The following is a 60,948-nucleotide window of genomic DNA, read 5'->3' as shown; positions in this document are numbered from 1 at the left end:
GTATTCCTTGAGTTGTGGCTTGGAATATCATCTCTTGAGTTGTGGCTCGGGATGGCGGATGAACACGAGGAACCCTTGAGTTGAGCTCGGGTTAGTGAGTGTTGCCGGTGTGAGTGTGCTGGTTGTGGCCAGTACGAATGGGTTCAGATAGATTGCTCTCCTTAGCGATTAATTGACGAGTTTGACAGTCTTAGAACGTTACGACCTCTGTTCATATTTGGGAACTCCACCTAGTGTTGCGGTGTGTGAGCCGTAGCATGGTTTCCCGCACGTGCTCTATCGGTTGTGGCCGATAGGTATGGTAGCAAGACACCTATAGGTACTCACTAGAAGATGTAGAACACGAATAACATGGTGGTGACCATGTGATATGATATCAAATGATGGAATTCCTTTGGTGTGATTATGTGATTTGTATATTTGTGCCATATATATATATATATATATATATATATATATATATATATATATATATATATATATATTGTTAGCTCACCCTATCTGCTTGTGTTTGGCGATGATCGTGTACGCAGTACACGGGAGCAGATGATGTTGCAAGTGGATTTGGTGAGGCTTAGCAGCGGAGCGAGGAAAACTCATGGGAACAGTTTTATAGAGTTTTATCATTTATGGTTTTGGAATAAAGATATAATCTATTATGAGACTGTTTTGCTATTTTATTGAATTTTGAGAAGATTTGAACATAGAGTTATCTTTATTATGAAATAAATTATTTGAAATTTCCCGTGCTTTTGGGAAATGGATTTAAAATAAATATGATTTTATTTTCTTATTTTATTTTATTATTTTAACCCGTAATATCCGGTCGGGATGTTATAGGGTACAAATATTTTTTTACATCCCTACCCTAGATGCAATGCCTCCACACAATTGAACCTAGACCTTCACTCACATAGTGAATCAACAGTAAACAAAAATACAATTCAAAAGAGAGCAAGGAATAAATACACCTAATGGATGTGTAGATGTGCACTCAATCCTAAAGCCAAGCTTGACCCTCCAAGATTGAATCCACAGTCTTCTTGAATGTCTAGTTGAATGATCTCCCAATAAAGCGCAATAACTCTACAAATCTCAATCTTAGAAAAAATCTCTCAGAAAAATCTCTTCTTGATTCAATGATGCGTAATTCTCAAACTGATTTCAAATCTATTTTTAAATCAGAGTTCTACTGCTGAAATTAGCGGATTAGGGAATTTACCTAATCAATTATCGTGGGTGAATTTTCACTACATCAATGCAGTGCTTTATGATAATCCATTAGTTAAATATCCAATCCATTAACAAGTTCTACATTTGACATATCCAATAGATTGATAGCTAGTCTATACAGTTCAACCTTGGCTTACATGTAATCCTAGATATACAACACCTATCAAATGATAAGTTTAGGACTAAGCCTAAAATAGTGATACAAGGTGTTTGTATGACTTTGGACATCATCAAAATCATTTTTATTGGATTGAGCATGCTCCCCCCTTCAATAGTATATATCTATATGTTTTTGTTGTTGAATGAATGACAATATTTTCAGTGATGTGCAAGGTGTTGGGAATCCAAGTGTGAGTCTAAGTTCCACATTGAGTAAAAATGAGACAATTGAGTACCATATAAGGATGAAGACCCATAAATCCATCACCTTAAGGTTTTGGGTGAAGAGTGGTGTCAATCCCTTATGTGTAGGTTGAACTCATGTCTTATTGGTGTTAAATCTTTCGGTGATCCTCTCTCCAAAGACCCAACACAAATTACTACAATTGTACAATACACTCTAATTTTACCTACTTGTGATAGAGTTCTTCAATTCACCTTTGAATCTAGATAGTTTTTATGATATCAATGTGACATTATAATACCTCAATAATATTTACATTCACGAAAACATGAAATATAGAAGAGAATTTTATAAAACATTATTCTATCACTTATCATTTATTGTATTACAGAATGCATAAAAATGACTTTATATATACTTCATAAATAACATTAAATAATTATATTAATAAGAAAAGTATAGCTAACTCTTAGATAGAGCGGAAACCATAAATAAGAGAAAAGAAAAAGTAACTTGATATATAAAAGACTTAACAAATCTTGATATATAAAGTTTTAACTTCAACCGCTTGGGAGTTACAATAAATAAAATATCTCTTTAATTACTTAAGTACACACTACACTCAACTTACTCCCTTATGCCATGAATAACATTAAAAAAATAAACACATTAAATTAACTATCTATTACGATTCATGCCAAAGTTTCCCTTATAGACACTCTCTTATCATTCCAATCTCACAATCTCTATTGAGAATGATTTAAATATAATCACTGCTTGAGAGATACTCTTAAAAAAATAATGGGTATAAATAATTATTTTACTTATTTCTCAGCTTTTATATATATATATATATATATATATATATATATATATATATATATATATATATATATACTTTCACTAAAAAAAATCATATTTCATACGAATTTTGTTTTAAAATTTCTTTTTGTACGAAATACTTGTAAATTTCGTTGTGAAAACAAAAATTTGCAACAAATTGCTACTAATTTTCTTGCAAAATATATTATATAAAATACTTTTTGCAACAAATTTTGTAAAAAATACTTATAAATTTTATAATTTTATAGAAAATAATTACTCACGAAAAAATTACGTATTTTTTTATAAATTTTCTTCCAACAAATTTATAGAAAAAATCTCATATAATATAAAAAATTTTAGTACTGTTTATATTTTATTGTTATTTTTCATGTTCCTTCTTTTTCCTGCTTATCGCATCTTTTCATGATTGAGCACCAAATCATTGTTTAAACTGTCACAACATTATCAGAGGAGACACAATACTGATATAACTTCTTCCAACAAAATATATGTTAGTTTAGAATTGAAACACATGTTAAAACTCATATATTAGTCTTGATGTTTATTAAAATGATATTTTTAGTAACTTACTCTAAATAATAATAACGTACTCTAATATTGCTGATATAATTTTAAAAATATAAAATGAAATAAAATACTAATAATGAATAAAAATATTCATTTTATTTTTACTTTTATTTATATATTAAACAATTTATTTAGTTATCTCACTTTTGATCTTCTTATCCAAAGCAATCCTCTTATGGAATGATGGTATGACTTGTTCTTACAGAGAGCATTATTTCCATAAACGACAAAATGAGGCCACTCATCATAATGAAATGACTGGAAGATAATAAATATGATTTTTTTTCCCCATGTAGCACACTTTTTCCAAAATATTCCATAGATAGCATACTGTGTAGAATATTTACATCATAGCACAGTTTTATTCTACGTTTAGAATTCGGTTTTCGGGCAACCGAATTCTAAATTCAATTTTGTAATTTTTTTTTCTTATACCAGTTTGAATTCGGTCCTCAGGGACCCGAATTCTGTACTGATTTTTTTTTTTTAAAATGATGGAAAGATAAAGTTTTTTTAAAATAAATATATTTAATTTTTATTTTTGTTATTAATAAAATAGAAATAATTAAATAAATTATTTAATATATAATGTTTAATGTGGTGTTGTATTATTTATTTTTTAATGTTTATTAAATATTTTAAATTAAAAAATTTGTTTGAAGTACGAATTATTTTTTATTTATATATTTATATTTTGATTTGTTTATAAGAATTTTATTGATAAAATATTTATTTTTACACAAAAATAAATAATATAAAATTTATTGTTAGAATTTATAGTAGGTATTAAGTTTAAGGAAAATGATATATTAACATCCATTTATTGAGAACTTCACTCACAACTTGATGTTTTATTGTCACTTTCTTTTTTTTTTTTTTAATTTTTTGCAATTTTCACGTTGGTTTTCTTTGGAAGCAAGCAAAAAGAGAAAAAATAAAAGATGGAAATGCAAATTGGAAGGGAAAAAGTAGAAAGTGTGAAAGGATGTGTGAAACCACTGTGTAGTATTTTTGGTTACCCATGGCTACATAAGTGCTAACCTATGGTATACATTTTGAACATGTGTGAAGGATGTACAAAACTTATTTCAATCTTCACTCTCTTCATTATCAGTGGGGAGTATATGTTGGTGAGTCAAGGAATAAAATTTTTGTAATTTAATTAACAACATATGAATTCATTCCCTATGTGCCAACCCGTGACTTAATAAATGGTAACCCAGGTGCAATGTTTTGCACATGAATTTTTTCTTTCTTCAATAACTTCAATAGTGGCACTTTCATGCCTTGAGTTCATATGATAAAGTTAAATCTTCATACTCATATTCCTTCAAGTGAGTCTAGTTTGCCCCTATTTGTTGTTTGGAAAAGGAAAATAAAGGTGTATATATTTCTTCTTCACTACCAGTGTGCAGTATTTTTGGTTACCCATTACTACATAAGTGCTAACCTGTGGTATACATTTTGAACATGTGTGAAAGGATGTACAAAACTTATTTCAATCTTCACTCTCATTATTACCAGTGGGGAGTATATGTTGGTGAGTTAAGGAATAAATTTTTTGTAATTTAATTAACAACATATGAATTCATTCCCTATGTGCCAACCCGTGACTTAATAAATGGTAACCCAAGTGCAATGTTTTGCACATGAACTTCAATAGTGGCACTTTCATGCCTTGAGAAGTGTGACAACTTTGTTCATATTTAGTTTTATTTTATATGTTTTAACATTATACTTTAAGATGGTTGAACTTGTTCACTTTATCTAAAGAAGTTGTTGTTCACTATTTAGCAATGAAGCATTTGGAATGATTAAGTTCTTGCATTACTGATATGCGAATTTGTGTTAAACATGGCAAACTCTTACAAACACATAAAGACGACCTAATACATATGTAATACAATATTAAAGTACATATTTGTCCTTTTAATCACCGTAGTGGTGTCCAGTTCCACACCGAGGTCAACGCCTGTTTCTGGTGGGGTTTCTCCTATGCACTTCAGGTCTAGGTTCTTCAACCAGTGAAGGTTGTCGTTCATGTTCCTCATCAGGTTCATGATCATCATTTGCAGCAGATGATGATGCTTGTGTGTAAGGATTGTGGACGTAGTAAACTGAGTCTTGTTGTGGCTGATGCACCTTCAAAGAAATTTGGACTTTGGGAATATGTATGCAACCACGGTTGTGCAGAAGGTGGAGTTTCATCATAAGTTGCAAACATACTTGGTATGCCTAGTTCTGAGTTTGGTGAAACTGAATTCCTTGTTCCCTCCATACCTTGTGGTGGAGGAGTGTTTAAGTCATGCGTAGTTTGTGGTGGTGGAGGGACATTTGTCGATGTTGATTGACGATGCATTCTAGGATCATTTAACATTTGTGGAACTGACAAATATAAAAATGAGTTTGAACTATACCATGACATGTACTCCATTGTGTGTTGAAGTGGCCCAAGCATCGGTACTCCAGTCAACGTAAGGTTACGCCGGTTATTCCATTCCTGTATCCATTGCGAATGTCTAGTAACCCAGTTCTCATCTTGTCGCCCCCTCATGTCTACTTTATGTAAATGATCAAGGTTGTTGGGTTCTTCAGGGATGTCCTGTGACAGGCGAAATTGTAACTTGACCCTGTCGGACTGGTGCCATTCGACAATTGCAAAACAAATTAAACTTGTGCATGATGTCCATATTGCTTGGTCGCGATATGCTCCAACATCAATGATAGAGCCCAATCCCTCATAAGGGACCCAAATAAACTACAACAATAATTGAAAATGTCAATCATTAAGTTACAACCATTTATCGGTACACAAATCTATAATGTTACCTGATTTTGTTGCATGTGATCTATCCTTGCTCGGTATCCGACTAAATCATTGTGGGGGACATTTTTGTAGTTCAATACTCGACCGCCGCTCCATTGGCAAACTAGCGGGAAAGTTGGTGGAACTCTTGAAATGGGTGCAAGAAAAGGCATGCGAAACCATGCCCATGATTGTAACAATGAAGCACATCCACCCATAGTCCTTGCACGTGCATCGGTTGCTCTGCACATCTCCCTGTACAAGACAGCCAAACAGGCTGAACCCCAACTATATCTACTGGTTCTTCGAAGATTACTCAAGTAGTTCAAGTACATTAAATGTACTTTATTTCTAGTTTTATCTGGCATTAAAACACCACCTATCATTCCTAATATATAGGCCCTAGCATGTGCATGAATGACCTCAATACTAGAATTTTCATCTATAGACAACAAATTATCCCTTAACCATTTAAGTTTTATCATAGAACCGACAATGGATTCCCCCTTTACTGGTGTTAAACCTAATAAGTTATCACACATCTCGTCCCAATCTAACATAGTTGGACCAATGATAGGATGTCCGTCAACACAAAGACCCAATTGAAGTGACACATCTTCCAAGGTTATGGTGCATTCTCCAGTTGGAAAATGAAATGTGTGTGTTTCAGGCCTCCATCTTTCAACCAAGGCAGTGACTAAACCATGGTCAACCTTTAGATGTCGTAATTTAGCCACACCGCCAAACCCTGCTTCTTGTATTACAGGCACAATACTTGGATGAGGTTCTGGCATTGAGTGACAATAAGACGACACAATGCTCCCTTCCGTGTCCTAAACCAAAAAAACAAAAAGATGTGATTATTTTTAATAATTACGTGTGTAAATTAAAAATGCAATTAACATACCCGAGCATAAATGTATGTGGCCCTGTGTTGTTGTTGTTTCCATAACAACATCTTGATAAACTCTTTGTAGATTTGGTTACGATAACTTGAATTGAAAACAACAACATTCAACATTTATAGACGACTCAAGACTTGCCAAGGGAAAAGTTAGCCGTTGGATTACACAAACAAATCACATTCCTTACACATTTTTTGCACAACATGATGGTGACTAAAACCTGCCGATGTTGGTGACTAAAGCCTACATGATGGTGACTAAAGACTGCATGAGGTTGACTAAAGCCTGCATGATGGTGACTACACAGTGCAGAGACCTTTTCAGAACTATGGCCCAAACATTACTAAATATTTGTGAATACCAACATATTTTTATTTAATTTTACATAAATTAGGTTCAGAATAGGTGCTCAATACTAATAAAGGGTCATTAATGTGAATCTGATAAGGGATTAATGTGCAAGGAAAATACGTGCTTAGTTGTAAAAGAGGGTGTACACCAAATTCAAGTGAATGACTTTGTAAATTTTATTTCTTGTGTTAATGACAATAGTGTGTTATGGAATCGAATCAATGACAGAAATTTAAGATACGACAACAAATATTAAACCATAGATAATGTCCTTCAAAAACAGGTACTTAGTACTTCAATAAAAGTTCCATTACACACAAATACTTTTTTTACATTGCACACACTTAAGTCTTTATTGGAAATTAAGTACTAATGACAAACATTACTACACATAATTTAAAGACTTCCATAAACACATAACGAACTAAGCCTTAGTCATCGACATTACTGGTTGAAGTTGAGGTTGTTGCATCCAAATTGTCACCTTCAGCAGGATGTAGGGTCACGGAAAGCTTCATTGGGAGATCATGTGGGAGTGGAAGGAAGAAGGCAACCATGTCGCGAACATCATCATCCGTAAGGAGCTTAATTGTTTCATACTGGTCCCAACGTCCTAACACAGGCTTGTGAAACCATACATCTTTGACTCTTCTTCCTTGACTGCAGCAACGATAGCTTGTAATTTCTTCTTTCAACATTTGTAAATTCATAGTAGTTGACACATAAAAAGCACAATTAATGCGACCTTCGTAGTTAACAGCAACAAGAAAACTATTGTGAATGTTATTTTCGTGATGGAGCACCATCCTTGTTTTGGTAATAAGCAGTTATGGTTGTGAACTGAACGACCTAATAATTTATAAGCGGATTGGTTACTTCATGGTCAAAAAAATGTTGACCCCTGCAATAAAGTGGGTTCACGTGACAAAGTAAAGTGGGATAAAGTCTGATTAGAATTCATCGTGCAGTGTGTATATGAACTGTGTCTGTGATGTTGCTTTCACGTGATGACATTGACTAGAGCATGCTACTCATCAGGTGCAGTGCTTTTTATTATAACCTGACATATCACATGCGAAATAATTAAAGTTGCAACACATAATAAAGATCACTACAAAACAAACCACTTTTAAAGTCATTGGTTGATCAGCAAAGTGGATCTAAATCTTGTCCGTTCGATTTGTCTACTTTGAATCTAAACCATTAACATAAACAAACAAAAATTGTCATTGTTGTATCCCACGCTGAGCCAATGAGGCTATAAATAATGCCCTTCATAAATTCATTCATCAATCTAATCAAGTCAGTGCGATATCACTCCTACCCCTCAATGACATCTACAACATTCACTGTGTTGGTGTACTACAATGGCAGCTTCTATGCTAAAGATAACTATTCCGATACATACATTAGCTCCAACACGGCATGGGTGACCATAACAAATACTATGACGTTGTCCCAACTTAAGCAGGCAATCCTCAAGGAATTCAATGGTGCAACGTTGGACGACTATGAAGTCGACTTACGTTACAAGTTACCGATCTTCATATCGGGCGACATTACGCACTATCGATCTTGTACGATGTGTGGAGATGACGATGTTGAGTCCATTTTTTACATGGGAACGACAAAAGCATGTCATCTTCCAGTTAAGATAATGACATTTATTACAACAAAGCATAGAAGTGCAATCCCTGACGAAGTTTATTTTGAATTTTCTAATAACTTCAACATGTCCCTCAACTTAGATTGAGGTTTATATTTTCTTATTTAAAGTATGTAATTTTATTTATGAAGTTCTTTTTCATATATGTTTATGCAACTTTTAATTTCAATGAATTTGAACTTACATAATGGGGATGATGAAATGTTAATCTCTTATAAAATGTTCTCAAGTCACATGCTAACATCGGAGGTCGTGCTCGTCACATGGGTTCATAATAATTTGTGTCACTCACATGGAAACATAAGAAGTCGTGTGAATCACATGAGTACATAAAAGCTCGTGCCACTCACATGATAACATTAAATCTCGTGCAAGTCACATGTTCACATAGAAAGTCACATGATAACTTTAATTTCGGTATTAAAGACTACCATCACTTTCTAAAGTCACAATCTTAATCTTGCAATTTCTCTGCACTCTAAAAAATCATCGAAAGTCAGGTTCAACTACAACCTAAGATGGAAGGGTCAATGTTTGTCTGTGTATACGACGATGGAGAAATCGCTAGTGACGCTCAAACTGGTGCCTACTTTGCATTTGCAAAAACAATCATGATCCGCATCCATAGAGGTTTCGGCTTGTCCAAACTTATTCGCATAATAATGGAGAAGGCAAATAGAGATCCAAGGGATGGAGTTCTAGTTATTCACTTTAAATTTCTGACTAAAGTTTGTGGCCAACATGTGACATACACAACAACTCAAATCCAAGATGACGACGACTTGGATGGCGCTTTCGACATGATACATGCCACCCTAACTGTTACATCTATTGAACTCTGCACCACCTACAACTCAGGTACGAGACCTTCTGAAAATATTTCTTTAACACATTTTGATGCGCAACATCCACATCCAAACACTGAACCACAACAACTATTTGACCTTAACACTACCTACCTAGGGGATTGGGGAAATGATATACAATCATATACTGAACTATTAATCGGTCCGTCTACCTCAAATATTTTTCAAACTCCCGCACATCACAACAACCAAAGGTCCTCTCCTCCAGTTATGGTAGAACTTGAAAACCTAGGTCTACCTCCAGCATCCTTAGATGCATTTAGTGAAGATGAGGACAATATACTTTTTTATGAACATGATGACCATGACCAAACACTAGATGTCCACCCCATACAACAACAAGACCCTCACCTTCAGACACATGTCCCCTATAACCCACCACAACACTTCCAATTATATGAGGAATACAACCCAAGCCCACACCAAGAATTCCCAAACGCATATGACCACTACACAATGTTGAATGACAACATTGACCACGATGTTGGTACACTGACCCAAGGAATGAGGTTCCGAACAAAGGAACAACTTTTAGATGCTTTAAATAGGTACCACATAACAAACCATTGCACCTACAAAACGACACACTCAAACACCACAAGGTTGAGGGTGCAATGTGTACAACAGTTGTGTCCTTGGAAATGTCAAGCAATATTATGTACAAGGGACCAAGTGTGGGAAATTAGAAAAGTTGAAGGTGTGCACACATGTGCCACACAACTCATAACGCAAGACCACAGACACCTAGGCTCAAGAATAATTTCTCAACACATAAGACAAATGGTGGAGTCAGACCCATCCACACCAATTGCAACAATAATTTCTTCCATCCAGACCTCTATGGGATATAACACAACCTACAGAAAGGCATGGTTGGCGAAACAACAAGCAATTGAAGATGTGTACGGAAACTGGGAACAATCATACAACCGATTGCCGTGCCTACTACAAGCCATGCAAACTTATTTGCCTGAATTTGTATACAAGTTGAAAACCAGTCCAATTACAGATGGGGACGACGTCCTACAAAACCAACAACACTTTCGAAGGGTGTTCTGGACATTCAAACCATGCATTGATGGCTTCTCATTTTGCAAACCAATAGTCCAAGTCGATGGGACCTTCCTTTACGGAAGGTATAGGGGCACCCTTCTAGTAGCTGTTGCACAAGATGGGAGAAATAACATTTTCCCCATCGCATTTGCTATAGTAGAGGGTGAAACCGCTGAAGCTTGGTTTTTTTTCCTTAAAAACCTAAGGACACACGTTACGCCTCAACAAAATTTATGCTTAATGTCAGACCGCCACAATTCCATCAGTGTAGCATTCAACAGACCGAGTAGTGGCTGGACTCAAGGGAACTGTGTGCAAGTGTGTTGTATTCGACACATTGCACAAAATTTTACAAAAAGATTCAAGAATACAACTCTAAAAAAGGACCTTATCAACATGGGTAAGCTATTACATGTAAATATGTCCTTTTCATTTTTTTGGCTGTCAATTATCCACACCCAATATTAACTCATAAATTATTCTTAAAATTATATTTGTAGCGTACGCATTGACGGAGCCACGCTGTAACTACTACTACAACATCATTAGAGAAGACAACTCAGAAGCAGCAGCTTGGGTTGACCAAATTCCAAGGGAACAATGGTGTCTTGCATATGATCAAGGAAGAAGGTGGGGTCACGTAACAACAAATTTGGCTGAAGCAATAAATTCTGTCTTGAAGAAGACAAGAAATTTGTCAATTTCATCCATAGTATTGGCCACGTACACTAGGTGCAACACATACTTTACCAAAAGAGGTAGACAAATAACTGCAATGCTCAGTGCTGGTCATGTGTATTCTGAATATGCGACGAACTTCCTACAAGATGCGGACTCCAAGTCCAACACGCACCACGTCCTTGAATTTGATAGAAATACCACAAGATTTAGAGTGGAGGAGATGGTCAATCCCAGAGAGGTTCGTCCGGTAGGAAAATTTGTAGTCAGGTTAGATGAAAGGTGGTGCGATTGTGGAAAGTTTCAAAAACTACATCTACCATGTTCACATGTTATTGCAGCTTGCAAGTATGCACATCACGACTTCAGCATGTACATAAGTCCACATTACAGGCTGGATGTCATCATCAAAGTATATGACAATTTATTTGGTGAGTTAAGACATGAAGAATATTGGCCACCATACCAAGGGCCACAGGTTTGGCCTCATCCTGCCACAAAAAGGACTGAGAAGGGTCATCCTAAATCAAGTAGAATTAGGGTTGAGATGGACATTAGGGAAGGAAGACAATCAAGAAAGTGTTCCTATTGTAGAACTGAAGGACACACAAGAAATCATTGTCCTAATAACCCTGCACTTTCATGATCTGCATCAAACCACTTAGTTTATGTTGTACTTTGATTTGTCTTCAATAGATATAAACTTCATTCAATTCAATGGCACATCTTTTCTTATTATCTTTTATTCTTACTTATTTTACATAAACCAAAAACATATAAAAAATTAATTTCATATACAATAATAAAATCGTTTTAAATTATTTTAATTATTTCCTTCATTTCTAAATTAATTTAGACAAATTTACAATGTTTAAAATATAAAATTTTTAACAATTATCCAAAATTAAAAGAAGCTTATAATTCCTATTTTTGTTAACACATATTAAAAAAAATTCATACTTCACAAATTATGAAACAAAATTTAAAATTAAATTGAATTTTATATTTTGAAATTACACATAAAATCACTTCCTATACAATACAAATTCATTTTTTTAATTTACAAATTCATAAACACAATAAATTATTCTTTATTTTACTATTTTTTCAAATAACACCTCAAATAACTAATAAAACATTACTAATTCGATTTTTTTAATTTTTTTTACTCTTATCTATTTTAAAAAAAAATTAATTATATCAATTTTAAAATCAACAAATTCAAAAACAAATAAAATTATTATCTTTTTCTAATAACTAATAACACATTTATAATTCTATTATTTAAAATAATTTATTTAATTATTTCTATTTTATTAATAACAAAAGTAAAAATTAAATATATTTATTTTAAAAAATTTTTATCTTTTTATCATTTAAAAAAAAAAATCAGTACAGAATTCGGGTCCCTGGGACCGAATTCAAACTGGTATAAGAAAAAAAAATGCAAAATTATGCACAGTATACTTTCCAGGAAATATTTTGGAAAAAGTGTGCTACATGGGAAAAAAAATCTAATAACTACTGCATCATATTTTATTTGATTCTGTATAATTGCACTTCTGAGCTGATAGGTCTGTGAAATTTTATATGATTGGAGTGAATGATTGGTTTTGTGAATTTGGTTGAGTAAATGATTAATTATGATTAACTTCGTGTTTTATGATTTCTGATATTTCAAAGGGTTTGTGAAAATGGAATGTTTAATTACAAAGTGCTGTTTTAGTATAAAAAGAGTGGAAGTATTTAAATAAATAAATTTGAACATTTTAATGCAGGAAAAATAAAACTGTATGTCACTTACACCACTTCTGCTGAATGTTGAGTTTCGAACATTGGTCCTAAAATACTTGACTCAGGTACTCCTCCCACAATCAATTTATGCATTTTCAACTTCAACAATTTTATTTTTTCACGTAAAATTCATAACTTTTTTTTTGGGTACTAACCGATTTCATTTACTTGTCAAAAGGGAAAAGCAAGGAGCCATAGTCCCAGAATCCATGGAAACGCAGTATGAAAAATTCGAGACAGAAGACTCTATTCCCGACAGTTCCTCAGAAGATGTGAGTAACTTGAAAAAGTTTCATAAAGTTATAATTTTGTATTTTTTCTTTTTTTGGGGGATTTCTTCAAAACTAGGTTTATAGTGAGTGCAAAGTGTGATTGATTTTAATGATTACAGTAGGAGGAGGAGATAGAGAAGGAGTTAGCAGATGTAACGTTTGAGGAATTGCAGAAAGCACGCTCGAATGGGGCACATGCTTTTTTTCAGAAACCCAAAGATGACAAAAAGTTAAAAAGGGCCAACAAGAATAGGTATTGCATTTTTAACAGTTTAATTGAGTTTTTTTTTTTTTTTTTTTAATTTTGTTTCTGGTGTCCATGAAACCTGATGCAAAGAAACTTGTAATGTTTTACTAGGCCGATGGAGGCCAGTAGCAAGAAGCCAGTTTCTGCTTTTAGAGAGGTCATCCAAGCTCCAAAGAAGGTAGATTTATTTGTTCCTTGTAAAGAGTGTAACTTTCTATTAGTTTTTTCTTTAAATTTATGTTACTGTCTTTCACTGAATTCGTGAGGTTTAACTCCTCAAAGTCTAATGAGGCCCTGTAGAAGCTTGCATAGCATTTTAATATTTTAGACCTACTAGGCTACTACCCTATAGGGCCATTTGCAAGCTTATGTAGAGTAGGAAGACCAATTGCAATCTATATCTTGTTTGTTTTTCACATGCACACACATTTTCACATATTATGCCTCTATTACTATGTTGAAGGATCTTTATGTTGGTCTGTATCTTGGTGCATAACCAAGTAGTTTCATTTTAAACAAAGCTTTCAACTAAATCTTGGAACTTCTCTTGTAATATATGTACTTGGACTTGCAGGTTTAAGAAGAGGTATAATTTCTTATATGAAAACGATCTCCCTGCTGAAAGACAGGTAGTCTTCCAGATTATACGTGTAGAATTTTTTGTAGGGCTTACTCTATGAACTCTGATTACATCATCTTGCTGTACCAGGGTCTGAAGAAGCAATTGAAAAAGTATAAAGATCCGAAGCGCATAAGTGAAATAGAAGAACGTATATCATGGATTGTACGTACTTCACTTTTGTTAAGTCAGATCTGTCTAATCACCTTAACCACAAAGGGATCTGAATTGATTAGCAAGCTTTTATATGGTTTAAGATGAATCTTGAATAAATCTTTAGGTTTTAAAGCTCAATTAATCAATTTCGCAGTTCTGGGTTAATGGACTGTTTAAATCAATCAAGAAAGATTATGAGAGAGAAGAAAGAAGCAAGACACACAATTTATACTGGTTTGATTCAAAAAGAATCTACATCCAGTCTTCTCCTAAGTAACACACTTAGGAGGATTTCACTAAACAGAAAGGTTTCAAGAATTATAAGCACATCTATGTAATTCTAACCCCCAAAACCCAAAAACTTGATTCAACAATCAAGAACTCCCCCTAGGAGCAATGCATCCACACAATTGCACCTAGGTCCACACTTCAAACACTGAAGCTACTGTAATCAGAAATACAGAAAACAAAACAAGAAACGAAAACACCTAAGCTGTGCAGATTTGACTTGATGCTCCTTGAATCAAGCAAGATCCATCATGGTAGAATCAACCATCAATTCTTCTTGGATCTGTACTTGAGTTATCTTGCAGAATCTTCTGAAACTTTGTGTTTCTCAGATGGCTCTATCTCAGATGAAAACTGCGTGATCTTTCTGATTTTTTCCAGACCCAAAACAGATTCCAAAACAGCTTTTACACAAAGGTTTTTGCTGTCACTAATTCGATTAGCAATTTACCTAATCGATTATCGTGAGTATATTTTCACTTACTTTGTACCATACTCACAGTTAATCCATTAGTTAAAAAACTAATCATATGCAGAATTACACAGCAGGCCTGAAATACATTTGATAAAGAGAAGCTAATTGCCTAATGCATATCCTAACTGGACCAAGCTATATTTTATCCTAGATCAGTAGACATCATCAAAATTGTTCTTCATTTATGGATGAAAGGCTCCCCCTTCCAACAATCTCCCCCTTTTTGATGATGTCCAAAACATGGACTGTGATAAGCCTACCTGCAGCATATTAAGCAAACAACAACAGCAGTACCAACATAGGCATAAACTAGACAACAGAAAACAGCATAGGCATTTAACATATATCATTTTAATTCCATACTCCCCCTACCAATATAAACTATCAATATACCAAATTCTCCCCCTTTTTGGACATTAGCAAAAAAAATTAGACAGATTTTGGATGCAATACAGGACAGCAGGATAATTGTATCTAAACAGCGCAAAAATGTAAGAGATGCAGCAGGAGATAATGCATAACAACCAGGATAACAACCATAATGCATAACAATTTCGCATAATGGATTAGCGGGCTCCTTTTGAGAAATTAAGTAGCAACTATGTGATGCAAAACTTAACACAGACTAAGCTTCAGACAGAACACGATAATGGATTAAGGCCAAGGTTAGGCAAGCAGCTACACAGTTTGAACACAGTAGGCATACAATGTATGACAATACTAACAACGCAGCAGGTGAAATCAGTAGCGCAGGTTAACATCAGAGTGCAGACAGCCATAAATCAAATCAGCAATTAAGTATTGCAATATCAGTTTAAATCAGTTGCAATATCACAATAGAAGAGGAACTTTTCACCTTGGCAATGACTAAAATTTGACCTTTGTTATTAACACCTCTTGTAACATGACCAATAATTGGCTTTGTAAGATATCCTGCAGAACTTCTTCACATCTCCTTTCATGTGTCTTGAGCATCCATTATATAAAAGCTACATTGTTTTCCTTGCATCAAGACACACCTGAAACAAAGATTAAAGAGAAGATGCAGGTACCCAATTGAACTTGGGTCCTTTCATGTTAGTGGTTTGAGGTGTTCCTTTAGGTACCCATTTGTACTCTCCTTTAGGAACCCCACAATTTTTAAAGTAGCAAGAATTAGAAAAATGGTCAGGTTCAGAACAGTAAGTACAGATAATAGAGGATGGTTTGCTGATGTTGAGGAAATTTCTACACGATAATCGATTAGAGTTGCCACTGTAACCAATTCCCTCTTTATTCAGCACACTCCTTTGAGATCCTAGTACAGCATCTAGGTTGGATCTTCCTAGGGTAAATTTTGAGAGAGTTTTCATCAAATACTCTATCTTTTCTAACTGTCCTGGGCAGTGCTCACATATAGACCTGGAGTGTTTTTCAGATTGTTCTAATCTTTCCAAGCAAGTTGTTAGATTCTCATTTTCCTCTTCTAACTGCTTTATTCTACCCTCCAGCCACTTAATCTCTCCTTTACGTTTGCTATTTGACTTTTGTAGTTTTGTAGTTTCCTTATGCAGTTCATTAAAGGCATCAAGCAGTTCATAGTAGTCATTTTCCTCATGGTCAGATGTGAAACTACTTACACTGTTTTTGGATGATTCTGCTTTAATGGATGTTTCAGCTTTAGCCATCAGACACAGATTATTCTCCTCTTCAGTGCTGTCATCTGAATCACTGGATGTGCTGGAGTCATTTTCCTCCGATGCAATATAGGCTCTCTTTTTCTTCATGTGCTTCTCTGCCTCATTTTTCTCATCCAGTTTCTGCTTCATCTTCAGCACTGGACAATCAGCTTTGACGTGTCCTGTCTTACCACACTCATAGCAGGTTTGAGTTCCAGATCTGATCTGCCTCTTGTTTCCTGCATAACTGTTGTTAGTCTTGTTCTTATACTTCAGAAATTTTGAGAACTTTTTCACCATTAAGCTCAAAGCTTCACTGTCAGAGTTTCCATCATTGGAGTCGTTTGCAGAATCTGCCTTTTTACTGCACTCTTCAAGGCTATAGTGTGCCTCTTTTCTCCATCCTCTTCTTCCTTGAGTCTTCCAAGCTCTAATTCATGTTCCCTCAATTTTCCAAAGAGAGTGGCTATGCTCATGCTACTGAGATCTCTAGATTCAGAAATTGCTGTAACTTTGGGCTGCCATGTCCTATTTAAGCTCTTCAAAATTTTGATATTGAGTTCCTCTTTGTCAAAGGTCTTGCCAAGAGCTAGGAGGTGATTTACTATATGTGTAAATCTTTTCTGCAAATCACAAATGCTTTCTCCAGCCTTCATTCTGAACATCTCATACTCTTGAATGAGAGTATTCTTCCTTGCCCTTTTGACTTCATTCGTGCCCTCATGGGTTACTTCCAAGACATCCCACATTTCTTTGGCTGATTCACACACAGATACCCTGTAAAATTCATCCAAAGTTAGTGCAGAAGATATAATATTTTTGGCTCTAACATCATAATGTGCCCTCTTATTCTCATCAGGGGTCCATTGTGAGAATTCTTTAGGAAAAGTCTCTCCATCCACTATTTTAATTGGTTTAAAAGGTCCATTTACCACTGCATCCCATACCCCTTTGTCTACTGATTCAAGAAAGATCTTCATTCGAATTTTCCAAGAGGGATAGTTTTCCCCAGCAAACAGAGGGGGCCTGTTAATGGATGCCCCTTCAGCAAAGGTTTGAGATGTATTAGACATAACAGGATCTTTCTAATCGATTAGCGTGCGATTAACCAGCTCTGGTGCCAATTTTTAAGTCAGATCTGTCTAATCACCTTAACCACAAAGGGATCTGAATTGATTAACAAGCTTTTATATGGTTTAAGATGAATCTTGAATAAATCTTTAGGTTTTAAAGCTCAATTAATCAATTTCGCAGTTCTGGGTTAATGGACTGTTTAAATCAATCAAGAAAGATTATGAGAGAGAAGAAAGAAGCAAGACACACAATTTATACTGGTTCGATTGAAAAAGAATCTACATCCAGTCTTCTCCTAAGTAACACACTTAGGAGGATTCCACTAAACATAAAGGTTTCAAGAATTACAAGCACACCTATGTAATTCTAACCCCCAAAACCCAAGAACTTGATTCAACAATCAAGAACTCCCCCTAAGAGCAATGCATCCACACAATTGCACCTAGGTCCACACTTCAAACACTGAAGTTACTGTAATCAGAAATACAGAAAACAAAACAAGAAACGAAAACACCTAAGCTGTGCAGATTTGACTTGATGCTCCTTGAATCAAGCAAGATCCATCATGGTAGAATCAACCATCAATTCTTCTTGGATCTGTACTCGAGTTATCTTGCAGAATCTTCTGAAACTTTATGTTTCTCAAATGGCTCTATCTCAGATGAAAACTGCGTGATCTTTCTGATTTTTTCCAGACCCAAAACAGATTCCAAAACAGCTTTTACACAAAGGTTTTTGCTGTCACTAATTCGATTAGCAATTTACCTAATCGATTATCGTGAGTATATTTTCACTTACTTTGTACCATACTCACAGTTAATCCATTAGTTAAAAAACTAATCATATGCAGAATTACACAGCAGGCCTGAAATACATTTGATAAAGAGAAGCTAATTGCCTAATGCATATCCTAACTGGACCAAGCTATATTTTATCCTAGATCAGTAGACATCATCAAAATTGTTCTTCATTTATGGATGAAAGGCTCCCCCTTCCAACAACTTTTACTAGTTTGTTTTCTACCTCCAAAAGTATGATATTTATTGTTTTTCTCATCATATCTGCATGTTTTTTCAGGATAAACAAATGAAGTCTGATTCAACGAAGAATATTGATACAGAAATATTGGCGAATCATAAAAAGAAAGAGAGAGAAGCAACAAAGCAGGGGAAACGTCCCTTTTATCTAAAGAAATGTAATCCTTGCTGCCATGCTCTCTTTTCCATTCACAAACAGATAAATACATGTTAAATGAATTGATGAAGCATTACTATATCTGCTGACATCCTTTTCCATTCCTGGCAGCTGAAATACGGAAACAAAGGCCGATTGAGAAATATAATCAGCTCAAGGTATATCTTAGAACATCTTTTTATGTTTACCCCTGCCCCCACCCCATTATACCACTTGTTTGCTGTCTTTTCGGCTAATCTGTCCATTCATCATTTTTAGTCATCTGGCAAACTTGAAGCATTTGTTGAGAAAAGGAGGAGAAGGAATGCTGCCAAGGACCACAGATACATGCCGTATCGTAGATCTGGTGATGCGGAATAAATTTTGTAGCTTTAACATTATTTCTTAGGCTATAATAATTATATACTGGAATATAGGACCAAAAAGAAAAGTATCTATGTGTTTTGGCTGCCCAGCTTTGGGGATTGAATATTGACGTTTGTTGATGGCCTTTATTAATTATTAGGGAATGAATTGGTGACACTAGGCTACTAGGCAGTCTTTTTGATTCCGTGTTATGTACTTGTGGGAGGGATGCCTTTTGCATTATCATTAGGTCACATGTTTTAGGCACCGTTTGTTTAAGATTTTTCTCAGAAATGAAAATCTGAATTTGAAAAAAGGCTTTCTTATTACTCTCGGATGCTACTTTGTTGAGTACCAAATGTTAGAAAAGAGGTTTGTCCTTAACATACCTCAAATCACCATTGATGACTTGATTAACAAACTGCTTTTTGAAGACTGAATTTGAAGATTCCCATAAACCGTTTAATGTTTTTTTCATGAATTGTCATCCGGGTGAAGAAAAGTATGATAGCTTATTTGTTAATTTGCTTATTTGGAGAGATTCATGTATCACTCCTAGGTGTATCCCTCCATAACTGGAAATGCAAATAACCTGAAAAAAAAATGGTAGAAAAGTATGTTTGAAGTTGAAAGCTGGTATGGTGTACTTTTAACCTATGAGGAATTAGAAGCATCAGGCTCCAGCTGCAAGTGCTCGACGATGCAAATATTAGCCTAAACAATTCATTTTGAATGCTGCACATTCTTACTTCACCCCTCCTCAGAATACCTCTTAACCCATTAAGGTTAAGCAAGTTCAAAAACTCGTTTAGTATCTAAACCAAAACACATGCTTGATTAACTTCGTCCCCTACTACGTGGAACAACACATTGGTAATCCACATTTTTACACGGTAATCCACATTCTATAATGAATCCACTTTATATCAATATATTAAAACAATAAAACCAATACAAGTTCAATAATTTACTTCTTATGTTTTTTTCTAGTCTATGCAAATTCAATTATCAAAGGTTTAGGCAGAAAAGAAGTTTCATGAAAAAGAACTATGCAAAAACAGATGCTTATTTATACCAGATTTGTTATGATAAAACACAATCTTCCTTGGTGTTATGCTTGGATTGGAATGACTAGGAGAGGTTGTGCCTTATGCAAAGTAATCCCATATTTCTCAGATATATCCATGTCTTGTGGCTTCTCTCCATCTTTGAGCTTCCAATTATACTTACACAGAAGAGAGGCCAATACAATATGCACAGTTCTAGAAGCCAATGGCAATCCAGGACAGATCCTTCTTCCTGCTCCAAAGGGTATTAGCTCAAAATCTTGGCCCTTAAAATCAAGGTCACTTTCCAAGAATCTTTCAGGTCTAAATTCATCTGGGTTTGTCCAAATACTTGAATCTCTTCCCATGGCCCATACATTAACCAGAATTTGGGAACTTTTAGGTACCATGAAGTCACATAGTTCAACATCAACTTCTGTCTTGTGTGGCACTAACATTGGGGCAGGTGGATGCAAGCGGAAAGTTTCCTTCACCACTGCTTGTAGGTAAGGAAGCTTTGAGATATGTGATTCTTCTAGTTTCTCACCTTTGACAAGGACTTTCTGAAGCTCTTCTCTCACTTTTTCTAGCTTTTCTGGGTTACGTAGCAACTCAGCCATGGCCCATTCTATCGAGCTTGATGTTGTGTCTACTCCAGCCACAAATAAATCCTGACATGTGACCGATTAGTAAAATAATTTACAACTTGACAGAAACATTTTACACACACTCACCAGAAACAATTGCAGAACAAGAGTGCGAGTCACTTGTGAATTGTCTTCAAACATAAGTTCCAACACAGAATCCAACACGTCCTTGCACGGCTTGGCTTCATTTTCTAATACCCTTAAACGCAATCTTTCTTCTATGAGCCCATCAAAAAACGCAAATAACTTTTCAAAGTAACCATTCATTCTTCTCCGTGCACCTTGTGGGTCAAGCAGGCGAAAGATTGGAAAAAAGTCGACAACATTAGGCCTTCCAGCTTCTTCCATGATACCCCAAATGATGTCCTTGAACTCTTGAGACTTGTGAGAAGTGTAATGAGCAAAATCCATTGAGAAGAAAGTGTTTGATATGGAGTTAAGCACAGTTATGAAGGAAGCCTCACCAATATCAAAGGCTTCACCTTTCTCACATCTTTCCTTCACATAATCCATCAATTCTTGCACCTTCCTCTGTCGACAAACTTGTGTGGAACCAAGCTGCTGAGAAGAGAAGACTTTGGTAGCACAAACTCTCCTAAGGGTCCTCCACAGTGCTGAAGGTGGCAACCACACCACTGAAAGTTTGTGATGATCAAAAAGTCGAACAGAATCTGGGATTGTCCTGTTGGCAAAGATTTGATCATTTTTTTGCAGTACTTCTTTGGCAACATGTGGAGAGGAAATGCATATGGCGGTAGTGCTACCAAGCTTCAGACTCATTATAGGACCATAAATTTTAGAAAGTTTTGCAAGTGTTTGGTGAGGAAGGTTTCCAAGGTCCAAGATGTTTCCTATGATGGGAAGAGAGCGAGGCCCTGGAGGGTATTTTGAGGGTTTCTTTGGTTTGAAGGTTGAGATGAGTACATGAATGGTTACACACACTATGGTGATTAGAAGAAGTGGAAGAAGGTACTCCATTCTTTTGCTTCTCTTGTGGACACTGGAAAAGGAGAGACTGAAAAACATTATTAATGAGAACAATAAAGTCTGAATACTATTAATGAGAACGTGACATGGGCCTTCCTTGTCCATAGAACAAATTTTGTATGGACCTCAAAGTGTGGCCAGAACTAGAGATGGCAAATAAACCCATGTCCGTGGGTATCACCCGAACCCGTCCCCGTTTTGACGGGGAATCCCCGCTTTGACTGGGTATGGGTATGGGTATGGGTAATACCTGAAATTTTCAACTGGGGATGGGGATGGGGATATATATATACCCGCCCAAATACCCGTCCCCGCTTAAATTACTAAACTATTTATAATTTATTAAATAATCTAAAAAAAATATATAAATAAATAATATATTTACACATAAAATATAATATAATATAATATAATATAGTATATATACATATAAATAAAATATACTTTTATATATATATATATATATATATATATATATATATATTTACACATATACATGTAATATAATATAATATAATATAATATAATATAATATAATATAATATAATATACATATAATATATATACATAATAATATAATATAATATATATATATAATATATACGTATAAAACAAATTAATCATTTAACTAGTGAGATCTTTTATAAACAAATTTATAACATAACAAATTTATAAAAATTTAAAAGAAATATATATATATATATATATATATATATATATATAAATATATATATATATATATAAGCATAAAATATCTACGCATATACATATAATATATATACATAATAATATAATATATATTATTATATTTATATTATTATATAATATAATATAATATAATATATACTTAAAATAAATATATATCTATAAAATATATATATATATATATATATATATATATATGTATATAAACATAAGATATCCACACATATAATATATATACATAGTAATAATAATATAATATATAATATAATATAATATATATAAATAATTATATATATATATAAACATAAGATATCCACACATATAATATATATATACATAGTAATATAATATATAATATAATATAATATATATATATATATATATATATATATATATATAACATATTTCTCATTCTCTTTGTTTTTTGTTATACACTTTGTTTACTCTCTCAATTGTCTGGTTTGTTTTTCAAGATTTAATTTTAAAGGTAATTTTTCTTCTTCTTATTACATAATTTTTACTCTCTGTACATGGTTATGTTCAAATAGGTGTTCATCAATTTCATTCTATGAAATAATTTTTAGGTTACACATTTGATTATCTTTATTTATTTATTTATTTTCATGAAAATGTTTGACTCTTATTTTGTAGCTCTTCTTTTTGTTACTTTGGTTATCCACTTTTTTACTCTCTTTTAATTGTTTGGCTTGTTCTTTAAGGTTTAAGCAGATCTTCAAGGTACTTTTCCTTTTATCATAATCTTAATTATACATTTTTTTTTCGTTATGTTATGTTCAAATGTATATTCTCAAATTTGGGTCACACATTTAATTATCTTTACTCCTTTATGATAATTTTATTTATTATTTATTTTTTGTTTCATGATAATGTTTAATTATTTACTATAGAGGCTTTGATGTGTACAAGAAGTTGGATATGGAACTCAAACCATCTAGGTAAGTTACTCAAATTTATTAATATTTTTTGTTAGTATTTTTTGTGAATTCTCATCTAATATTCTACATTTGGTGTTTGTAGGTGTTAAAAAATTAAAAGGAAAAGATGTTCTCATGAGTGAAAATGAATCTGATGAAGAAGGTACATTATATTCTAGTAATTAAAATTTTCAATTTCAATTATTATATCATATCTAATTTTTCATTTTTTTTCTATGTGTAGGTGGATCGAATGCAAATGAAACCACTGATCATTTGTAAAATTAATAAATATTTTGGTTATTATAAAATTTTAGTAATGTGTAATTTTTTAGCTTTTATATAATTATTTGAATTTTATTTAGTTGTTATTTGATACTTTAATTTGAGATTTATACTATTATAATATTTTTCTTAATATTTGACATCATGAAAATAAAAAAGAGTATGTTATTTTAATATTGAATATTTTGATAGTATCATGATTCCGTTGGTGTGATTTTTAAATTTTTTTTATAAAAAATATTTAATTGATATATGGAACAATAAAAAAATGGGTATGGGTATGGGTATAAGAAAATACCCGTTACCCGGTGGGGATGGGGATGGGTCAAAAGTTGTATACCCGTTGGGTTTGGGGATGGGGATGGGGATGAATTTTTATTATGGGGATGGGGATGGGATCATGATACCCGTACCCGTCCCGCCCCGTTGCCATCCCTAGCCAGAACGAAATGTTTTTTAGACACGACAATCATGTTTTAAATGTTTTTAAATATCGAGAAATAAATAAATAAAAAAAAATCACTTTTAAAAATGTCATCTCAAGTGGTGAAAAGTTTATAAAATAATAATATTTTGATAACTAAATTTTGATAATTTTTTTTTACTACTTAATATATTATCTTTCAACTGATTTTGGAATACATAAAAATTGATAAATAAAAAAATTAAATTCTACTTAAAAGATGTGATCCCATATTATACCATAAAGTTATCAAAATTTAATTGTTAAAAAATTCATTTTACTTTTGTTTTTCAAGTCAGATCAAATCTTTACTATATTTTCTTTTCAAGACATATCAAACCTTTCTCTTTTCTTTTAAACCAGACCAAATATTTTTTTCATCCAATGAGATTCCTACGTTATCATTGTGAGAAATTTGCCAGAAAAACTTTGTTAAAAGATAAATATCTTGTGATACTAATATCTTCTAATCTATAGTTCCATAAGGTCTTGTCAAGGTAATAACTAAGTTAAATTCTTTCACAACTTTTAATAAAACAAAAAAAAAATCAACTAATAATTTAGTATCTATTTTGACACGTGCATGCGACATTTTTAAAATCAATTTTTTATTTTTTTTTAGGTGGTGACGAAGCCTTGTTTTATCTGTGGAATCCAAAATTTGAATGGTGCAACAAATCAAATACAAAATACAAAGCTTTTTCATTTCGCTCCATTGTTTGGGTTTGGCTTCCTCGAATTTATCTCGCGTTGTGGTCCTTGTTTCGTTGTGCTCCATCGTCATCGTCGCTCTCGATCCATTGTTTGGATGTGTCATTGTTTACTTCCTTCCATTGTTTCAGAGTTCATTCCTTTGTTTATGTTTTGCTCTGTGTCAATGTCCAATTTTTATTTTTTTTAAATTATATATTTTGAAAATTTTTAAATTAGATCTATTTTTAATTTTTTTTTAATTATATGTATAATTTTAAATTAGGTAATAATATATTGAAAATGAATGAAAATTGAATTAGATATTTTTTTTATTTCTTTTATAAAGTATAACATTTAATATAATAAAACATAAAATCAAATATTAAAAAGAGAAAAAGTTTAATAATTTTTTTTCTTTTTTCATTATCTTTTGAGTTTTTCAAATATTGTACTCATCTCTTATGTTTACATGCTTACATGTTTTCTTTTGTTGTTGAAGAAAAAAATATTAAATACAAACTCATTATTTCTGTCATTATTTTTTATTTCTTCTTTTCTATCCTTGAAGAAAAAAATGTAACTCTCTTTTGTCACACTTTGTAGTGAAATGTTATTTTAATATTCAACACTATCTCATGACCATTGTGTATATTCATTTTTTACTAATATAGAAGAAAAAGTAATCTATGATGTGGTTTTTCATGGCTGGTTTTTCACTGTCACTTGATTATCATAGTTTTTATATTAAGTGTGTCTCTCAATTTTTTATTAGATTATGATAAATTATATTTTAGTCTTAAACTTGTTTTAAATAGGTGTATTGACGAAGAAAAAAAATGAAAGTTTGTGAAGACTTTTGAATCAATATATGCACATAATATGGTAATTTAAATTGAAAAAAATAGTTAAAACAATAGTTATGATTCAATAATTTATGAGTTCAAGAATCTGAAAACAATGATGGACAATCCTTTAGATATGTGTAATTTTTTTATAGTTATAGCTATATTAAATTATGCATTTAGTTTTATTGAATTAGTGACAATAATTAAAAATATAAATTTTGAGTATATTATTTTAGCTTCCCGAAAATTTTTGGTTTAGATTTGTCATTGGAAACTACTACAACACATTAGGGAGAAATATGTGTGATTGGATACTAGATGAAGACAATACCCGTAGAGAATCAATGATTCAAGACTTCGATTTAATTATTCTAATTTAGTAATGTACATTGTTATTTATTCAAACATAATAATGCACATAAAAAAAATGTATATTTGATATTTATAGGAAAACTGGTTTGAACTTGTATAAAAAAGTCTTGAGCTGCTTGCCCCTTATTTGTGTATTATGTAGGAGTTATGTATTAGACATAGTAGACATGTTTTTTAACTGCAAATCATTGGTGGTCAGAAAACCTTTATTGGAGTAAAGTTTCAAAATATTATACATAAAGCCTTAAGCTGCTCACTACTTATTTCTATAGTGTGTACCACTTATATATCAGACTTGGTAGGCCTCTTTTATTGCAAACCAGTGACCTAATGAAAGTACTTAACCTTATTATTTGTCAATTTTTGTGACATATGTGGTAGATAAAAACTACAAATCATTGGTGATCCAAAAAACCTTTATAGGAGTAAAAATTCAAAAAATTATACATAAGTCTTATGCTTCTTGCAACTTGTTTCTAAATTGTGTACCAATTCTATATCAATCAAATATGGTAGGCCTCTTTTTTTACAAACCAGTATCTGGGATTGTCTTGTTGGAAAAGATTTGATCATGTTTTTGAAGTACTTCTTTGGCACCATGTGGAGAGGAAATGACTCTGTTTGTATTTTGAGGCAGGTTTCCAAGATGTTTCGTATGATGGGAAAAGGGTGAGGCCCTCAAGTGTATTTTGAGGTTTTCATTGGTTTGAAGGTTGACATGAGTACATAAGTGGTTACACACTATGATGATTAGAACAAGTTGAAAAAGGTACTCCATTGTTTAAACTAGAAATTAATATTTGATATTTGAAAAGAAGATATTAATAATAAGGTACTCACAGTCAATCACAGAAAACAGTTTATATAATTTTAAAAATAAAAAATTATAATAAATGGTAATTTATTAATGACAATACAAAGTTATTTTACGCTGTTACTGAATAATCTTTAAATTGCATATTCCGTTCAAGAGAAGGAATTTACACTGGCAACATTATGTCGAGACTGATAGCATCTCATGCCTAACTAAAATTTTGTAGAAATGTAACAGATAATCCATTACGTTTTTAAGATAATTAATTATGTTATAAAATTTAATATATGTATCTATATACACACACAATTATATTTTTAATAGTATTATTATATCATTAAGTTTCTATTAATATTTATATTTTTATTATAATAAAATAAAGAATATTATTCAACTAAATAACATTAAAAATATTATTATAATTTATTTATTTATTTATAGTTATATAAATTAATTTAAATAATTTCAGTTTTTATTCTTTTCATTCAGTTTTTAAATAATTTCAGTATTTAAAAAAAAGGTTAAATTACTATTTTTGTCCCTCTATTTGTTATGAAATTTCAGTTTGGTCCTCAAATTTTTCGTTGTCTCAATTTGGTCCTCATTTTTTTAAAAATGACTCAATTTGGTCCTCACCGTTAACTTTGACCAGACGGTGTTAAAGTCAATGCCACATGTTAATTTCTTTTTTTTTTAATTTTTTTAATATTTTTTTTTGAATTTTTATAATTTTTTTATTTTTGACACATGTCACTTCATGGTTGTGCCACGTGTCAAATATGGAGACCAAATTGAGTCACTTTGACACGTGGCATAACTGTGAAGTGACACATGTCAAAAATAAAAATTAAAACAAAATTACAAAAATCAAAAAATATTTAAAAAAAAAATCAAAAAATTCATAAAAAAATCAAGAAAACTAATAATTGACACGTGACGTTGACTTTAACACAGTCTAGTCAAAGTTAACGGTGATGATCGAATTGAGTCATTTTTAAGAAAATGAAGACCAAATTGAGACCACACAAAATTTGAAGACCAAACTTAAATTTCATGACAAATAGATGGACTAAAAGAATAATTTAACCTAAAAAGAATTAGTTAACAAGGGTTAGACCACCTCTAACTATGATATTTATTTAAAAGAAAATAGGTAGTGAGGGCCACACCATCTTGAACTATGATTTATATTAAAAAAAAAAGAAGTTAGCAAGGGTTAGGCCGTCTTAACTATAACATTTATTAGAAAAAAATAAGCGAGGGTCTACTTGTCCCTAATTATAATATTTATTAAAAAATAACAATAAGCAAAGGTTTGTCCTCACCATGACATTTATTTTAAAATAAAACAATGAGTGATGCTAATGTCCATTTTTATCGTCGGTCTGACTGGCACTACTCGAGTTGGTTTCACATACCCTTACAAAAATCATTAGCCACCTAGTAATAAGGTAGGTCACACATCCACGCAAACTAACACTATTTTGTTCATTTTTCCCCATTTGCATGGGATTATAGGGATGCTAAATGTGACATTTCTTGTATTGTTATATGTGAAAATTTCTTTTTACTTGTTTAAAATATTTTTTATATTAAGTGTTTGTACAACATTTCTTGAGACATTAATAACATGCAAGGTACAAAGGATAGAGTATACACAATATTTTTTTTATACTAATTTGTTTGATTATATGGATTACATCTAGTAGTTACTCTTGGCTTAACTCAACCAATTATTCTTTCTCAAGCCACTTTTAATATTACCTAATATTATTTTTCATACCACTATTGGCTCTACTAACTATTCTTTCCCACACTACTTTTGACTAATTTCCTTCAAGTATTCTTTCTACAAGTCACTTTTGGCTTAAACAATATCCTTTGAACAACATTCACTCCTAACTAATAACTGAGTATTCATTGTCAAACATCCACTCCTAGCTAAGATGTGAAGATAATATATTTTTTGTGATCTTGGATCACCCTTTTTGTTTGCTAGATGAAGATGATTGTTTGTCGGCGTGGGAAAAATTGAAGCATTCTTCCTTCTAACTTGCTAATTTGAACACTAGTAGTGTTCTCTTCTCTGAAATACATTCATCTTTTTAAATCTAAAAGAAAATAATACTACTCTCTCCTACAAATAAAAACACATAACTAATAAGAATTTTTTTTTAAGTTTTCTCTTTGTAGAAAAATAAAAAGGAAGTAGTTATAATGTGTTTTATTAAAAACAACGTTATGCACTTTTTATAACAAGAGAAATAAGTATCAGAGTAAAATTCTTTTGATGTAGGATTTTTTTTCTAATATTTTCTCACTTGAAGATTTTTATTCAAATCCTTATTTACGTCGTGTTTTATTCTTTACCATTTATGTTGTTTATTTTTTAATAGGTCATAGTGACATCAATCCCACATAAAGCTATTGATGTCAACTGGATTTCATTGGTTTGAATATTTTGTGTATCTAAACTCATTGGTGGATCTAAGACCATAAGTTAGTGGGGACAATAAGAAATTATTTGGGTTTCAAGCAACCAATCTTTTAAAGTGAAAGTAAAGAATTAAAGGGAACAAAATTAGGGGGACAAATATATAAGATTAGGGAGGTAAAATACTTTTTTTTTTTAGATATTTGTAATGTTATGAAATAAAGCTAATAATAAAGAGAAGGAGATAAAAGGAAGAATAGAGAATGAGAAAATGAGGAGTAACTTTTATGTGTATCTTATTAGGAAGAATCTTATTTATAGATAGATACACACATAATAACCCAGAAAGGATATAAATCAAATAATTAATACAAAATACAAAAATATTTATATAAAGAGTAATAAATCATATGAGTATCAATCATATTAATCACATGAGTAATTGTATCAAATTAATGGACGACCATTAATTCATAACAAGTAATAACTTTTAAAAAATCAAGAGGCACTTGCTCACACTCATCTTATAAGTCTTCCATAGTCTACACTTCCTTCCTATACCACTTCTCTTAAACATAGTTGTAGTATATGTTAAAAGAGATATGTCTAATATAAGCCAACCAAGAGGGGAGTGAATTGGTTATTCACTCTTTCACTAATTTTAATGGAATCTTGAAATTATCTTCAATCTTTAAAATCCCAATAACCAGTTTTCCAAATTTGTATTTAATGGACTGACTTAATCAATTAAGAATGACATAAAAGATGAAAGAAGCAAGAAAACACAACAATTTTTATACTGGTTCGATTCAAGACGAATCTACGTCTAGTCTTCTCCTAAGCAACCCAAGCTTAGGAGGATTCCACTAAATCAATAGAGTTACAAGAATTACAAGAACATCTATATAAGTCAAGACCCTAAAGACTAAGGAGCTTGATCTATAAATCAAGAACTCCTCCTAGATGCAATGCCTCCACACAATTGCACCTAGACCTTCACTCACATAGTGAATCAACAATAAACAGAAATACAATTCAAAAGAGAGTAAGAAACAAATACACCTAATGGATGTGTAGATGTGACACTCAATCCTAAAGCCAAGCTTGACCCTCCAAGATTGAATCCACAATCTTCTTGAATGTTCAATTGAGTGATCTCCCAATAAAGCGCAAGGACTCTACAAATCTCAATCTTAGAAAAATCTCTTCTTGATTCAATGATGCGTAATTCTCAAATTGATTTCAAATCTATTTTAAATCAGAGTTATACTCTTGAGATTAGTGGATTGGGGAATTTACCTAATCGATTATCGTGGGTGAATTTTTACTACATCAGTGCAGTGCTTTATGATAATCCATTAGTTAAATATTCAATCCATTAACAAGTTCTACATTTGACATATCCAATAGATTGATAGCTAGTCTATACAGTTCAAGCTTGGCTTACATGTAATCCTAGATATACAACACCTATCAAATGATAAGTTTAGGACTAAGCCTAAAATAGTGATACAAGGTGTTTGTATGACTTTGGACATCATCAAAATCATTTTTATTGGATTGAGCATGCTCCCCCCTTCAATAGTATATATCTATATGTTTTTGTTGTTGAATGAATGACAATATTTTCAGTGATGTGCAAGGTGTTGGGAATCCAAGTGTGAGTCTAAGTTCCACATTGAGTAAAAATGAGACAATTGAGTACCATATAAGGATGAAGACCCATAAATCCATCACCTTAAGGTTTTGGGTGAAGAGTGGTGTCAATCCCTTATGTGTAGGTTGAACTCATGTCTTATTGGTGTTAAATCTTTCGGTGATCCTCTCTCCAAAGACCCAACACAAATTACTACAATTGTACAATACACTCTAATTTTACCTACTTGTGATAGAGTTCTTCAATTCACCTTTGAATCTAGATAGTTTTTATGATATCAATGTGACATTATAATACCTCAATAATATTTACATTCACGAAAACATGAAATATAGAAGAGAATTTTATAAAACATTATTCTATCACTTATCATTTATTGTATTACAGAATGCATAAAAATGACTTTATATATACTTCATAAATAACATTAAATAATTATATTAATAAGAAAAGTATAGCTAACTCTTAGATAGAGCGGAAACCATAAATAAGAGAAAAGAAAAAGTAACTTGATATATAAAAGACTTAACAAATCTTGATATATAAAGTTTTAACTTCAACCGCTTGGGAGTTACAATAAATAAAATATCTCTTTAATTACTTAAGTACACACTACACTCAACTTACTCCCTTATGCCATGAATAACATTAAAAAAATAAACACATTAAATTAACTATCTATTACGATTCATGCCAAAGTTTCCCTTATAGACACTCTCTTATCATTCCAATCTCACAATCTCTATTGAGAATGATTGAAATATAATCACTGCTTGAGAGATACTCTTAAAAAAATAATGGGTATAAATAATTATTTTACTTATTTCTCAGCTTTTATATATATATATATATATATATATATATATATATATATATATATATATATATATATATATACTTTCACTAAAAAAAATCATATTTCATACGAATTTTGTTTTAAAATTTCTTTTTGTACAAAATACTTGTAAATTTCGTTGTGAAAACAAAAATTTGCAACAAATTATTATTAATTTTCTTGTAAAATATATTATATAAAATACTTTTTGCAATAAATTTTGTAAAAAGTACTTGCAAATTTTATAATTTCATAAAAAATAATTATTCATGAAATAAATCCTAATAATTACTCACGAAAAAACAGTAAAAAAAATTTTATTTTTATAAATTCTCTTCCAACAAATTTATAGAAAAAATCTCATATAATATAAAAAATTTTAGTACTGTTTATATTTTATTGTTATTTTTCATGTTCCTTCTTTTTCCTGCTTATCGCATCTTTTCATGATTGAGCACCAAATCATTGTTTAAACTGTCACAACATTATCAGAGGAGACACAATACTGATATAACTTCTTCCAACAAAATATATGTTAGTTTAGAATTGAAACACATGTTAAAACTCATATATTAGTCTTGATGTTTATTAAAATGATATTTTTAGTAACTTACTCTAAATAATAATAACGTACTCTAATATTGCTGATATAATTTTAAAAATATAAAATGAAATAAAATACTAATAATGAATAAAAATATTCATTTTATTTTTACTTTTATTTATATATTAAACAATTTATTTAGTTATCTCACTTTTGATCTTCTTATCCAAAGCAATCCTCTTATGGAATGATGGTATGACTTGTTCTTACAGAGAGCATTATTTCCATAAACGACAAAATGAGGCCACTCATCATAATGAAATGACTGGAAGATAATGACTACTGCATCATATTTTATTTGATTCTGTATAATTGCACTTCTGAGCTGGTGGGTCTGTGAAATTTTGTATGATTGGAGTGAATGATTGGATTTGTGAATTTGGTTGAGTAAATGATTAACTTGGTGTTGTATGATTTCTGATATTTCAAAGGGTTTGTCAAAATGGAATGTTTGAATTACAAAGTGTTGTTTTAGTATAAAAAGTGTGGAATTTGAACATATCTAAATAAATTTGAACATTTTAATGCAGGAAAAATCAAACTGTATGTCATTTTACTAATATAGTGTTGGGCATTCCAGCAGTTCTGCTGAACGTTGAGTTTCGAATTTCAAGTTAGAGTTGGCAGCCACTCCAATGCCGTTAGAGATATCAAGTTAGAACTTCAGAGGTAGGGTGATGTGGTGATGTCGCAGGGTGTCACTTTGTGTGGTGCAACTTTTTTACTATTTTGATATTTTATTGTATTTTTTCTTGCTATCTTGATATTCGAGAATGAGAATGTGTACGATGATTCTAATATTCCATTTTCATAGTTTTTAAATTATTAGACAAAACATTTAAATTTTAATAATTCAGAAGCAGATAATGACGTAGGCCAGTATAATATATAATACCGTCATCCTCAAAATAACCATAAATATACTGATCAATACATACCACCCATACACAACTAAAGGGTTACAAAAGTAAAGGGTACATCTACTACTAATACGTCTAGCATAATCATCTCTTGTCCCGGAAGGGTGTATCCTCACCTGCACCTATATCTGCTCACACCATTCAATATGGACGATCATTGCAAAAATAGAAGACAAAAGGAACACACGGCATACAAGAAGGGTAAGCTAACTTAAACCAAGAGTAATTCATGCAGTTGTTACACTTAGGCAAAAAATAGGATTTATCATGCAATTTATCAAAATCATTCAATCAATCCCAACCATACACCACACACACTCCTAGACTCGATATCCAGATTATGTGAGTGGCATTGGAGCTCTTAGTGACTTGCACTTGAGATGGTTCCCAAACTCTGCAGAGTTTTAGGCACAAGGGGTATTCACCCAACCACTCCCAAGATAAATCCCATCACCTCTATGACGGATCGGATTCATAGATTAGGACCTCCTGCTACTCCTCCCGACGTAATCCATCATACTCTATTTGAGTCATAGTGGTTACTAGGAGCGTCAGGATGCCACCAATCTGAGTCATCATGCCCTTACATTCACTAAAAACATATTCCTTAGGATTTCCCTTGAAATCCTAACTCCAACATATTCCCATTCACATAAAATTCGCACTCAATTCCATCACACAGTCTAACATGCATAAAGATCACATACAAGATCAACCATCATCATCTTAAAGCAATCAATATAGCATCACGTAAGCAAAACAGTGAGAAAACTAACTTCTGCAGGGAATCTCGCTTAGACTAGAATGTCTCGCTTAAGCTAGAGAGTTTATCTCGCTTAGGCCTCGCCTGGGCGAGACATCATACAGTGGTGAATTAAAAAAAAAACTAGGCGAACTCTCGCTCAGGCTAAACTGGCTCGCCTAGACGAGATGTTATCTCGCTCAGGCGACTCCAGCTCACCTAGGCAAGATTTCGCGCAGTGACAGGGGTGATCTTCTAGTATTTTCGCTCAGGCGAGAGCAACTTGCCTAGGTGAAACTACCAGGACATCCTCCTTGTTCTCCACATGCAAGCTCGCTCAAAATCATCCCCCACTCAAATTCATACACCAACAGTCTCAAACACCAATTTAACGAGCAATCATGCAATTAAATCACACACGAACACAATTCACATCAAAATGAGTTAAAGAGTCAGCTTCCCTTACCTATTCTTGAGTTAAAGCTTAGGTGAAGACAACCTAGTAGAGGGGAGCAGAATTCCTCAGTCCAACCTAGAAGAATTCATCATCCAATCACATAGAAAGGATGAGCACTAGGTTAGACTCTGAATGGAAGCAGAATTTCGAGTTGAATTTTGAAATCAGACTTTAAACTACAAGGAAGACTTACCTAGAGATGAGAGGCTATGAGTGGAGGCAGCAGAAGGCTCAGGCGTGGCTTCCTCTCCAGGACCTGATCAAGAAGCAAGGTTGGTGAGATAGAGGAAAGGGTCAGAGAGAGGGAGACAGAGGGGAGAGTTGAGTTTGCAAAGAAGAAGAAAATGACAGTGAGTTTGGCTTTTTTTCGGGAAAAAGAGGGGTGTTGCATTCTCCCCAACAACAAAAATTTTCGACTCGAAAATTGAGACTTACCAGAGAACAAGTGTGGATATGACTTTCTCACATCTCCTTCTAATTCCCAAGTGGAATCACCTGTCCTCTTGTCCTAGATGACCTGGACTAGTCTGATGGATTTCCCTCTGAGCTGCCTCATCTGAACATCTCCTAAACCAACGGGCTGAACTTCTACTGTAAGATCTCCTCTAATCTGCAGATCTTCCATCTCAAGTATATGGGAAGGGTCGGACACATACTTCTTGAGCTGGGAAACATGGAACACTGAGTGGAGGTTGGCCAGAGGAGGAGGTAGGGCAATCTCATATGCCACTGGTCCAACTCTTCTCAGAATCTGGTATGGACCGACGAACCTAGGAGACAACTTCTTCTGGCGGATGGCTCTTCCCACACCAGTAGTCGGGGTAATTCTCAAGAAAACATGGTCCCCTGGTTCAAACTCTAAAGGTCTTCTCCTCTGATCAACATATGATTTCTGTCTGCTTTGAGATGCTTTCATTCTTTCTTGTATGAGCTTGACCTTCTCAGTAGGCTACCTCAGAAGCTCTGGTCCCACCACCACTGATTCCCCGTCCTGATACCAGCATAAAGGAGTTCTACATCTCCTGCCATAGAGGGCCTCATAAGATGCCATGCCAATACTGGTGTGAAAGTTGTTATTATATGTAAACTCCACCAAAGGAAGGACCTCATCTCACGCACCCAGATGGTCCAGCACGCACGTCCGTAAGAGATCCTCAAGAGACTGGATGGTTCTCTCGGACTACCCATCGGTCTGAGGGTGATAAGCGGAGCTCATAGCCAACCTGCTACCCATAGCATCCTGTAGTGTTTGCCAGAAGCGGGAGGTGAATCGTGGGTCTCTATCAGAGACTATACTCGATGGCACACCATGTAACCTCACGATCTCACCGATATACAACTGAGCTAGCTTCGCCATAGACATCCTCAAGTTTACTGCTAGGAAGTGAGCACTCTTGGTGAGACGGTCTACTATCACCCATATAGCATCGTGGTTCCTCACGGTCCGAGGTAAATGGGTGACAAAGTCCATAGCAATGCTATCCCATTTCCACTCGGGTATCTCAAGCTGTTGAAGCATTCTCCCTGGTCTCTGGTGCTCTATCTTAGCCTTCTGACAGGTTAAACATGACGATACATATCGAGCGACATCTTGCTTCATGCCCGACCACCAGAACGATTCCTTCAGATCATGATACATTTTAGTCATGCCTGGGTGCATGCTAAAACGACTCTTGTGCCCTTCCTCAAGAATTATACCCTTCAGCTCTAAATCTTCAGGTATGCAAACCCTGCCTCTGAATCTCAGTACCCCATCACCTCCCATCAAGAAATCCTTGGCCTTCTCAGTGCCAAGTAACTCTACTGTCCTCTGTAGCTTGGGGTTCGATGGCTGTTTCTCCTTTATCAGATTAAGGAAATCATTAGACACAATGAGATGGTTATATCTAATGACTCCCTCATCTAAAACCACCTGCAACTGCATATCTCTAAACTGTTCTACCAAATCCAGCTCCCTGACCATCATGTGAGATGCGTGAACCGCCTTTTTGCTTAAGGCGTCAGCCACCACATTCGCCTTCCCCGGGTGGTACAACAACTCGAAATCAAAGTCTTTTAGGAATTCCATCCACCGCCTCTGCCTCATGTTTAACTCTTTCTGATCAAAGAGATACTTCAAACTTTTATGGTCATTGAAAACCTAGAATTGTGCACCATACAGATAGTGTCTCCAGATCTTTAGTGCAAACACCATTGCTGCTAACTCCAAGTCATGCGTGGGGTAGTTTTTCTCATGATTCTTCAACTGCCGTGAGGCGTAGGCTACCACTCTCCGTTCTTGCATCAGAACACATCCCAATCCCTGATGAGAAGCATCACAGTAAACCTCAAAAGGTTTACCGGTATCAGGAATCACCAACACTGGAGCACTAGTCAACTTTTGTTTTAGCTTTAGAAAGCTCTCTTCACACCGGTCGGTCCAAGCAAAAGGTTGATCCTTGCGGGTTAACTGGGTCAAGGGCGTTGCTATCCTGGAGAATCCTTCAATGAATCTCCTATAGTAACCTGCCAGCCCCACGAAGCTCCTTATTTCAGTCACTAACTTAGGGCGTTACCAATTTAGCACAACTTCTACTTTAGAGGATCCACTGATATGCCCTGAGTCGAGATCATGTGCCCCAAGAACTGAACCGAAGTCATCCAGAACTCACATTTTGACCGCTTTGCATATAACTGCTTTTCCCTCAGTATGCTCAAAACTATCTTCAGATGCTCTGCATGCTCTTCAGGAGTCCGCGAGTAGATCAAGATGTCATCTATGAAAACCACCACGAACTTGTCCAAAAATGGCCTGAAGATTCAGTTCATGTAGTCCATGAACAAAGCGGGGGCGTTAGTCACACCAAACGACATCACCACATACTCGTAGTGTCCGTACCTGGACCTGAAAGCGGTCTTCTGCACATCATCAGACTTGACTCGAATCTGATGGTATCCTGATCTCAGATCAATCTTGGAGAACACTGCAGCACCGTGCAACTGATCCATCAAGTCGTCAATTCTTGGCAGAGGATACTTGTTCTTGATGGTTAGCTTATTCAACTACTTGTAATCCACACAGAGTTTGAAACTACCGTCCTTCTTTTTAACCAGCAATACTGGCGCTCCCCAAGGCGATACGCTCGGCCTGATAAACTGTTTTTCTAGTAGCTATTCAATCTGCTTCTTCAACTCCACTAGCTCAGCAGGAGCCATTCTGTAGGGTGCTATCGACACTGGCCCTGCTCCTGGCACTAGGTCAATGGAGAACTTTATCTCCTTAGTAAGGGGTAGGCCAGGCACATCCTCAGGAAACACATCTGAGAAATCCCCCACTACAGGCGCCTCCAAGGGTCCAATCTCAGTCTCAACGGACAATTGAGTCAGAATCAAGAAGCATTGAGACCCTTCCTTCATTGCCTTGTCCATCTGCTGTGAGGACACCAACAAATCTTCATCTTCTAAGGTAGGAAACAACACTTTCCTTTCGTTGCAGTCAATGAGAATGTGATTGGCAGATAGTCAATCCATCCCCAAGATGACATCCAGCCCCACCAAGGGTAAATAGATGAGGTTCACCCTGTACTTGCGCCCTTCAACCTCGATCTTGCACCTCGCACACATGGTCGAGGTCTTGACCAACCCAGAAGTAGGTGTGGACACCACCAGGTCATATTAGAGCTCCTTCACCGGAAGACCCAACTCCACCACTCTAGATTTCGACACATAAGAATGTGTCGCCCCCGAATCAAACAGAACATGCAAGCTCCTACCAACTATCACACAAGACCCGATGATAAGGTTACCTGATCCAGCTGCCTCGGCACTAGTGACAGTGTACACCCGACCCGTCGCCTGTGGTCTCGCACCTCTCCCCGATGGTTGTGACTGAGGCTGTGGTGAAGGCCTCGACACTGTGCTCCTGTCAACCGGGCAATCCTTGATGAAGTGGCCCACCTGGCCGCATCTATGGCATGCTCTCCTGTCAGAAAGCTGAGGGCAAGCGCTCCTCAGATGGGCCCCCCTACAGTGGAAGCACTACGGCCTAGAAGGCTGGGACTGTTGGGGCTGATGTGAGAACCTCCTAGGCCCTTGTGGCTGAGGTCTAGAGTATGGCTTCCTCCTGTCATCGTGTCTGCTCATGGACCCAGATGGTCCTCCCACCTTCAGCTGAGACCTCTGATGAGCTTCAACTTCATCCTTGAGCTTCTCCATCACTTTTGCCTTCTATACCAAGGCAGGGAACTCCTTGATAGAGAGCGGAGCCACCATGAGCTTGAGGTCACCCCTCAACCCATTCTCAAATTTTCTACACTACCAGTCCTCTGCCATCTTCAGGGTGTGGAATTTACCTAAGTGTTTGAACTTTTCAACGTACTCTAACACTGACATTTCTCCTTGCGTCAGCTGCAAGAACTCGAACTCCTTCGCATACCTCACACTATTTGGGAAGAACTCAGCATAGAACTTCTTCTTAAACAGTTCCCAGGTGATGGTCTCTTGGCTGTCCTCCAACATCATCTTCATGCTAGACCACCAATGCACGGCCTCTCCAGCAAGAAGATACTCAGTGTATGCCAGCCTGTTCTCTGCAGGACATCTCTTAGCATTAAAGATTCGTTCCATGTCCCGCATCCACTGATCAGCTCCATTCGGGCTAACTTTGCCATCAAAGCGGGATGGATGGTATTGTAGGAAATCCTCCAAACTCCACTCTTGCACTCGTGGTAGTGAAGCTTGGGATGAACCAGCGGCCGAATGGTTTTCTCCTATCTGATGCAGAGCTTCCAAGTGCCTCTGCTGAGTCGCTTCTGTTGCTAGTCTTGCAGACTCCATCTGTTGCAAGGCTAGATTCTACTGATTCACCATGTTAGCATTCTGCTGCTGCATGGTTGCTATCATTGCCTCAATTGCTCCCACCAAATGAGGATTATCTGGATTTGGAACAGTAGGTGGAGGAGGTCTAGGTGCCATAGTTCTGACCACACAAGGAAGGAACCATCAGATTAGTTAACAGGTGCTACAACCATGCCAAACACGTTACAAGGAACACGCAACAGAAACTAAGCAAGCTCACACCTACAGATCCTAAAGGAATCACTGCTCTGATACCAAATTGTAACATCCCGTTTTCATAGTTTTTAAACTATTAAACAAAACATTTAAATTTTAATAATTCAGAAGCAGATGATGACGTAGGCCAGTATAATATATAATACAGTAATCCTCAAAATAACCATAAATATACTGATCAATACATATCACCCATACACAACTAAAGGGTTACAAATCACCCAATCAGTTAAGCAAAAGTAAAGGGTACATCTACTACTAATACGCCTAGCATAATCATCTCCTGTCTCGGAAGGGTGTATCCTCACCTGCACCTATATCTGCTCACGCCATTCAATATGGACGATCATTGCAAAAACAGAAGACACAAGGAACACACGACATACAAGAAGGGTAAGCTAACTTAAACCAAGAGTAATTCATGCAGTTGTTACACTTAGGCAGAAAATAGGATTTATCACGCAATTTATCAAAATCATTCAATCAATCCCAACCATGCACCACACACCCTCCTAGACTCGATATCCAAATTATGTAAGTGGCATTGAAGCTCTTGGTGACTTGCACTTGAGATGGTTCCCAAACTCTGCAGAGTTTTAGGCACAAGGGGTATTCACCCAACCACTCCCAAGGTAAATCCCATCACCTCTATGACAGATCGGATTCATAGACAAGGACCTCCTACTACTCCTCCCGACGTAATCAATCATACTCTATTTGAGTCATAGTGGTTACTAGGAGCGTCAGGATGCCACCAATCTAAGTCGTCATGCCCTTACATTCACTAAAAACATATTCCTTAGGATTTCCCTTGAAATCCTAACTCCAATATATTCCCATTCACATAAAATTCGCACTCAATTCCATCACACAGTCTAACATGCATAAAGATCACATACAAGATCAGCCATCATCATCTTAAAGCAATCAATATAGCATCACGTAAGAAAAACAGTGAGAAAACTAACTTCTGCAGGGAATCTCGCTTAGACTAGAATGTCTCGCCTAAGCTAGAGAGTTTATCTCACTTAGGCGAGTTGATCTCGCCTGGGCGAGACATCATACAGTGGCGAATTAAAAAAAAAACTGGTCGAACTCTCGCTCAGGCTAAACTGGCTCGCCTAGACGAGATGTTATCTCGCTCAGGCGACTCCAGCTCGCCTAGGCGAGATTTTGCACAGTGACAGGGGTGATCTTCTGGTATTTTCGCTCAAGTGAGAGCAACTTGCCTAGGCGAAACTACCAGGACATCCTCCTTGTTCTCCACATGCAAGCTCGCTCAAAATCATCCCCCACTCAAATTCACACACCAACAGTCTCAAACACCAATTTAATGAGCAATCATGCAATTAAATCACACACGAACACAATTCACATCAAAATGAGTTAAAGAGTCAGCTTCCCTTACCTATTCTTGAGTTAAAGCTTGGGTGAAGACAACCTAGTAGAGGGGAGCAGAATTCCTCAGTCCAACCTAGAAGAATTCATCATCCAATCACATAGAAAGGATGAGCACTAGGTTAGACTCTGAATGGAAGCAGAATTTTGAGTTGAATTTCGAAATCAGACTTTAAACTGCAAGGAAGACTTACCTAGGAGATGAGAGGCTATGAGTTGAGGCAGCAGAAGGCTCAGGCGTGGTTTCCTCTCCAGGACCTGATCAAGAAGCAAGGTTGGTGAGATAGAGGCAAGGGTCAGAGAGAGGGAGACAGAGGGGAGAGTTGAGTTTGCAAAGAAGAAGAAAATGAGAGTGGGTTTGGCTCTATTTCTAGAAAAAGAGGGGTGTTGCAATAATTGTAAGTAAATGTGAATACTCTCATTTACTTCGTTTATTAGAACATTAATTGTTAATCCGGAATGAACTTGAACTGACTTAAATATCGAAGCCTAATTGACAAGTATTTCGATGGTTTGGACAACCGAGCAACAGGAGAAGAGGAAACCGAGCATGGGGAAGAAGAAGAACTAAGTGGTGACAAAGAAAAGGAAGAAGACAAATCAGTGTTTAAATAGATACTCAGTTTCTACACCCGAAACATTAGGGCTCACTAAATTCGGAGGAGATATGAATTTTAGGTTTGGAGAATACGAAATGTGAATTTCACTGATGGAAATTGAGGGTTGTCTTGGATTTCTAGCTCAATAAGTTTGGTGCTCTAGTGAAATTTAATTGGATATAAACATTTGAATTGAATTTTGACGTGTTGAATTGGTTATGTTGAATTTTGACGTCCTGGAAGATAAAGGTTACGTTGAATTAGGATGGTACAGGCATTTGGATGTAGAGAGTAACAGGCATTTGGATTTAAAAGAGAAATAGTGGAATAAATAGTTAATATAAATTAATTTTTGGTGCAGCACTTTAAGGTAAAAAATAAACGGTTTAGAGGTTTTAATTACAAGTTAATACGATGGTCTGCAGTTAATATAATGAGTTTGGAAATAATTAGTAGGCTGCTGCGGAATTAAGAGAAAGAATATTTTTAAATTTAATTGGATTAAAGTGCCATTATAACTTTTATGTGCTGTTTATTTTGAATTATCAAAAAGGGTTGGGTTTGATACTGTACAGGGAGGTAGGGGGAATTCGTAGCAATCATTTTTAGGAATTAAAAGTAGGTGATAGAGAAGGTTGGAATTTATTTTATGCACAACAGTAACAAATTCAAATTCATTTCCTGGTGCAGTACAGTGAAATAAAGTTTTCTTGGATCAAATTTTAGATATAGGTATTAAAATATATTTTTTATAGACACATTATGATAACTAAAAGTTAATGAGTGCGGTATATTGATTTGTATACCTAAAAATAAGTTTTTAGGTTGGATTGTATGGGTTAATAGGACACTAGTGTATTTAAATTGGAAAGAGAAAATATTATGACATATATGTATAAATTATATTGAAATCAAAGTCGGTGGGCAACATGGTTAAGGTTAGAGTGGTGATAAATTTGGGGGAAAATATATATAGTAGCAAATTGAGAGTTTATTCCTTAGTATTGTATATTGGAATCGAAACTTTAATTTATAAAAGAAAAGTGACGATGTAATTAATATTGAAGATGCAATAAAACTAAGTATACTTTTGAAATCCACTGTTGATAATTGGGTTTTATATTTTCATGTAGATAATAGCATTTTATAATTACAATGATGACCGCGTCTATTTAAAAGGCAATGTGCAAATAATGTGAAATGTAGTAATGATAAAGTGAAAAGTTTACTATAATATAATTAAATATATAATGAAGGATGTGTGAATAAAAATTATTTTAACTAGATTTGGAAGACCATGTGGTATCTAAAAGTTGGATTTACTGGAAGTTGATTTATTTTTGTAAGTACATGTTAGTTACTGTGTGAATATTATATAATGTATAGGATGTGTTAACGTTAAGGTGTTAGTTCTTAATATTATTTCAATATAATATTATATGTGTATAAAAGTTAAAATGTTTTGATTCGTTACTTTTAGCATTTGCGGTTATAGTTTTATTTATTATATGAGCATGGTTGCTTATTGGTGTAATTTAAGTGTCGGCATGGTTTAAGTTAGTGGGTACATGTAAACATATATAACTAATGTATATGATGTGTGATCATGTACATTTGAGGCACATGTAATGTATTGACATGTAAATTGGTAGTATGGATATGTGCATAAGAGGTTTCAGGTGTTAAGATCTGCATTGGGTGCAAAAATCAGAAGTTATCATGCTACTTGTGTAACACTTGGCGGTGCAGAATGGACCGCTAGACGATAGGTGAACCAAGGAAGTTGTTGGAGCAAGTGGCGCCCAACGACATGTTAAGACCCCTAAGTGGTTTGCGGAGGAATAAGCGCGCTTAGCGGCACATAGGCAGCGCTAGGCGATAGCGTAGTATGCAGTGTGTTGTTTTTGTTGCATGTTGCGTAATTGAAATGTCGAACCTGGGCCAGGGTATGCTTGATTGCATCACGAGCAAGTAAATTCGTGATTTGGTGATGGAACTCGTGATTAATGAGCGGGGAGGTTCGTATTAATGATAATCTCATGTGAGGATACGGGTGGGGAGGTTCGTATGTTCCGTGCTCACACTTGGGAGTTGCTGGAAGCGGGGAGGTTTGTAGTTGGATGGATCACGCGTGTTGGATTACGGGCGAGGAAGTCCGTAGGGTTGGACTACGGGCGGGGAGATCTGTAGGGTTGGACTACGGGCGGGGAGATCTGTAGGGTTGGACTACGAGCGAGGAGGTTCGTAGAGTTGGATCACGAGCAGGAAGGTTCGTGGAAGCATTAGAATCCCTGTGATCCAAGTTGAGTGTGTACTAATCTTGTATAGGTCAGGTTAATGAGATTGATAGTTTTACATGACTTGTGGTGATGACTTTAAGTATGAAACTTGTTGAAGACATTCCTTGAGTTGTGGCTTGGAATGAATGGTAACACATGGCGATCTCGGGTAGTGGCCTGGTGATATTGGAAATCTGGTGTGAGCGTGTGAGTTGTGGCTCGTACGTATTGGTTTCACTTGATTGCCCTTCATGGTAGTGGCCGGTGAGGTTGGTAGGCCATGATTTCTAGTGCATAATGAAAGGTTCTCAGAAGAGGGGTTGGGATAAATTATTATGCATTGGGTGAGGGTTTTATATTGTTTATACATGTTTAATTATTTTGAGCTCACCCTTTTTGTATGTGCTTGGAGATGATCATGTAACTTGTTGCAAGAGAACAAATGATGGTTTAGGTGGAGCTGAAGATGCATAGAGCTAGAGTGAGGACTAGCGTGGAGATTATTTTAATTAAGCATGGTTTTCTTGTATTTCCTTTATGAAGGATGTTTACACTTTGGAACTTGTAATATTTTAGTTTAAAATTGAGATTTTGGAACTACGCAATTTAATAAAGTTTTAAATTTCTAACGTTTTAAGAGATTTTATTAATTGCCAATTTATTATTATTTATTGCTCTATTTTATTTAAACTAGTAATATTCGGTCAGGATGTTACAATGAGAACCCTAACAATGCAGGATGAGTATAACATGGGCATGGTCTTAGATTCTAGTCAATACATTTAGTCTTTTGAAGGTTGTGTCAATGTCACGTGTTAATTTGTGGGTGATATGTGGTTTGTTATTTGAATTGTGTATTAAGTATTGATAACTATATTGTAAGAGAGATCCCCTTACTTCATTGATGATCTAAGTTACATAAACTTAGATATCATGTGTGAGAAGCCAAAGAGAAAATTCTTACACACCAAGATATATGCTTGAATTTTAATGAACTTGTCTTAATACATCTTATATCCACTTGTAATTCTAAATCTTGGTTTGGATAAGATGTTAGTTTTTTATACGACATACTTAATATAAGTCTTTTTGAAGATGTCAATTGATATTCCATTGGTTTAATGTCCTTTAATGTTTAGTTTCATCGTGGTCTATGTGATTATTGTAAGCTTGTGATTGATGGAATTAAATTTTTAAGAATTGTTATTAAAAAATTTCCTTTAATATCATTATCTTATGTTAGAAATTTATTTTCAGTAGCTTACTCTTATATGCATTATTTGTATGATGACTTATTATGATTTTGGGGTGTACTCGAGTAGATATCATTTTCATATTTTGCAGTGTACATGAGTAGCATTTGGAAGACAATAAAACTTTATATTTTTAGTATGCTAATGTTGTGTTTTAAAATACTTTATGCATTATATAGACCTTTCACTATAAAAAAATGCTTTATGAACAACCGATTTTAATAAATAAAAGTTGTTAGTCATTATAATAACAAAATTAGATACCAATTTATAAAATAAAAGTTTATTAATTATTAAAATAATCACTATTATAATTAAAAAATTATAATTGATCTCTAATTAGATACCAATTTACAAAATAAAAATTTATTAATTATTAAAATAATCACTATTATAATTAAAAAATTATAATTGATCTCTACTTGAAAAGTTATTCATACCAAGTTCTAAACTTTATATGTATAATAAAATAGGTACAAAGTTCACACACATATTATTTTATTACATATGTCATTTCATCTTTAAATTCTTGATATGTGTACATAATTAATAATTAGGCAAATGCTACTATGTCCCTTCTTTAAAACATGTCTATTCAGGGTTAATAGCATAGCAATGATCAATAATTTAACCATATATTAGCTAAAACCTTACACGATTGGATCGGGGAGGCTGCGAAATTTGAATCTTAAAATCTTCATCATGTGCCACCCAGATAGCAGGTCCACATTTATCAACCATCTCTCATAAAAGGAATTCCATTATGTCGATTTACATTACAACTTATCATATTTGTAATGTTCTTTGTTCTTATGCTTGGATGGGAATAACCAAAAGAGGTTGAGCCTTGTGCGAGGTCAACCCAGATTTCTCTAACATATCCAATTCCTCATGCTTTTCTCCATCCTTGAGCTTCCAATCATAATTGCATAGAAGAGAGGCTAACACAATGTGAATAGTTCTAGAAGCCATAGGCAACCCAGGACACATCCTTCTTCCAGCTCCAAAGGGTATTAACTCAAAATCTTTCCCTTTAAAATCAATGTCACTTTCCCAAAATCTTTCAGGTCTAAATTCATTTGGGTTTGTCCAAATACTTGACTCTCTTCCCATGGCCCACACATTAATAAGAATTTGTGCACTTTTAGGCACCATGAAATTGCATATTTCAACATTAACTTCTGGCTTGTGTGGCAGTAACATTGGGATGGGTGGATGTAGACGAAAGGTTTCCTTCACAACTGCTTGCAGGTAAGGAAGCTTTGAGATATCTGATTCTTTTACTTGTTCACCTTTGCCAAGGGTTTGAACCTCTTTTCTAACTTTCTCTAGTTTTTCTGGATTATGCAGCAACTCAGCCATCACCCATTCTATTGAGCTTGCTGTTGTGTCTATCCCAGCCACAAATAAATCCTGACATCAATAAGTGAAGTCATATAAGATAAAAGATGTTATACAACCTAAGAGTTGTAAAAATATACATATACTTACTAGAAACAGATGCAGAACATGGGGACGAGTGAGTTGTGAGTTGTCTTCAAGCATAAGTTCCAACACAGAATCCAACACGTCCTTGCATGTCGTGCCTTCTTTTTCCAATGCCCTTAAACGCAATCTTTCATCTATGAGTCCATCAAAAAACGCAAGTAACTTTCCAAAGTAACCATTCATTCTTCTCCGAGCACCATGTGGATCAAGCATGCGAAAGATTGGAAAAAAGTCAACAACATTAGGCCTTCCAGCTTCTTCCATGATACCCCAAATGACGTCCTTGAGCTCTTGAGACTTGTCAGAAGCGTAATGAGCAAAATCCATTGAGAAGAAAGTGTTTGATATGGAATTAAGTACAGTTGTGAAGGAAGCCTCACCAATATCCAAGGCTTCACCTTTCTCACATCTTCCCTTCACATAATCCATCAACTCTTGCACCTTACCCTGGCGAAGAACTTGGGTAGAATCAAGCTGCTTAGAAGAGAAGACTTTGGTAGCACAAGCCCTCCTGAGGATCCTCCACTGTGCAGAAGGTGGAATCCACGCAACTGAAAGTATGTGATGATCAAGAACTCGAACAGTATCTGGGATTGTCCTGTTGGAAAAGATTTGATCATTTTTTTGCAGTACTTCTCTGGCAACATGTGGAGATGAAATGACTATGGTGGTGGTGCTACCAAGCTTCAGACTCATTATAGGACCATAAATTTTAGAAAGTTTTGCAAGTGTTTGGTGAGGAAGGATTCCAAGGTCCAAGATGTTTCCGATGATGGGAAGAGGGCGAGGCCCTGGAGGGTATTTTGAGGTTTTCTTTGGTTTGAAGGTTGAGATGAGTACATGAATGGTTACACACACTATGGTGATCAGAAGAAGTGGAAGAAGGTACTCCATTGTTTTGCTTCTCTTGGGGACACCGGAAAAGGAGAGACTGAAAAACATTATTAATGAGAACGTGATATGGTCCTTGTCGATGGAATAAATTTTGTACGGACCATCAATGTGTGGCCAGAACGAAATGTTTATGAGACAGGACAGGACAATTTGAGATAGGTTTTTTACGAGGAAAATAATTTTTTAAGTATTAAATTTTGACAATTTTTATTATAATCCTAGGTGTTATTTTTTAAATGGTTCTCTATTTTTCTATTTTTTAATAAAAGATAAATATTGTGTGATTCTAATATCTTATAATTTAGAGTTTTATGGGCTATTATTGGTTGACAAAGTTTTTTAACAAAGTTTTTGACAAACTTTCTTATTTAGGTAAAAAAAATTATTTTATTATTTTATTTTAATTAAAAAATAAAAATTTAAGTATGTTAACTTTGTTAATTTGTTAACTTTGTCAAAAAAAATTTGTCAATAGGTAATTTTTCGTTCCATAAGCGTTGTCAAGCAACATAACTAAGTTGAATTCTTTCACAACTTTTAATAGAAAAAAAACAATCAACTAATAATTTAGTATCTATTTTGACACGTGCATGCGACATTTTTAAAATCAATTTTCTATTTTTCTTTTTTCAGGTGGTGATAAGCCCCTTTTATCCATGGAATCCAAAATTTGAATGGTGCAACGAATTAAATACAAAATACAAAGCCTTTTTCATTTTGCTCCATTGTTTGGGTTTGGCTTTCTCGGATATATCTCGCGTTATGGTACTTACTTCGTTGTGCTTCATTGTCATTGTCGCTCTCGATCCATTGTTTGGGTGTACCATTGTTTACTTCTTTTCATTGTTTCAGAGTTTGTTCCTTTGTTTATGAGTTGCTTTGTGTCAATGTCCATTTTTGAATTTTTTTAAATTATATATTTTGAAAATTTTTAAATTAGATGTATTTTTAAAATTTTAATTTATATGTATAATTTTAAATTAGGTAATAATATATTTAAAATGAATGAAAATTAAATTAGATATTTTTTATTTCTTTTTTAAAGTATAACATTTAATATAAATCAATAATAAAACAGAAAGTCAAATATAAAAAAGAAGAAAAAGTTTAATAATTTTTTTTCTTTTTTCATTATCTTTTAAGTTTTTTGTAACGTCCCAAATAATAGATAAAAACTCATCTAATAAAACGCCACATACATAATATCCAGAGGGTACAAAGATTTGGAATATGAAGTACTCCGTACCCCAACATATCCATAAATATAAAGAAGGTCTCACACGGCCCAAACTGTAAAATACTAACGAACTAATGGCAATAAGTTTAGTACAAACAAGGAAAGCATAGAAGATAAATTCTCCAACAATGGGCCCCAGAGTGGGCCCAATACCCATCCCGTCCATCACGCTGCAGCATCCCTATCAACACTACCACTGCCAGGGGTTCTCACATCTGCTCACATCAACAAGGTTGATGATCATCGCAATAGAGGAGACCACACACAACATACAAACAAGCAAAGGGTAAGCTAGTGTAAAGGAATCTCATTTTATAACAGTTCACAGGTAATTTCAAAGCCAAGCATAAATAACGAACATCACACCAAAGCTAACAAAAATATATGAGACTCCAAGACTTGACTATCCGGATACGCATAGTGAGGCACCACCACAAGACAGTGGAATTAAGTTCTAGTAGTGAGGCATCACCGCGAGGCATTCACGGAATTACACCCTTACAAGAGGCACCACCACGTGGCCTACGTGGAATTACGTCTTGGCCTTGAGGCACCACCCCGATACTCGCGTGGAATTACGTCCTTATCTCGAGGCACCACCGTGAACCCTCACCTCGAGGTTCATGGAATTAAGTCCAATAGATGAGGCACCACCAGGAACCCCTCCTTAAAAGGATCCACGGAATTATGTCCAATAGATGAGGCACCACCATAAGCTCTCACTACAAGAGTCACGGAATTACGCCCTACTCACACATTTAACATGTTTCACCAACCAATCAAAAGTTCCCATAATACTAACATCATGTATAACAACCCCATCATGCAACTCATGCTTTCCAACTCATATAACATACAACAACATACCATTCCCACCGCAACCTCATATATCAATCATGGCATCATCCCTTAACCCACATAATAAGGCATTTAGATCAAATAAGCAATCATACATCAGTGCACCATTCAACAATAGCATCAAACTTACCCCATAGTCTCGCTCAAGCTAACAGGTCCCGCTTAGGCGAGGGGGTCCTCTCGCTCAGGCGAAACCCTTCTCGCCCAAGTGAGATCGCGAAAGGGGGAAGAACGGACTCTGCGAGGTCTCACTCAGGCGAGTCCCTTCTCGCCTAGGCGAGACCACTCCTCGCTCAAAAATAAAAACCTCTCGTCTATGCGAGAGATCGAGCAACAGGTCCTGTGCGAGCCTCTGCTAATCTCGCCTAGGCGAGGCAAGCTCGCTTAGGCGAGGAAACCAGTGCCCGCCACTGTTCATTCGAGTGACAACCACCCACACGCAAACCACACAGATCAATAGGCGTTTTCAACCGATTAAATTCACACATAGACCATACAATGATCATATACTCATCAAACAAGCAGAAACGACCTAGACAGTTGGACCCTAGCTTCCCTTACCTGGAAGGGTTCAGCAGAAGGCTCCGGGACCAAACTTGATTAGTATAGTAGCTCTGATGCTAGCTCAGGGGTGACTTAGCAATTGGGAAAAAGAATGGCAGTAGAGGCATGAGCTACTCAGAGTAATAGTAGCAGGAGTTTTAAGCACGTAGAAAGAAATACTTACGTGAGGAGAAAAAAATGCTGGTTCGAGCTCTTTGGGTCACAATAACACCAAAACTCTAACGGAGCGGGAGACAGCTGCGGCTCTAAGGGTTTGTCTGAAACAGAGTAAGCAAGGTGAGTTAGGGCAGACCTGGGGTCCTGTTATATTACTTGGGCCAGCTCTAGGCCCACTTTCAAAAGGGCAGCCTTTCACTTTAGGGTAGAAAAAGGGACCAGAAATTAATGGGCCTTACATTATCCCCAACAAGAAAAATTTTCGACCTCAAAAATGAAAGCTTACCAGGTAAAAAGGTGTGGGTGTGATTTCCTCATGTCCTCCTCCAACTCCCAAGTAGAGTCGCCTGTTCTCCGATCCTAGATGACCTTGACCAATCTGACTATTTTTCCTCTGCGTTGCTCAACCTTGCTATCCTCTAGAGCAATGGGTGGTACCTCCCCAGTGAGGTCCTCCCTCATTTGTATATCCTCAGCTTCCAACACATGGACCGGGTCAAACACATACTTCCTCAACTATGATACGTGAAACACCGGGTGAAGATTTGCCAACTGAGGAGGCAAAGCTATCTCATAAGCTACCAGTCCAATCCTCCTCGAGATCTGATAAGGACCAAGGAACTTAGGAGAAAGTTTCCTCGAGCGGAGAGCCCTTCCCACACCAGTGGTTCAGGTCACCCTCAAGAACACGTGATCTCCAGTCTCGAATTCCAATGGTCTCCTCTTGCGGTCTGCATAAGCCTTTTGTCTGCTCTGTGAAGCCTGCATCCTATTCCTCACTAATCTCACCTTCTTGGTGGTCTGTTCCAACAACTCTGGTCCGACTAACACTGCTTCCCCATCCTGATACCAACACAAAGGGGTCCTACACTTCCAGCCATAAGGAGCCTCATAAGGTGTCATCCCGATGCTCGCATGGAAACTATTATTGTAGGTGAACTCAATTAACGGTAACACTTCATCCCAAGCGCCCAAGTGATCCAGTATGCATGTCTGCAGTAGGTCCTCAAGGGACTGGATCATCCTCTCTGACTGGCCATCTGTTTGAGGATGATAGGCTGAACTCATCGTGAGTTTGCTTCCTAAAGCACCCTGTAAGGTTTGCCAAAACCGTGATGTGAACCAGGGATCTCTATCTGATACAATGCTCGAAGGCACCCCATGTAACCTCACGATCTCCTTGATGTACAACTGAGCGAACTTACCCATAGACATCCTCAGGTTCATTGCTAAGAAATGCGCACTCTTGGTCAGTCGGTCCACTATGACCTAGATGGTGTCATGTCCTCTAAATGTCCATGGCAGATGGGTCACAAAGTCCATCGAGATGTTGTCCCATTTCCAGACCGGTATCTCCAGGGGCTGTATCATCCCACTGGGTCTCTGGTGCTCCATCTTTGCCTTCTGACAGGTCAAACAGGCAGACACGAACTGTGTCACATCCTTCTTTATCCCTTGCCACCAAAAAGCCTCCTTGAGGTCTTGATACATCTTAGTCATGCCCGGATGCAAGCTAAGACGACTCTTGTGCCCTTCCTCGAGGATTAACCTTTTCACCTCCACATCAATAGGCACACACACTCTGCCCCGAAATCTCAGGATGCCGTCATTACCCAAAACAAAGTCCGTTGCCTCTTCTAACCCCAATTGCTCTCTCACCTTATTCAGACTAATGTCCAATAACTGTCTTTCTCTGACTGAGTTCAGGAAGTCACTAGATATGGTCAGGGTACTACATCTGATGGATCCTGATTCCAGCTCCACCTATAGTCTCATATCTCTGAATTTCTCTAGCAATTCCATCTCCTTGATCATGAGGTGAACGGTGTGCACCGTCTTCCTACTCAGAGCATCGACTACTACATTCACCTTCCCTGGATGGTACAAAAGCTCAAAATCATAATCCTTTAAGAATTCCATCCATCTCCTCTGCCTCATGTTCAACTCCTTCTGATCAAATAAGTACTTCAGACTCTTGTGATCACTGAATACCCGGAATTGAGCACCATAGAGGTAGTGCCTCCAAATTTTCAAAGCAAAAACTATAGTTGCCAACTCTAGGTCATGAGTGGAGTAGTTTCTCTCATGCACCTTGAGTTGCCTCAACGCATATGCCACTGCCTTCTTCTCTTGCATCAGAACACAACCAAGTCCAAGGTGGGATGCGTCACAATAAAACTCAAAGGATTTTCCAACATCCGGGATAACCAATATCGGAGCGCTCGTCAAACGTCACTTCAGCTCTTGGAAACTTTCCTCACACTTATCCGTCCACGCGAAGGGTTGGTCTTTCCGAGTAAGCTGGGTCAAGGGCGTCACTATCTTGGAAAATCCCTCTATGAATCTCCTATAGTAGCCGGCTAAACCCACAAAGCTTCTAATTTTGGTTGCTGACTTGGGACTTTCCCACTTAACCACTGCATCAACCTTCGTTGGATCCACCGCAATGCCATGTGCCGATATCACGTGGCCCAAGAATTGTACTTCGTCCATCCAGAACTCGTACTTGGACAGTTTGACATACAATTGTTTCTCTCTCAAGACACCAAGCACTAGTCTCAGGTGCTCGGCGTGTTCCTCCTAAGTCCTGGAATAGATAAGAATGTCGTCTATGAAGACTACGACAAACTTATCCAAGAATGGCCTGAAAACTCTGTTCATGTAGTCCATGAACACCGCCGGAGCATTGGTCACACCGAAAGGCATAACCACATACTCGTAATGTCCATACCGGGACCTGAAGGTCGTCTTCTGTACATCATCTGCTTTCACTAGAATTTGATGATATCCCGACCACAAGTCAATCTTTGAAAACACCGAGGATCCATGCAACTGATCCATCAAGTCATCTATTCTCGGGAGGGGATACTTGTTCTTGATGGTCATCTTGTTCAACTGTCTGTAGTCTACACACAACCGCGAACTCCCATCCTTCTTCTTCACCAGTAGCACCGGCGCTCCCCACGGTGAGGTATTAGGTCAGATAAATTGCTTCCCCAGTAAATCCTCTATTTGTTTCTTGAGTTTCACCAACTCTGCCAGAGCCATACGGTATAGAGCCATCGACACTAGTCTGGTTCCAGGTACCAAATTGATCGAGAACTCCACCTCTCTACTAGGGGGTAATCCCGGTACTTCCTCTGGAAACACGTCTTCAAATTCTTGTACTACCAGTATAATAGACTTCATCTCTTCTCCCTCCACCTCTAGGTGGGTGAAGATCAGGAAACACCGTGCATCGTCTTGTAGCTCCTTCATAACCCTGTGAGACGATAACAACTCAGGCTCCTCTGAGTTGGGAAATAACAGCCTCTTCTCGCGGCAGTCTATAAGAATGCGATTCGTAGAGAGCCAATCCATCCCTAGGATTACCTCTAACTCTTGCAGAGGTAGGCAGATCAGATTCACTTTGTACCTGCGACCTTCTACCTCCATTGGACACCTAGCACACAAGGACGATGTCCTGACCAGACTCGACGCCGGAGTAGATACCACAAGGTCACATTGCAGTTCACAAACCGGCAGACCCAACCTTTGCACACAAGTTTTAGACACAAAAGAGTGTGTCGCTCCAGAGTCATACAAAACACATGCAGATTTACCAGTAATCACACAACGACCCATGACAAGGTTACATGAGCCTGCTGCCTTCGCTCCAGTCATGGCGTACACTTTACCCGATGTTTGAGGCCTGTTGCCTCCCCTCCTTTATTGACTCTAAACTAGGGCTGGAACTGGAGTGCGCGTCGCCGTCCTCATAAGGGTGGGGAAATCTCTGCCAAAGTGGCCCTCTTTGCCATAATTGTTACACCTCTTGAAGCCTACGAGTTGAGGGCAAACGTTCCTCTTGTGCGGTCCCCCACACTGATAGCACTGAATTGTACCCTGCTGAGAAGAGGATTCCCTAAACCTCTAAGACTGGGAATGAGGCCTAGTAGGGTTTCCTCCTCTCCTCGTGCCTATGCTTGGACACAGATGGTCCTCCCATCCTCTGTTGGTGTGAGTGCTGAGTTTCCACCTCTACTTTCATCTTCTCCATGACCCTTGCCTTCTCCACCAAGGCGACAAAATCCTTGATGGATAGCGGGGCCACCATCAAACGAAGATCCCCACGGAGGCCATTCTCGAACTTCCTGCATCGCCACTCTTCATCTAGTGGCATGGTATAGAAACGACTGAGATGCTTGAACTTTTCCGCATACTCAGCCACAAACTTGCTTCCCTGGGTTAACTGCAAGAATTCTACCTCTTTAGCGTATTTGACGCTGTCAGGGAAGTACTCGGAAAGGAACTTCCTCCTGAAGACATCCCAAGTAACTGGCTCCTGCCTCTCCTCCATCATGGACTTCATGCTGACCCACCAGTGCTCAGCCTCACCCGTGAGCATATACACTACGAATGCCAGTCTACTTTCCTCTCGGCACATCTTGGCATCAAATATCCTCTCCAAATCCTTCAGCCACTGGTCTGTTGCGTCCGGACTGGTCTTGCCTCCAACCTTCACCGGATGGTGCTTCAGAAAGTCCTCCAGACTCCACTCCCGGACTGTAGGTCGTGGCTCCGGGCCAAAAGCAGGGGCAGCCACCCTGTTCTCCTCTAGTTGGTGGAGGGCCTCCATATGTTGCCTGTGAGCGTCCTTAGCAGCCGCTCTAGCAGCCTCCATCTGTTGCATCACCAGCTGTTGCTGCTCGAGCACTGCCGCTTGTCGTTGCATTGATGTTTCGTGTTGTTGCATCATTACCGTACTTTGCTGCGCCATGGCAGCTACCATTGCTTCAATCACTCGGGCTATATCTGGCGCATCATCTTGAGAAGATTGCGTAGTCCTACGAGATTGTGCCATGGTTCACTGACACACAGGAAAGTCACTTGGTTAGGCTTGATAAGACAGAGATTAGCTAAGAACATTCAGAAAACACAGAGAAAATTAAGCGGACACCCAAGTCCACAGACCTAAGGAACGACTACTCTGATACCATAAATGTAACGTCCCAAATAATAGATAAAAACTCATTTAATAAAATGCCACATATATAATATCCAGATGGTACGAAGATTTGGAATATAAAGTACTTTGTACCCCAACATATCCATAAATATAAAGGAGGCCTCTCACGGCCCAAACTGTAAAATGCTAATGAACTAATGGCAAGAAGTTTAGTACAAACAAGGAAAGCATAGAAGATAAATTCTCCAGCAATGGGCCCCAGAGTGGGCCCAATACCAGTCCAGTCCAGCACGCTGCAGCATCCCTATCAACACTACCACTGCCAGGGGTTCTCACATCTGCTCACATCAACAAGGTTGATGATCATCGCAATAGAGGAGACCACACACAACATACAAGCAAGCAAAGGGTAAGCTAGTGTAAAAGAATCTCATTTTATAATAGTTCATAGGTAATTTCAAAGCCAAGCATAAATAACAAGCATCACACCAAAGCTAACAAAAATATATGAGACTCCAAGACTTGACTATCCGGATACGCATAATGAGGCACCACCACAAGACAGTGGAATTAAGTCCTAGCAATGAGGCATCACCGCGAGGCCTTCACGGAATTACACCCTTACAAGAGGCATCACTACGTGGCCTACGTGAAATTACGTCCTGGCCTTGAGGCACCACCCCGATACTCGCGTGGAATTACGTCCTTATCTCGAGGCACCACCGTGAACCCTCACCTCGAGGTTCATGGAATTAAGTCCAATAGTTGAGGCACCACCAGGAACCCCTCTTTAGAAGGATCCACAAAATTATGTCCAATAGATGAGGCACCACCATAAGCTCTCACTACAAGAATCATGGAATTACGCCCTACTCACACATTTAACATGTTTCATCAACCAATCAGAAGTTCCCATAATACTAACATCATGTATAACAAGCCCATCATGCAACTCATGCTTTCCAACTCATATAACATACAACAACATACCATTTCCACCGCAACCTCATATATCAATCATGGCATCATCCCTCAACCCTCATAATAAGGCATTTAGATCAAATAAGCAATCACACATCAGTGCACCATTCAACAATAGCATCAAACTTACCCCACAGTCTCGCTTAGGCGAGGGGGTCCTCTCGCTCAGGCGAAACCCTTCTTGCCCAGGCGAGATCGCGAAAGGGGGAAGAATGGACTCTGCGAGGTCTCACTCAGGCGAGTCCCTTCTCGCCTAGGCGAGACCACTCCTCGCTCAAAAATAAAAACCTTTCGTCTAAGCGAGAGATCGAGCAACAGGTCCTGGGCGAGCCTATGCTAATCTCGCATAGGCGAGGCAAGCTCGCTTGGGCGAGGAAACCAGTGCCTGCCACTATTCTTTCGAGTGACAACCACCCACACGCAAACCACACAGATTAACAGGCGTTTTCAACCGATTAAATTCACACACAGACCATACAATGATCATATACTCATCAAACAAGCAGAAACGACCTAGACAGTTGGACCCTAGCTTCTCTTACCTGGAAGGGTTCAGCAGAAGGCTCCGGGACCAAACTTGATTAGTATAGTAGCTCTGATGCTAGCTCAGGGGTGACTTAGCAATTGGGAAAAAGAATGGCAGTAGAGGCATGAGCTACTCAGAGTAACAGTAGCAGGAGTTTTAAGCACGGAAAAAGAAATACTTGCGTGAGGAGAAAAAATGTTGGTTCGAGCTCTTTGGGTCACAGTAACACCAAAACTCTAACGGAGCGGGAGATGACTACGGCTCTAAGGGTTTGTCTAAAACAGAGTAAGCAAGGTTATTTAGGGTAGACCTAAACCCTATTACTTGGGCCAGCTCTAGGCCCACTTTCAAAAGGACAGCCCTTCACTTTAGGGCAGAAAAAGGGACCAGAAATTAATGGGCCTTACATTTTTCAAATATTGTACTCAATCTCTCATGCTTACAGGTTTTCTTTTGTTGTTGAAGAAAAAAAAATAATACAAACTCATTATTTTTGCCATTATTTTTCATTTCTTCTCTTCTATTCTTAAAGAAAAAAAAATGTAACTCTCTTTTGTCACACTTGACAGTGAAATGTTATCTTAATATTCAACACTATCTCATGACCCTTGTGTATATTCATTTTTTATGAATATAGAAGAAAAAATAATCTATGATGTGGTTTTTTATGGCTGGTTTTTAATTGTCACTTGATTATCATAGTTTTTATAGTAATTATGACTCTCAATTTTTTTATTAAATTATGATAAATTATATTTTAGTCTTAAATTTGTTTTTAAACAAGAGTATTGATGAAGAACAAAGAAATAAAATTTAGTTTTTAAGAGTGATAAAAGAGAAACTACCGATGAAGATGAAAGTAGGACAATATAGTTGCTCATCGCGTAACAATAAAATGAAAACTTGTGAAGACTATATATGCACATTGAAGATGAATATTTTGCATATAATATGATAATTTAAATTGAAAAAATAGTTATGATTCAAGTATTTATGAGTTCAAGAATTTGAAAAAAAAAATGATGGATAATCATTTAGAAACATGTAATTTTTTTATAGTTATAGCTATATTAAATTATGTATTTATTTTTATTGAATTAGTGACAATAATTAAAAATATAAATTTTGAGTATATTATTTTAGCTTCCAAAAAAATTTTGGTTTAGATTTGTCATTGAAAACTAGTACAACAACATATTAGGGAGAAATATGTGTGTGATTGGATACTAGATGAAGACACTACCCATAGAGAATCAATGATTCAAGACTTAGATTTAATTATTCTAATTTAGTCATGTGCATTGTTATTTATTCAAACATAGTAATGCACATTGAAAAAGATGTAAAATTATGTTGTAATAAATTGTATTTGATATTTGTAGGAAAACTGGTTTGAACTTGTATAAAAAGTCTTGAGCTACTCGCCCCTTATTTGTGTATTATGTAGAAGTTATGTATTAGACATAGTAGGCATATTTTTTAACTGAAAATCATTGGTGGTCCAAAAAACCTTTATTGGAGTAAAGTTTCAAATTGTACATAAAGCCTTAAGCTGCTCACCACTTATTTCTACAGTGTGTACCACTCCTATATCAGACTTGGTAGACCTCTTTTACTGCAAACCAGTGACCCAATGAAAGTACTTAATCTTGTTACTTGTCAACTTTTGTGACGTATGTGATAGATAAGAACCACAAATCATTGGTGATCCAAAAAATCTTTATAGGAGTAAAAATTCAAAAAATTATACATATATATAGTCCTATGCTTCTTCTTGCCACTTGTTTCTAAAGTGTGTACCAATTCTATATCAATCAAATCTAGTAGGCCTCTTTTTTTACAAACCAGTATTTGGGATTGTCTTGTTGGAAAAGATTTGATCATGTTTTTGAACTACTTCTTTGGCACCATGTGGAGAGGAAATGACTATGGTGGTAGTGCTACCAAGCTTGAGACACATTGTAGGACCATAAATTTTATAAAGTTTGGCAAGTTTTTGGTGAGGCAGGTTTCCAAGGTCCAAGATGTTTCCTATGATGGGAAGAGGGCGAGGCCCTGGAGGGTATTTTGAGGTTTTCTTTGGTTTGAAGGTTGAGATGAGTACATGAATGGTTATACACACTATGGTGATTAGAACAAGTGGAAGAAGATACTCCATTCTTTTGCTTCTCTTCTGGTCACGGGAAAATGAGAGACCGACACTGAGAGGTATCCAAAGCCCACTTTTCCTATCAAAGTATGTATAGAAATACATGTGAGAAACGGGTGCTGCAATTTGAAAAAGAAATGATAACAGTTGAAAATTCGCTTTACTTTATCTTTTTCATTTTCTGGCAAGAATTCCCTAATAAAATTAGGAAGGTAATAACCGTTGAAAGAAAATCCTTGTGTCCGATGATATATTAATCTTTAATGAACTCATAATTTAATTTATAAAAAAAAAAGATAGAAAGCGTGTATTTGTTATTTAATGAACTCATAATTTAATTTATAAAAAAAAAATAGGAAAGCGTGTATATATTGGGAATGATATAGATGATAAGATTAACTGTGAGTATGCGATCTTTTAAATATATAGGCACCACCATTGTTATCTCCAATCATGGAGATGAAGAGGAAACAAAATAATTAACCATCAATGTAGTACATAATGTTACCTTATATATAGATGGAGATCATAACTCATTTTATAACTGCTGTTACTCATACTTAATGACGGAACATAAGATAGGATGATATAACGAGGTAGGTAAAATTTTAATTATGTGTAGCTAAAAGTTTTAATTTTTTAAAAATTATTTATAGTATTTTGATTTTTTTTAAAATCATTTGTAGCATATGAGGAATCAATGAGAATTAAAATAAATATTTCTTTTATTTCTTTTATAAAGTATAATATTCAAAGTTAATTAATAATAAAATCTGAAATAAATATATAATAAAAAATAAAAAAATTATTAAGATATTTTTTATTTTCTCTTTTATTGTTTTTTGAGTTTTTAATTTGCCATGATTATCATAAATTTTTCTTTTAGGATTTACATCACAATCTTTTACTAGAGTATGATAAATTATTTTTTAGTTTTAAAATTAAAAAAAAATTATATTGATTAAGAATAGAAGAACAAATTCATATCCTAAAAGTAATAAAAGGAAACTACCTATGGAGATAAAAACATGTCAAATCCAACTCCTTTACATATATTCTGAGCCATGACATTAATGACTCGATTATTCAATTATAGAAATTCTTTCTTAAGGTTCAAAGAATTAGAAGTGAGTTATTTCCGTTGTTTCTACAACTATAATAGAAATATCATTTCTGCAATAAAGAATATCAAAAAAAGATTGTGGAATAAAAATGGAAGATAAATTTTTTGCCGACAATAGGGTTATTTACATTGAAAAATAAATAACTAAAAATTTTAGTTATGGTTCAATTATCGATGAGTTCAAAAATATGAAGGAATTATGATTTATTTTATAGTCATGGTTATACTAAATAGTGTATTTCATTATCTTTGCCTTAGTGACAAAATTAAATATATAAATTTTGAATTTATTATTTTGGCTCCTAAAAATATTGGTCAAGATCCATACACAATTTTATTTTTAATATAATTATTATATCATTCAGTTTTTATTAATATTTATTTTTTATTATAATAATATTATCCAAATAAATAAAATTAAAAAAATATTATTAATATTAGATATATTCTTTTTAATTTTATTCGTAGTTATATAAATTAATTCAAATAATTACAGTTTTTATTCTTTCTATTTTTTTATCTTTTTCTTTTCATTTTCCCCATTTTTTCATCTATTTAGCCGAATA

The 60,948-nt window shown here is 35.6% G+C and overlaps 6 protein-coding genes and 1 pseudogene across 7 annotated transcripts; 2 read left to right on the top strand and 5 right to left on the bottom strand.

The window, feature by feature from the left end:
* Window positions 1-4,954: 4,954 nt before the first annotated feature.
* On the bottom strand, window positions 4,955-6,589 carry LOC146883308 (serine/threonine-protein phosphatase 7 long form homolog). Its single transcript, XM_085667511.1, has 3 exons — window positions 5,819-6,589; window positions 5,247-5,747; window positions 4,955-5,131 (listed from the first exon to the last, which is right to left on the bottom strand). The coding sequence occupies exons 1-3, from the start codon at window positions 6,587-6,589 to the stop codon at window positions 4,955-4,957; spliced, it is 1,449 nt and encodes a 482-aa protein (XP_085523637.1).
* A 3,762-nt stretch (window positions 6,590-10,351) lies between these two features.
* On the top strand, window positions 10,352-11,960 carry LOC146883307 (uncharacterized). The gene is made up of 2 exons (XM_085667510.1): window positions 10,352-11,036; window positions 11,137-11,960. The coding sequence occupies exons 1-2, from the start codon at window positions 10,364-10,366 to the stop codon at window positions 11,958-11,960; spliced, it is 1,497 nt and encodes a 498-aa protein (XP_085523636.1). The 5' UTR covers window positions 10,352-10,363.
* Window positions 11,961-13,107: 1,147 nt separating this feature from the next.
* On the top strand, window positions 13,108-21,157 carry LOC114165546 (uncharacterized; annotated as a pseudogene). Its single transcript, XR_014984950.1, has 9 exons — window positions 13,108-13,380; window positions 13,500-13,633; window positions 13,739-13,805; window positions 14,091-14,107; window positions 14,202-14,256; window positions 14,337-14,411; window positions 18,975-19,092; window positions 19,203-19,249; window positions 19,350-21,157. The product of XR_014984950.1 is annotated as an uncharacterized LOC114165546 (transcript).
* On the bottom strand, window positions 20,485-22,135 carry LOC114165976 (cytochrome P450 76T24-like). The gene is made up of 2 exons (XM_028050623.2): window positions 21,217-22,135; window positions 20,485-21,153 (listed from the first exon to the last, which is right to left on the bottom strand). Exons 1-2 carry the CDS (start codon window positions 22,105-22,107, stop codon window positions 20,548-20,550), a joined length of 1,497 nt encoding a protein of 498 aa, XP_027906424.2. The 5' UTR covers window positions 22,108-22,135; the 3' UTR covers window positions 20,485-20,547.
* A 16,396-nt stretch (window positions 22,136-38,531) lies between these two features.
* On the bottom strand, window positions 38,532-39,071 carry LOC114165544 (uncharacterized). The gene is made up of 2 exons (XM_028050140.2): window positions 38,938-39,071; window positions 38,532-38,838 (listed from the first exon to the last, which is right to left on the bottom strand). Exons 1-2 carry the CDS (start codon window positions 39,069-39,071, stop codon window positions 38,532-38,534), a joined length of 441 nt encoding a protein of 146 aa, XP_027905941.2.
* Window positions 39,072-45,951: 6,880 nt separating this feature from the next.
* LOC114165978 (cytochrome P450 76T24-like) lies at window positions 45,952-47,945 on the bottom strand. Its single transcript, XM_028050624.2, has 2 exons — window positions 46,950-47,945; window positions 45,952-46,871 (listed from the first exon to the last, which is right to left on the bottom strand). Exons 1-2 carry the CDS (start codon window positions 47,886-47,888, stop codon window positions 46,269-46,271), a joined length of 1,542 nt encoding a protein of 513 aa, XP_027906425.1. The 5' UTR covers window positions 47,889-47,945; the 3' UTR covers window positions 45,952-46,268.
* Window positions 47,946-53,634: 5,689 nt separating this feature from the next.
* On the bottom strand, window positions 53,635-54,318 carry LOC114165542 (uncharacterized). The gene has a single exon (XM_028050138.2). It carries the CDS (start codon window positions 54,316-54,318, stop codon window positions 53,635-53,637), a length of 684 nt encoding a protein of 227 aa, XP_027905939.2.
* Window positions 54,319-60,948: the final 6,630 nt, after the last annotated feature.

This window comes from Vigna unguiculata, chromosome 10, assembly GCF_037176805.1.
Source record: "Vigna unguiculata cultivar grain cowpea cultivar isolate G323 ecotype 2 chromosome 10, ASM3717680v1, whole genome shotgun sequence".
In the NCBI taxonomy this organism is placed as follows: Eukaryota; Viridiplantae; Streptophyta; class Magnoliopsida; order Fabales; family Fabaceae; genus Vigna; species Vigna unguiculata.
This window is presented reverse-complemented; position numbering and strand designations above follow the sequence as displayed.

Excerpts from the sequence above, each read along its gene's own strand:
- LOC114165544 (XM_028050140.2), bottom strand. The coding sequence starts at position 39,071 with ATGGAGAAGCTCAAGGATGAAGTTGAAGCTCATCAGAGGTCTCAGCTG. Across the intron at positions 38,839-38,937 it reads CAGCCACAAGGGCCTAGGAG|GAGAGCATGCCATAGATGCG; the intron begins GTTCTCACATCA and ends GCTTTCTGACAG.
- LOC146883308 (XM_085667511.1), bottom strand. The coding sequence starts at position 6,589 with ATGCCAGAACCTCATCCAAGTATTGTGCCTGTAATACAAGAAGCAGGG. Across the intron at positions 5,748-5,818 it reads ATCACATGCAACAAAATCAG|TTTATTTGGGTCCCTTATGA; the intron begins GTAACATTATAG and ends TTATTGTTGTAG. Across the intron at positions 5,132-5,246 it reads TGGAGGGAACAAGGAATTCA|GTGCATCAGCCACAACAAGA; the intron begins GTTTCACCAAAC and ends ATTTCTTTGAAG.
- LOC114165976 (XM_028050623.2), bottom strand. The coding sequence starts at position 22,107 with ATGGAGTACCTTCTTCCACTTCTTCTAATCACCATAGTGTGTGTAACC. Across the intron at positions 21,154-21,216 it reads TTGTTCTGCAATTGTTTCTG|GATTTATTTGTGGCTGGAGT; the intron begins GTGAGTGTGTGT and ends GTCACATGTCAG.
- LOC146883307 (XM_085667510.1), top strand. The coding sequence starts at position 10,364 with ATGGTGGAGTCAGACCCATCCACACCAATTGCAACAATAATTTCTTCC. Across the intron at positions 11,037-11,136 it reads AAAGGACCTTATCAACATGG|CGTACGCATTGACGGAGCCA; the intron begins GTAAGCTATTAC and ends TTATATTTGTAG.
- LOC114165978 (XM_028050624.2), bottom strand. The coding sequence starts at position 47,888 with ATGTTTTTCAGTCTCTCCTTTTCCGGTGTCCCCAAGAGAAGCAAAACA. Across the intron at positions 46,872-46,949 it reads ATGTTCTGCATCTGTTTCTA|GATTTATTTGTGGCTGGGAT; the intron begins GTAAGTATATGT and ends TATTGATGTCAG.
- LOC114165542 (XM_028050138.2), bottom strand. The coding sequence starts at position 54,318 with ATGACTGGAGCGAAGGCAGCAGGCTCATGTAACCTTGTCATGGGTCGT.